The sequence below is a fragment of the Tachypleus tridentatus genome, chromosome 1 (genome assembly GCF_004210375.1).
Source record: "Tachypleus tridentatus isolate NWPU-2018 chromosome 1, ASM421037v1, whole genome shotgun sequence".
In the NCBI taxonomy this organism is placed as follows: Eukaryota; Metazoa; Arthropoda; class Merostomata; order Xiphosura; family Limulidae; genus Tachypleus; species Tachypleus tridentatus.
The window spans coordinates 19,882,131-19,954,219 of NC_134825.1; the positions used below are offsets into that span (position 1 = coordinate 19,882,131).

The 72,089-nt window shown below is 34.4% G+C and overlaps 1 protein-coding gene across 1 annotated transcript; it reads left to right on the plus strand.

Moving 5' to 3' along the window:
• The first annotated feature begins 6,207 nt into the window (after window positions 1-6,207).
• On the plus strand, window positions 6,208-45,022 carry LOC143244328 (neuropeptide S receptor-like). The gene is made up of 4 exons (XM_076488837.1): window positions 6,208-6,297; window positions 27,804-28,320; window positions 43,241-43,474; window positions 43,887-45,022. Exons 2-4 carry the CDS (start codon window positions 28,060-28,062, stop codon window positions 44,601-44,603), a joined length of 1,212 nt encoding a protein of 403 aa, XP_076344952.1. The 5' UTR covers window positions 6,208-6,297; window positions 27,804-28,059; the 3' UTR covers window positions 44,604-45,022.
• Window positions 45,023-72,089: the final 27,067 nt, after the last annotated feature.

The window sequence follows — 72,089 nt, forward strand, 5'->3', positions numbered from 1 at the left end:
AAAGTGATACATATGTGGGACGTCGTAGGCTTGAGCGCCCACATCTCGCTTACCTAATGTCTATATCTATTACCACAACTATCTGCAGGCAGTGAAGAGTGATACAGATGTGGGACGTCGTAGGCTTGAGCGCCCACATCTCGCTCACCTAATGTCTATATCTATTATTTTAACTTTAATTTATATTACCAATCCTGTACTTTATTTTATTTTTTATGTGAGGCTGGTAAATGTACCTCGACATAAACACCATTCATGGCACATGGCTGTCCAGTTAAACACCGGACCCTTACACACACAAAGTACAATTATTTATCGAGTTTTGTTCCATTTTAATCAATTCAAAGTGTTTTAATAAGTTATGGACACCATTTATAATATATTAATATTGTGAGTTTCAAACCTCTAGTACTTGGCAGTAAATCCCCACACACTTCTTTGTTTCATCAGTTGTTTCTACTCTATATATTTTGATGATGAATGTCTTCCAAAAGTAATTACAAAATAAGCAAATAAGTTTCGAAATTTTCTTACAGAATATGAGACTGGAATAGGAGAAACTAGTAAACTTTGGTTAAAGAAGTTGGATTAACTGAGCTGGAGAGGGAAATTTAAACGTGTTGAGAACATCTGTTTCCCTTTTTTATTTAGAAAAATGTTTATTGTTTCTGAAGACTTGTCCTTGTGCTAGTGAAAAAACGTATGGTGCCCTCTTTCGGCGAGGCACTCAGGTGCTCCAATAACTACTTATATAATATTGCTTGTGTAAAATAATCAAAACAGTAGATGATCTTCACTTTAAACTGACTTTAATTGATCTGGTTTAAGATGTTTAACTAAGATGGTTAAAACAGTCCTTTTTTAGTGTTTAGTAGAATACAGATTTGTCCAATAAGAAATTATTTGATAATTTCTTAGTAAAATAGGGTTTCCTCGTAAAATATAGTTGTCCAGTTGCATTATTAGGTACTATAACTGTGCAAACCTACTTGTTTTTATAAATATATTATTGTTCATGTACTTGTAGATTATATTAGACGTTTTAACAAACGTCAATTTTTGTTTAAAGTATCTCTTTAGCAACCAACAGAAGCAGTGCAAAAAAATTTAAGGTTAGAATAGTGTATAATAATAATATTTCAACTGCACTCTTATTGTCACATTAACTGCCAAGGACATATTTTTTTAGTATAGAACTTTTCAGCTGGCTGGGATACAACAAACACAGTAGTGGCTAGAATACTATTTATATAAGCTATTTGAGACGACAATTGTTATGACGTACCCGCCTTCTATATCCCAGTGAAGAGCATTTCAAGAGTCATCAGCAATGGATATGATAAGTATGGTTTGGTTTTAATACTATTATTATATATTCGAGGGCTATCTGCACTAGCCATCCACAATTTAGCAGTAATAGATCAGAGGAAAGCAGCTAGATAATATCACTAACAATCAACTCTTGGGCTCGTCTTTTTCCACAGGATTGAGCTTCACGTTATTTACCCCACGTGTGAAAGGGCAAGCATGTTTGATGACAAGAATTTGAGCTCGTGAACCACGGATTGCGAATCAAGAACCCTAACAACGAAGTTAAGACAGATAAGTCTGCAACTGATATGTCAATTATAGTCTGATTGGAATACTTTTATACCATTCTAATTCTGGGAAACCTCTAATTTACTAGACCAAGAATATAGTATTCAGAGGTGTAATGGGGCTAATACTGATGCCTTATGACAAATATAGTTGTAATCATTCTTCATTAGTTTGTAAAAAACGTACACACCATAAAAATGTTAAATATATTAATGTTCAAGTAATTGTAAAATATATTCGATTTTTATTAGACCCCTCACTAGACAGTTGGGGATATTTTTGTGGCAAAAACATCCAATTTGTTTTTTTTTATTTGAATTGAAATTTTTGGAGATTTTCCACATTTCTTTAGCGTTGGAGCTGCGAAAAGTAATTTGAAGTGATAAGGTGACTGAAATCCATCATTGCATCACGAACTAAAGGGCCAAATAGAATAACCATGAAAGTCTCCAAATGGCACACAGAGATATTTAGGAACTGTTTAGAACCACTTTGATAGAAATGTGTAGCACATCGAGTACAGTATTATGTCTGAAGTTACTTTTAAAGTGTTTCTCTCTGCTTATCCAGGTGAAGTCGTTCATATCTCACTTAAAAGCTAAACATAAAAAGGTGATAGCAGAAGTATAAAAGGTTGGCAATGGTTTAATTAATTAATTAATGTTGCTAAGAATAAACTGATATATATTGATTTACTCCCAGCGGATAGACCTCTGTACTATCTAGTATGGAGTCTTGAGGATGCTGTATTTCACTTAAACATTTACCAATTAACAAACGAAAATCGTATTGAAGTTGTTTCGAAAAGATACGTCAAAAACAACCCTCTTTGGGGTTTTTCGCTTGAACTTACTTTAAATATTATACAAATTTTAGTGCAAAGACACCCTTTAGCTCCTGAGGGACGTGCTAATAAACATCAGCCTTTACAATGGATTTTGAGCGAGTTATCAGTTATATATTAATGTTATTTACAAAAGCAAGCCTGCAATACACAATTCATGAAAATAAAAATATGAAAAAAACAATAGTATTGTCTGCTGTCGTAGACAATGCCTTGGCGCACATTGCCTAATAACTTAATCCATACGACTGATGTCTTCACATATCACCTGCACTTGTTTCTTTCTTCAAATCGTTTGAACTTGTTTTATTTGTTGATGATAATGTTTGCATGAAATTCTTCACATTAGAACCACAATGTTTGAGGAGAGGCTCAGATGAAATAAATTTTAATAATACACAATTTTTTGTCTGTCCTTAAAATGCGCGCGCACTTTTCAAAAGGTGTAAACAAAAGGCAGGTGTAAATATACTTCAGAATACATTTTGTACAACAACATACTAACACACAAACATTTTGAAAAAGGCCTAATGTTAGGTCGTAGAATAACATTATAAGTATATTTAGTGAGTATTAAATATTATGAGGCTTAACTCTGAATAAGCTAAAGCAAGAAAAGTAAACAAGTTACTGTGTTACTTAACTCCTTTATCGAACATAGATAGTACGTAATAAAAACATAACTAATATTAGGCCTAAGATAAAAAACGTATAGGTTTCGGTGTCTGCAATTAGGGCCAACTAGTTGGGGGAGAGGAGGATCATTTGACCCGGGCCCTAAGATCAAATGGAACCTCAAAATTTAGAAACTGTTTTTCTTTCTGTGTTTGTTTTGCATCTGCTAAGTTTTGCGATTTCTTAAATAATGTTAATAAATATATGCCAAACAAAAAAGATATTCAATTGTGTTTCACTTTTTATTTGGGCTAATGATTGTTTTAATTTATTTTCAAGTGCCATCATTTGTTATTTTTTATTAAATTTAGGCCTTACAAGATAGAAGTGGCTCAGAACTCTCTGGACTCCTAAGAAGGCCTGTCTGTGATTAGAATTATTTTATAGTATTCTAGTAATAATATTTCATATACTTGAATATGTCAAGAAACGTTACTCATATGTTTAGGTTTCACTGAGTGTGCTAAAATGTAGACTTTAAATACATATTATTACACAAATCAACAATACTATTTCACTTTTTTTTCTCTTTTGCTCAATGGGTAACGTTTGTTTTTTTTTGTTAATTTTCTAATACACAAAACTCTTCCAATGAAAACATGACATCACTTAACTTTCAGTTTCGTTTATTATTTATTTTGCAATGCATCTGAAAAAGCGAATGTTATTTTGTAAAACCTAGAGTCCTTGTTTATTAACTAGAAGTTTTAGGATTTTTTTCATTAATATTTCTTTGGGTACATTCACTAAAAAAAGTCCTGAATCGACGTACATAAGCGTTTCAATGGGTCTCAAATATTTTATAATATAATGTCAAGAGACCGGATTAAAAAATATTATGTGCTACGTCTTTATGTTGAGCCGAGAATAACGTTTCGAACTGCTACTTCATGTCTTTATCAATTACCTTTATGGTGTTAACGCTGGTTAGTACTTTAAGAGTTACGTAGACTCGAACTGATAACGTAAGTCTCGAAAACCTACAACAATTATGAATTCCAATTTTTATTTTCTATATAATATTTCGCTTTAAAAAGATAAATTGTAACACTTATTATAATAAATACAAATACACAGTTTGAAACAAACTAAAATAATCGACAGCACATTTAGCCAGCAAATAGGAAACTTATCGATTAAAAAACACCATTTCTCAAAATACTGAACTATTTTTATTCTTTTTTTCCTTGCTTCTAGTCCAAATAAAGTGCATATAACTTTATTTTGATGTTCGTTTTAAGTCTAAAACAAGACAAGTGAATAAACGTGATTAATGTGAAATAAGGCTTGCTCTGTAACTATGTTAATACTTTAAGTCTGCTAATTATCGGAAAGTTTAAAGCACAAAAACATTAGAGATGCCTGCTGATTGCACACGCACCTAAAACATCAGAAACGCTAAGCCTAAGGGCTTATTAGACAATAGAAAAAAATACGCTAGGAAGTTTTATATTACTAATTCAAGTGTATTGTAGTTATTTCAAAAATAAAAGCGTATTATAGAGTTAGGAATTCATTTTTGTGTCTGTGTGTGTGTAAATGACCTTTTAATTGATAAGCTAATCTGTATTGAAAATCAGTTTAGCTTATTTATATTACTTCCATTTGGTTATTTCGAAGTACGTAAAACTTTATACACAACCAAATCACACATACATATGCATAACTGTAAAAAAATAAAAATAATTGACACACTTGCATTTTGTTCATATTTATTTATTAAGCACTAGTTTGCCCATCAAAAAAAAAAATTATAATAAGTAAAATAAATTGTAAAATTATAAACGAGATTTTTGTTACAGATTATAATAATTTTATATTGTAAATTAGAAATTATCTGAAATACCTCTGATATTAATAAGTAAAACAAATAAATAACCGGTAAAAGTTAATAATAAATTTCTTTAAAAATGGAATAACGGATGTTACTGCTTCAGTTTAAATTCGCCTTAGAATCGAGTTTTCTGTTTTTACTGTACCCCACAAATAAAATACTTTCTAAAATTAGTTGAAGGAAACAAACGTGACCTATGACTGGTTGAAATTGTAGTCATTTCCACTACCCAGCAAAAAATTATCTCCTGAATTTACTACATCTCCTCTCTCATGGTACCTAGATCTGTATATCTTCTATTTTGAAGAAGAAAAGAATCTGTTTGCTTAGCTTGTTGTTTAGAACTCTCTATTACGTTCTACGTTATTTACACAGAAATAATATTCATAAACACAATGGTTGTACATGTGCAATAAATAAAATACATCCGTTCTCTTCAATTGGAGTGACATCTAAGGGAAAATTATCAAAAGTTATTGAACGAAAATCTTGAAAAATTATCATGAAGTAAATAAAAACTACGTGTATCAACAGAAAACAATGAATACAGAGCAAAACTTGCTTCCCTAGGTTAAACAATTAGAAAACTTTTTTTATAATTCGGTTTCTTAGTTTAATTTTCTATATTCCATGTGAACAAAACGATGATTCTACAATTTGATGTTTTTAAAAAGTTACAATAAATTATATTGTACCCCACAAATATTTGTATATCGTTTTTAGAATAAGTTTCAGCAAAAATTCCGTAAACGTTAAAGAAAGAATAAATGGCTTGAAGTCACAACTGAACTTCTTATACTAAGACATCTATTATTTTCTTAATAACTAATTTTAATGCACAAAGTTTGTTTTTGTATTTCGCACAAAGCTACTCGAGGGCTATCTGCGCTAGCCGTCCCTAATTTTGCAGTGTAAGACTAGAGGAAAGGCAGCTACTCATCACCACCCACCGCCAACTCTTGGGCTACTCTTTTACCAACGAATAGTGAGATTGACCGTCACATTATAACGCCCCCACGGCTGAAAAGGCAAGCATGTTTCGTGCAACGGGGATGCGAACCCGCGACCATCAGATTACGAGTCGCACGCCCAATGATTACGAGTCGCCATACCGGGCCCAATGCGCAAAGTAGCAGGTTAAACTAAAAAGAGTTAAGTTTAAAACATATATATTGTTTTTAAAACTGCCGTTAGATGGAACTACCTTCAACTAGTATATAATTAGAAGTTAAGCAACCTTTGTAGCAAAACATAAACGATTCTCATGTATCATATCTAATCTAAAGCCGGTGTACCAACATTGTCTGTCAGCTTGGTGTCGTATTCTGCATCTTAATCAATCAAGGTAAGGTTAAACAGCTGGAAGTTTAAATTGATTTATACAATTTAAGGTTCTTTATAATAGTTTACAGTATTTTAATACAGTAAAAAAAAGTGGTGAATTTTAGCATAATTATATAACGTACAACATTTGAAAATGATTAGGTTCGTGCCTAATGTTTGTGATAGAGAACATGAATTACTGTCTACAGTACCAGATTTTTGAGGGTCGTATAAATATATATCCAGTGCAAATAGAGGCACAGCCTTACTTTTAGCGTAGTTAAACTATAGCAACAGATTGCTAAGGTCGATTATTGAAGGCAAACCATTTCATTTAAAGACCAGTAAACATCTGATAATATATTTTAATGTTGGCTTCACTATTCGCGGAGCGCGTAGGATTGATAAGCATAGAACTGTCTTACCCTAAGTACGACATAAGTTGAATTCAATGGAAAATATCTTGAGCTCTGACAGCTTACTGAATACAATATGAAACTTGGACACTCTGGTCCTTATCTTACTATAAACGTACAAATGTATAAAGCAATTCTCTATGTAAAAGTAATAAAAATATTTTTGTAGGACGAATACACATTTCTAATACAGTGTGTTAGCTTTTGAGTAAATACATATATATACATGTGATTACTTAAATGTCTAGCATTTGATTTGATCTCCGGGCCATTTTATAAGATCTGCTACTACCTTTCGTGGGCCTGATTAAACTTTCTTGTGATTCTGGATTATAACTCTGTTTTATATTCACATAATATTTGCTATAAACTAAAACAAAGAATAAAAAGGGGAACTTAGTTTCCTGGTAATAAACATAACATGTCAATATGAGGAAAATTATATGTTTCAAATCTAGCATAAAAAGAGGTAATATAACGTAAAAAGTTTATCATTTTCTCCAAATGAATTTTATTTTATTACGAAATACTATTTCCTTCTAACAAATGCATAAGATATATATTATGCTAAAACCTAATTTGAGATATCCGCTGTGTCCACCAAGGGGAATCGAACCCTTGATTTTAGCGTTGTAAGCCCGAAGACTTACAGCTGTCTTTGCGTAGGACTACATCACTAATGATGCAATCAAACTCTCACTTACAGTCCTAGTGAAAGTCGTGTTCTCATTGTGAGGAGAAAACTTTTATTTAAAATTGTTTTCGGTTTGCTTTGGATTTCGTGCGAAGCTACGCGAGGGCTATCTGCGCTAGCCGTCCCTAATTTAGCAGTGTAAGACTAGAGGGAAGGCAGGTAGTCATTACCACTCACCGCCAACTCTTGCGCTACTTTTTTAGCAACGAATAGTGGGATTTACCGTAACATTATAACGCCCCCACAGCTGAAAGAGCAAGCATGTTTGGTTGCGACGGGGATTCGAACCCACGACCCTTGGATTACGAGTCGAACGCTTTAACCACCTGGTCATGCTGGGCCTCTATCCTTGGTATGGAGAAGATTTATAGCCAGTCATGAAAGGAAATGATGACTTATTAAAAACAATCAGATAAAATCGTTGAGATTTGCCGTCGAATAACGTCTTACGAAAAGCAAAAAGTATAGCTTTTCGCGATAATTTCAGTCAGAATTAACAACATAATTTTGTTTGACTTAACAATACCAAGTAAGTATTGTTTTCACAGCGATTTGGTTTGAGTTAACACTAAATTCATTCTAACGTATTGAAACTATAAGATTTTACAATAATTTCAGAGTAAATTAGCAGTATAATTAATGTTAATTACACAACCTAACCACGGTTAAGGAACACCTCTAATCAGATATACAGGAATTAATATGTTCAACATATCCTTCACGTAGTTAACTTTAGTAAACCGTTATCATGTTTCATTTTAAGAAAACATAAAACTGGTCCGATAATTAATCCTATTCTTTTATAGATCTTTAATTATACAATTCATATTGTCGATTATTCTCGGAACATTCGTTCAAAGTTAATTTACTTAAGTGATGTTTTAATGTAGACGTATATTATGATTAAATATGCGTGAGCTAAGCTGTACATAATTGTCACCCACTTCAACAGAATGGCAGGTGTCGCTGTATTTAATAGGTTATACAAAAGTAATTTTATATACGTTTCTTTTACCCTGTTTTAAATAACACGATTTAATGGTAAACTTCATACAACTTTCTGAACATATGTACTTAGAAAACAGTAAAATCATTTCCGAAATAAATAGGTGCTTGAATGTTTATCTTTCACACTAACGATAACAGAATGTGAACACGCGTAAAACTTAATTTGTTTTATAAATAAATATACTTTATTTAGTGTTATTGTGTTTTAAGACGAAACACCCTTCTTAGTTTGAAACTGAGACATGAGAGATGGGCTATTTGGTTTGTTTTGAATTTCGCGCAAAGCTATACGGGAGCTATCTGCGTTAGCCGTCCCTCATTTTGTAGTGTAAGACTGGAAGGAAGGCAGATAGTCATCACCACCAACCGCTAACTCTTTGGTTGCTCTTTTACTAACGAATTGTGGGATTGTCCATACCTTTATAACGCCCCCACGGCTGAAAGGGCGAGCATGTTTGGTGTGACGGGTATTCGAACCCGCGACCATCGTATTACGAGGTGGTTAACCTGGCCATGCCGGGCCGAATAGGCTATTCTTATTATTATTAATTAGTTTTTGTTTTGGTGCCGGGCCTGGCATGGCCTAGCGCGTTAAGGCGTGCGCTTCGTAATCTGAGGGTCGCGGGTTCGCGCCCGAGTCGCGCCAAAACATGCTCGCCCTCCCAGCCGTGGGGACGTTATAATGTGACGGTCAATCCCACTATTCGTTGGTAAAGGAGTAGCCCAAGAGTTGGCGGTGGGTGGTGATGACTAGCTGCCTTCCCTCTAGTCTTACACTGCTAAATTAGGGACGGCTAGCACAGATAGCCCTCGAGTAGCTTTGTGCGAAATTCTAAAAGCCTAAACCTAACCGTTTTGGTGCTAAAAGAATAGTTCCATAGATTGTTCTTCCTTGTAGCTAGAGTTTTTTTTTCCTAGTATATTTTCACAAACACAGAATTAGAACAACATAGTCTGATCTTCACATTCAGATGTTTGTTTTCTTATAGCAAAGCCACATCGGGTTATCTGCCGAATCCACTGAGGGGCATCCAACCCCTGATTTTAGCGTTGTAAATCTGTACACAGTCAGATGATAAACAGTGTTCAAATAAATAGTGTAGAGCTAATGTAAATATGATTAAACTTCGTCTTTGGTATGACGAATGTAGTGCGTCAATGATTTGTTTTAACACTTTTACAACTAATAAAACTTAGTAGTAGTTTCGTCAGATTCATAACATTATTTAAACACAGAAATGTATAATGAAATATTCTGTTCTTAGACCACAATATATATGCATATTATCAGCATAGTTGCTTATTTAATCAATAATATTAATAAAATCAGGCTTATCACTTTTTTCTTCTCCCGCCTCTGTTTATCATCTCACTACTGATTACAGTTCACAGGAACCTCTGGTCTTGATGGCAATTGTTTAAGCCGGATATAAAATGTAATATATATTAATGTACCCTTTTGTATTTTATAAGCTTATTTGTTTCTTTATGAGCACTGGTCTAATACTAACCAAAGTTTGCTTATAAGACAAATAATTTAACATACAGAGAGCCATGCTGTACTTAGATTAATTATCGATTAATATTAATTCGTGTGTGACATGTTAAGAAATAAAGAATTGTGTGACTTCACAGCAACGTGTAAATCTTTTGTATATTGTAAAAATGTGCCAATTACAAGTAAAATAGCAAGATACCCTCAAATACTTTTCTTTTTTTCAAATTTGAAAAGTACAAAACGTTCATAGAACTATTATTTTCATCTAACTACTTCTCAGAAGTATACAGATATTAAAACATACCGACTAGAGAAAGTGTAACTTCATAAATGTACTCACTGCATACTTTTCGACTATATTTATATGAGTGATTATTATTTATCTTTGACGGTACTTTTATATTGCACTCACTACAATGGAAAAACAGTTAGTTTTCGTCGTAACAGTTAGTTGAACTATTCTTGTATTTTCGAATCTTCAAGATACAGCAAAACACAAACTGACTTAACAACACGTTCATAAAAGACTTTTTGTTCTAAAAGATATAGAATGTGGTTGAAACTTTACTAAATTCTCAAAGCCTAGTTCAGATTCTTGATGGAGTAAACGATAATAATAAGGACTACACAAAGCCTAGTTCAGATTCTTAATGAGGTAAACGATAATAATCAGGACTATACAAAGCCTAGTTCAGATTCTTGATGGAGTAAACGATTATAATAAGGACTATACAAAGCCTAGTTCAGATTCTTGATGGAGTAAACGATTATAATAAGGACTACACAAAGCCTAGTTCAGATTCTTGATGGAGTAAACGATAATAATCAGGACTATACAAAGCTTAGTTCAGATTCTTGATGGAGTAAACGATTATAATAAGGACTACACAAAGCCTAGTTCAGATTCTTGATGGAGTAAATGATAATAATAAGGACTATACAAAGCCTAGTTCAGATTCTTGATGGAGTAAACGATAATAATCAGGACTATACAAAGCTTAGTTCAGATTCTTGATGAAGTACGCGAGAATAATCAGGACTATACAAAGCCTAGTTCAGATTCTTGATGGAGTACGCGAGAATAATCAGGACTATACAAAGCCTATTTAAGATTCTTGATGGAGTAAACGATAATAATCAGGACTATACAAAGCCTAGTTCAGATTCTTAATGAGGTAAACGATAATAATCAGGACTATACAAAGCCTAGTTCAGATTCTTGATGGAGTAAACGATTATAATAAGGACTATACAAAGCCTAGTTCAGATTCTTGATGGAGTAAACGATTATAATAAGGACTACACAAAGCCTAGTTCAGATTCTTGATGGAGTAAACGATAATAATCAGGACTATACAAAGCTTAGTTCAGATTCTTGATGGAGTAAACGATTATAATAAGGACTACACAAAGCCTAGTTCAGATTCTTGATGGAGTAAATGATAATAATAAGGACTATACAAAGCCTAGTTCAGATTCTTGATGGAGTAAATGATAATAATAAGGACTACACAAAGCCTAGTTCAGATTCTTGATGGAGTAAACGATAATAATCAGGACTATACAAAGCTTAGTTCAGATTCTTGATGGAGTACGCGAGAATAATCAGGACTATACAAAGCCTAGTTCAGATTCTTGATGAAGTACGCGAGAATAATCAGGACTATACAAAGCCTATTTAAGATTCTTGATGGAGTAAACGATAATAATCAGGACTATACAAAGCTAGTTCAGATTCTTGATGGAGTACACGACAATAATCAGGACTATACAAAGCCTAGTTCAGATTCTTAACGAGGTAAACGATAATAATCAGGACTATACAAAGCCTAGTTCAGATTCTTGATGAGGTAAACGATAATAATCAGGACTATACAAAGCCTAGTTCAGATTCTTAACGAGGTAAACGATAATAATCAGGACTATACAAAGCCTAGTTCAGATTCTTAGTAGTTTTCTCATGAAAACAAAATGCAAAAATTAAATTGTTAAATAACTGAAAAGACAAGTTATTCTCCGATGCTTTTCGGCTACTTTTATTAATCTTAGGTAATGCACGAACATGGTAATATACATATATAAACATATTAAACAGAGGTAAAACATATCGAAAAGCTATAAGCTAAATTATCTGAAAAAGTTTTATTAAACTACTTTACCCTCGATGTTTTTCATTCATTCAAAAAGTGTAATACAGCTTTCAGTATTTCCGAAAACTTGTTTGTACTGACCTCTAGTGTCAGAAATGAAATCCAATTACTTTAATAATGTATGTAGATTTCTTTTAGAGACTCGTACAACGCAGTTCTTGTGGCTTTTCAATTTTCTGAGGCAGTCTTTGTTTTATATTTATAATATTTGTTTGATGTGATTTAAAGCTACAAATCTCCAATATTGTGTTACTGTGTTTTGAATTAATATGTATGTTGACAGCGTGAGGCCCTTTTGTAACGCTTCTCATGGGAAATGAACATTCGAATACTCTTAGAAACATGAACACATCCATAACAAAACAGATTATAAAGATACTTGATTGTCATCGAAGAATAATGGAGTGTCTCTCTATATATAAGTTAAAGTCTACATGATTACGACCCGGAATTATTGAAATAATGAAGGCCTTATTTAATAACAAATTCCTTTGTAATTAAACAAATGAGCTCCAAAGTAATAACATAATTCGTTGTTAATGTTCAGTTTAAGGAGGGTAAAAGAATTCATCCTGCGTCATAAGTTGAAAATACTTGCGTGAGCAATCCAGCTATGTATGCTTAAATTATTAAAACTAAGCAAACACAAGACCATAAAAATGACATAATATTTAAAGTAGAAAGTTTACAAACATACATCGAACAACAGGATTTAATTAATAAAACAAGGTTAACATTTTCTACAATATTCCTATGTACATAAATTGTTTTCGACATGACAAACTTCTTCACTAATTTGTAAAAGGAAAATGAGAGAGAACATGTTAAAATCATACTTACGTGAAGGAAAGGACATACCACTCTACTTTGTTTGTGTCCAATGTCTTTATGTAAGGGTTTTCTTCCTAATTAAACAGGCCCGGCATGGCCAAGCGTGTTAAGGCGTGCGACTCGTACTCTGAGGGTCGCGAGTTCGCGCCCGAATCGCGCTAAACATGCTCGACCTCTCAGACGTGGGGGCGTTATAATGTTTCGGTCAATCCCACTATTCGTTGGTAAAAGAGTAGCCCAAGAGTTGGCGGTGGGTGGTGATGACTAGCTGCCTTTCCTCTAGTCTTACACTGCTAAATTAGGGACGGCTAGCGCAGATAGCCCTCGTGTAGCTTTGCGCGAAATTCTCAACAAACAAACCACCTGTGATTATTTAAAATTTATATAAAGCGTTTCGTACCTGTTTTGATTGTATATGTGGTTTATGTGAAACGTTTCCTTCCCCGCCACGATCATATCTGCCTACTATGTACCTTTTTATTGTTCATTGATTATATGCCGTGAAAACAAACTGTTAGCTGAAATCAGTGTGTTGTATATTTTCCTGTAATTGCTTAGTTCTTTTGCATTTAATACTGCATTTCTTTTGTCTTATCTACATTAAAATTTAACATGTTTCCTTTTATGTGGAATCAACAGTAGGAGCAAATACCACATTGCATAAACCTTTTGGAAACCTTTAAAATATCATTATTTTTAAACTTTTTTGTTGAAAAGTTCATGTCCATAACGCAACCTTAAGCATCACACCATTCAAAGGTATCATAAGTTATAATGAGTCAACTGTTTTCCACAATACAACGTGACATATCCTAGATGAGGTTTTTGACGCAATACACCGTAATTTTGTCACAACCTGTCACTAAAAAGCGGGTTAGAGTTGTTTACAATTTGCCGGATCAGTTTTGCTCAACATTTCTTGATGGGATTACAATCTGGAAACTTTAGTAGCGGATATGGTAACCTTCTAACGTTCTCCTGATGGATATGATCCTGTACAATACCTGCAATGTTACAAGATAACACAAGGTTATTTCCAAACCTTACTCCAGAATATAGCATAAATATCATCTCCATCGGATGCAATTGACGATTCTTCAGAATACGTGAAGAACAGTTTCCTACCATGATGAATAGCTTCCCAAACATGTATTGCACCACCTTCTGCGTGTTCTCTGTAATAAAGACACTCTTTCCTCATCTGTTCTCCAGAAAAACGACAAACATGAATCTATCATCAGCTTTATCAAGGTATAAACAGGACTCATTTGACGAAAATGGCATGACGCTAGTGTTCTAACTGTAATTTGGCATGCTGTCTTAATCAATTAATACGCTGACAGCAGTGGATTCTGGTTAATATTGGTTTGCAGAGAGTTAGGTCTTTTGTTTGATTAGTCTCACTGTTCCTCTGAACACTCTGTAATGAATGCCATCATGCCATTCCTGTCGTATGGTGTTGCAACACTTCTCTTAACATCTAAAATCTTACCTGATCAAAACCCTCATCATCTGAATCAGGGGATTTTCGGCGTCCATCAGTATACTTTCCTGGAACAAAGTTTCCTGCAGTCTGAAGGCGTTTCAGAATTCTGTATACAGTGCATTGGGGTAACCTACTGTTCAGGTACTGTCCCTTTGATGAATACCATTTCTGGACAGTCAAACAATTAGACGATCTACAACTTCTGACAGGTAGCTAGGCATGACTCTATATCAATTACAGTGTAACTGTCTGATTAAAGCGTTGGTTTATTTCGAAGAGAAGTGTATCAAAAGCACACGCTTACCTCCTCTGTTACTACTCGGACGTTTATTCAATAACTACAGCATACCTGTAGACAAAAACATCAATATAGAACAGTATGTAAAAATTTTGACAAAAACCGTCTAACTTCATTAAGTTGAGAGTAAATAATTTAATACATTATCAGTATCACTGAGAGAAGTCATTACACTAATCTTAACCCAAACCTTTTATTATTGAAGTGGGTTGATCACTTTGACCGACATTTTAATATGAAACTAAACATACATTTAATATACTCCACGAAATTTGACAAGTTGTTTAGCAAACTTTAGGAGCCGTTTGTGCACAAACTGTCGAATTTATTAATAAAATATTTATATATATCAAAGAGTTGCCTTTTATTTACGGAGTCTGTGTGCGTTTCCTTATTGCAAAGCCACATCGGGCTATCTGCTGAGCCCACCGAGGGGAATCAAACCCTTGATTTTAGCGTTCTAAATCCGGTGACATACCGCTGTACTAGCGGGGGCCATTTACGGAGTCAAATTTTGAATGGTCTGAACGCAAGGTGATATTCACCTTAAAAATAATAATATGATTACATATTTCACTGTTTGTTTGTTTGTTTTGGAATTTCGCACAAAGCTACTCGAGGGCTATCTGTGCTAGCCGTCCCTAATTTAGCAGTGTAAGACTAGAGGGAAGGCAGCTAGTCATCACCACCCACCGCCAACTCTTGGGCTACTCTTTTACCAACGAATAGTGGGATTGACCGTTACATTATACACCCCCACGGCTGGGAGGGCGAGCATGTTTAGCGCGACGCGGGCGCAAACCCGAGACCCTCGGATTACGAGTCGCACGCCTTACGCGCTTGGCCATGCCGGGCCACATATTTCACTTATGCAACTCTAGAGATTTCTAAAAAAATATAAAAAAACAAGTAAAGCATTATGTTTTATCTATTGTTTCTCTACAATGTTTCAAATTAGCGAGAAGAACATTCAGAGTTTATTGATTGATTAATTTGTCGTTTTTGTGCACACGAGTTGATTAAATGACGTAATTTCACAAAAGGTTAATTGTATTAAGCAAATTAATTATGATTTGCCGTTAGGTGGATACAGAAAGATTGTTAATAAAACTCATTTTACAGTCAGTTTTAAACTCAAATTTTATACTATGATCGAGGTTAAAAAATTATTTGCAATTTCCTTTTTCTATCCCAGTTTGATAACTTAGTGTCATATAATTAATGCGATACTTAATTATTCAAATTAATGATAAACGCCAAGAACCATTCTACATCGATCTTTTGAATGCACGGAAATAGTTTCTTCAACGAGTGTTAAAAATAAAGTTAAACTGTAATTATATTTTTAGGTAAATATTTAAATCCACTAATTAATTGTTTTAGTAGAGGGTTTGCCTAATTGATTTAAGTGATTTTATAATAAACATTCTTAACAAGATAAGTTTATAATTGAAAAAAATTGAAGCTGTTTTTCATATTATTAAGCACAATGGGCTATCTGGGCTGTGCCAGAGTAAGGATCTAATCCCGAATTTTGATATTATGAGCTCTCTAAAAGTTATAAATAAAGGAGTTGCATGGTCAAATATTATTATTCTATTCTGATGGTTTTGTAAATTAACACTTATTCTTGTTAAATCAAATAATATAGTTGGCTAACCTGAACAAATAATATTCAATAAATGTTTGTTTTGTTTTGTTTTTTTAAATTTCGCGCAAAGCTACACGAGGCCTATCTGCGCTAGTCATCCCTAATTAAGCAGTGTAAGACTAGAGGGGTGGCAGCTAGTTATCACTACCCACCGCCAATTCTTGGGCTACTCTTTTATCAACGTATAGTGGGATTGACCGTCACATTATAACGCCCCCATGGCTGAAAGGCGAGCATTCAATAAATAAGAAAATACGCTTTCTAACAAGTAATAAAATCCGTATGATTTATCACATAATAAAGTTTTAAATTACACGACTTAGTTTTGTTTAATATCATGATTCCGGTTTCATCAGCACCAAGAAGGTTCTAAAAGCTGAGTAACCCTATGAACTTAAGCCTCACCATACAATTATACACACTCGTTGAGAAAAGAACGTGAAACGTTTTTAGTTAAAAAAAGAAACGCGAAAAAAACACTTGTCAATTTCACTGCAATATTTTTATTATTTATTTCCTGACAAGGAAAATACAAAGAAGAAATCAAAATTTCGAATGTTATCCTCTTCATTGTTTCTCATCCACCTGGCCATGCCGGGCTCACTCATGATCATGAACCAACGTCCACGTTGTGTGTTCGTTTTGTTTCATTATTTATCAAGGTTCAGAATCATCGATGCAATTGAGGTGACTTAAATGAAACACAAAAATTCAATTAACTGTGTTCTTCTCATTAATCAAATTACAATTTCATTTCATATAATTATTTTACTGCATAAATTAGCTTTAACAAGAATGATAATTATAATCTGATAACAGATGGCGTTAAACATTGTTATATCATATTAACAGACGATAATAAATCATGAATAGAAATTTCTGTTATATCGAGCATGTGTGTTTTGTATAGGAAAGCTAAATAGGGTTTTCTGCTGTGTTCACCGACTGGAATCGAATCCATGATTTTGAAGTTGTAAATCCGTAAACTTACCAATGTTCTACTGTCAGACTTTATGGTATCAAGACTGGAAACGTATTGTCTGTGTACTGTTTAAAATGTCAAGCCTCTAAAAACAATTACGTTAATTTTCAAGAATAACAAATATTCATAACACATATAAGTATCCATTTTAATCACAATAGATTACAGTACATCAATGCTTGAGGTTCTAAGTAAATCATTAACTATATGTGTATTATTAAGTAATAGTTATGGATAGTTTAATAGAATAAATGTAAGCTTTTATAAATATTAAAAGATCAGACAATATTTAATTATCAAGTTCAAAGTGAAACGAAAAGTGATCTTATATATAATTGTTTAATAACTAGAATACACAGATGTCCTAAAATTTCTGTAAAACTGGATCTCGACAGGCGCAGTTTTCTTTTAACACTATTGTCTGAATGACAAATTCTACAAAAGTGAGACTACATCACCTATTAATCGTATTCTACAAAAGTGAGGCTGCATCACCTATTAATCGTATTCTACAAAAGTGAGGCTGCATCACCTATTAATCGTATTCTACAACAGCAAGGCTGCATCACCTATTAATCGTATTCTACAAAAGTGAGGTTGCATCACCTATTAATCGTATTCTACAAAAGTGAGGTTGCATCACCTATTAATCGTATTCTACAAAAGTGAGGCTGCATCACCTATTAATCGTATTCTACAAAAGTGAGGCTGCATCACCTATTAATCGTATTCTACAACAGCAAGGCTGCATCACCTATTAATCGTATTCTACAACAGCAAGGCTGCATCACCTATTAATCTTCACGAATAACTAATGCAATTATATTATTGAAATAACAGTATGATACATCATTGTTGTGTTTTCCACTTTGTCCTGTTTCTAGAAGAAATGATGACACTTTCTTACATGCTTATGGTTGTAAACAGAAATTTATTAATGGAAGAGTACTGCTTTAAGAGTGAGAAGAGAGGCCATATCAGAGGTCCGAGGGCATGCCCTCTACTGGCACTAAAAATAACGCATTCTTTTACTTACATTTAATACACAGTTTGTGTTTTTTAAACATCATATCTACTGTTCATCAAATGTTCCCGTCACAGAAAAACAAAAAATGAATATTATTTTTTTATATCGGTGCACATCAAGAAACTTTAAAGAATCGATCAGTAAGAGTTATTTATATCTTTCGCAACTTTATCTTACTATTTTTTATAACGTTTAACCTCCTGGTGTTCATGTGTTGCACTAAAAGTCGTTTTTATAAGATATTGCTAAGAAAACTTGTTTGGTTTGGTTTGAAATTCGCGCAGAGCTACGCGAGGGCTATCTACGCTAAACTTCCCTATTTTAGCAGTGTAGGACAGGGAAGAAAGTTAGTCATCACCACCCACCGCCAATTCATGGGCTACTCTTTTACCAACGAATAGTGGGATTCGCCGTCACATAATAACGCCTCTACGACTGAAAGGGTTAGCATGTTTGAAATGAAGGGGATTCAAACTCGAAATCCTCGGATTACTAGTCGAGCGCCCCTAACCACCTGGCCATGCCGAGCATAAATATCGTTATTTATCAGTTGGTAAGTATATTTTTACAATACGCCATCATAATATGCATATCTTTTTAATTACAAAAGTTATAACTTGCCTTCAGTTCGAAAATAGTACAAACATCAGAGAACTTATGTTTCACTACAATAGATTAAATGAATTTTGTGAAATCATCAAAAACTACTTTTAAACAACTAGAAAGTTCAAAACACTGCACGCGCAAGGTTTTGAATCACCGTCCATGAATACTTCAGTTCTGGACCCCAAACGTGTAAACTTTTGTAAACAAGGTGGAGCTTGGTGCGGTACTGAGAATAGTGCATTTCACTTGACGTGGCAGCTTGAGCCAGCGCCTTTGTTGAAGGAATGGCTTCACTAACAAGCATCCTTCTGAACGGGAACCACACCTGTATAGTTGTGTATTTAATAAAAACTTTACTGGCGAATAAGTGAACTCCATGTAAATATTTTCAACGCAGTAGAGCCACTACAATAAAGCCATACCAGTTGATTACAGCAAACAAATACTGTAAAAAGGGGCTACAAGAGTAAAAGAAAATATATTGACAACTCTTTTACAGACAGTATTTTAAATACAAACTAATGACTTGTTTTTGACAGGTCAAGATGAGAACTCAACATTGCCCGACCTTTCAAGGTCTTTCTTTTTCAGTTCTTGTTCTTTACGTTGAATTCAAAGGCAGTAATTTATTCGAACCGCATTAAGTACGACTTGAAACCGTAATTTGACAAAGAAACCAGTTTTTGTTGGTATTTTTTCCTTTTAGTTTGCCTGGGATGACTTTGTGTCTGTGTTCCTATATATTTTAAACATCATCCATGGAAATTTACTAAACACCATCTAAAAAAAAAATGATTAAATGTTCCTTATTATTTTGAATTACTAAAACTGGAAGATTATGTAACTGAAACGGTTGAAAATTAGTTGTTGTTCTCTGCCAACTTATCTAATTATAAGCGTTTTTTTTGTTAAAATATTTAGTTATCAAGTTTGAACTAAAAAAGAGGAAATTAGATTATTGTTATGTACGATTATGTTCTAATTAGATAATACATATTTCCTGTAATTTTTAAGCATGTAGCTTTTCGTTTGAAAGCCATCTTCTGAATAGCGGTGTTTTCCTCACCTCCTGTTCTTTAAAAATAATTGATTCCATAGCATTCTGTTCTCTCCTTGTGTAATTGAAAATGTAAATGTAAAATGTAATTGAATTTTTTTTCCTATAATAAACAGAGTTAAAACAGTTTTGTTTTGTTTGTTACCATCAGTATTCTCTGTTTTATTTAATAATTCTATACTCATAAAAAAAACATGAAAATATTTCAACATAAATCACACTCTTACGTTTGTGAGAACCAATACACGACGTCAACAAGTTCTTTTAAGGTTTACGTTATTGAAAGTCGAGTCTGTGGCCAAAGCAAGAACAAAGGCTTGCGTTTTATCTTCTGTTCCGTTTCCTTGTAAAAATTTTCAGTAACTCTAACCAGTGTTTCCAGTGTTATTGATTGTTTTGAACAAAACAAGCTCAAGCCATCAAGTCCTTCCATTTGCTACCACCAAAAATCAAACCTCATGATGTATGAAGGTACTACTACAATACTGGAATTGCAGAGAAAAATATATGTAGTATTGTATATTGACTTTAGTTTTGCACAGATAACAGTTTGAAATCGTTTTATATAGTCGGACTAAGTGCAGCGCAGAGATAAATAAATCCTAATATGAAGACAGTATATTTTCATACATAATGCCGAATATAGGCGATTATATATATATTACAGCAAATTAATGCTGGTAAAGTTTAGTAAAAAAAATCAAAACGAAGAACTGCATTAAAAACAGTAAATACAAACCTCTGGGATCTTTTTAATTAGTGCAGCATCCTTCGTTTGTTGTTTTTAGTTTATTTTTGTTTCGGCTTTTTTTTAGGTTATAACAAACTAATAAGTATGTACTGCCGAAGGAACAGTCTCGCTTTTATAACAGTCAAATATCTCATTTCTTATACACCAATGTTCATAACCATACGACAGTATAGAAAACTCTTAAGTTATAACAAATTGCTGTGTAACTCCAAGTTATTTCAGAAACAGTACAAGTAAATGATACATTCCTTTGAAAGAAAGTAAGGAAAGTATTCTAGAACCAGATCAAGTGGATGATACACTCCCTTGAATGAAAGTAAGGAAAATATTCCAGAACCAGATCAAGTAAATGATACATTCCCTCGAATGAAAGTAAGGAAAGTACCTCAGAACCAGATCAAGTGGATGATACATTCCTTTGAATGAAAGTAAGAAAAGTATTCTAGAACCAGATCAAGTGAATGATATATTCCCTTGAATGAAAGTAAGAAAATATTCCAGACCCAGAGCAAATAAATAAAACATTCCTTTGAATCAAAGTAAGAAATATATTTCAGAACCAGATCAAGTAAATGATATATTCCTTTGAATCAATGTAAAGAATATATTTCAGAACCAGATCAAGTAAATGATATATTCCCTTGAATAAAAGTAAAAAAAATATTCCAGAACAAAATCAAGTAAATGATACATTCCTTTGAATCAATGTAAAGAATATATTTCAGAACCAGATCAAGTAAATGATACATTCCTTTGAATGAAAGTAAGAAAAGTATTCTAGAACCAGATCAAGTCGATGATACATTCCCTTGAATAAAAGTAAGAAAAATATTCCAGACCCAGATCAAGTAAATGATACATTCCTTTGAATGAAAGTAAAGAAAATATTTCAGAACCAGATCAAGTAAATGATACATTCCCTTGAATGAAAGTAAAGAAAGTATCCTAGAACCAGATCAAGTGGATGATATATTCCCTTGAATGAAAGTAAGGAAAATACTCCAAAACCAGATCAAGTAAATGATACATTCCCTTGAATGAAAGTAAGGAAAATAATTCAGAATCAGATCAAGTAAATGATACATTCCCTTGAATGAAAGTAGATAAAATATTCCAGAACCAGATAAAGTAAATGATACATTCCCTTGAATGAAAGTAGATAAAATATTTCAGAACCAGATCAAGTGAATGATACATTCCCTTGAATGAAAGTAACTAATATATTTCAGAACCAAATCAAGTAAATGATACATTCCCTTGAATGAAAGTTAGGAAAGTATCCTAGAACCAGATCAAGTGGATGATATATTCCCTTGAATGAAAGTAAGGAAAATAATTCACAATCAGATCAAGTAAATGATACATTCCCTTGAATGAAAGGAAGGAAAATACTTCAGAACTAGATCAAGTAGATGATACATTCCCTCTAATGAAAGTAAGGAAAATATTTCAGAACCAGATCAAGTAGATGATTCATTTCCTTGAATGAACGTAAAAAAAATATTTCGGAACCAAATCAAGTAAATGATACATTCCCTTGAATGAAAGTAAGGAAAATATTCCAGAGCCAGATCAAGTAGAGAATAAATTCCTTTGAATGTTAATGATGGTTCGAGAACCAGTTTGATTAGGTTAAAAATTATCCCGGAACATTTCTGGATTCGCTCAAGTAGATAATAACTTATCTTGAAAAAGAACGGGAAGAATAACCCAGGTTATGTTTTCTGAAGCTGTCATTATAACTAGTTTCTATCAGTTTGTGTTCGAGCGCAGAGCTATACAACAGTCTACTCGCATTGTTTCCACCTGGAGATCGAAACCCGAATTTTATCGTTTTAATCCCTAAATTATACCGCTAAACCACCGAATGTCACTCATGTGAGATGTTTTGGTGACAGGAAACTGAAGAGTTAATCATTTACTTCAAATGAAATATTTTTGTTCCCTCATCTTTGGACCCTTGACATACATATATTTACAATGCCAGTGATAAATGTATTGCAACATTTCTCAGTTAGTCCAAATACAAAAGCTTCTAAGTAATTTTTAAACGTCACTTTCTAAGCATTATAGTCCAGATGTACTTTGTTCCTAAAAACTAATTTTTATCTCAACTACATAGGTAAACAGCCTCATATGTTTACTCTCAGAAGCTGTGGAAATGTGTTCATAAATACTGAATAAATTCATTTTATATACCTAGAACGTTAAATTTAACATACATTAAATATACAGAACAATATACATTACTTGTCGTTCTTTCCAACGTATTACCTGAACAAAAGGTTGATATTTTGCTATATTAACCAAAAAAGATCATGTAATAATATTTGTCAAATACGAAAGGTAACAATACCGTAAAGACAGGCATACTGTGTTAACGTATTCTATGAATATCATATCATCAGGAACAGAATGTTTTTAATAAAACCCTTTATGTATGGGTATTTTTTAGGAAAATATAAAACAATAACAGTTTTATAACAGAATGATTTTAATAAAACACTTTATGTACGGTTTTTTTCTTTAAAAATATAAAACAAAAATTTTGTGACAATCGGTTTGTTTAAGAAAACGCTGTAGAAAACAAAACCTGAACTTTTGTTCAGTCCTCTATTTATTAAGTATAATCAAACATTCTCAAAGCTAGCTAAACTACTAAGCCTACTTTATAATTTAAAATAAAAGACAGTATTTATAAACTCAGACAAACACAGTACAAATGTTATTTCGACTTAAAATTCAATCTTTAATTTTACGAGGTATGACTTGAAGTATAAAAATTATTTTATTTTTTCTCTACATAATACCTGTAGGTGTGTTTCTCTTATATTTAGTATATCGAAGCAATCGATATATATATTGTATACTAACTGCAGTACCCGTCCCTTGGAAGAAAGTTATGTAAATATGGTCTTATCTCATTAACCTAAATCTCCTAAGGTAGCCGATATTATTGGCACTACGGTCAAAATTAGTGCTAACAGCGAAGTTAAACAATTGACGAAAGTGTGTTGTAACCTTTATAAGTATTATAAAAAGATAATAAAATATATCTGTGTAGCTTTGTTCATTGTCAGGTTTATTTTTAGTTCTGACCTGACCTGAGGGTCAAGAGTTCGAATCCCCGTCGCGCCAAATATGCTCGCCCTTTCAGCTGTGGGGGCGTTATAATCTTACGGTCAATCCCACTATTCGTTGGTAAAAGAGTAGCCCAAGAGTTGGCGATGGGTGGTGATGACTAGCTGCCTTCCCGATAGTCTTACACTGCTAAATTAGGGGCGGCTAGCGCAGATAGCCCTTGAGTAGCTTTGCGCGAAATTCAAAAACAAAGAACAAAAACAAACAAATTAAAGCAAAAATAACCTTATTGTCAACTTAAATGAACTTTCGAGAATTTCTACTACTCAGAACAACGTCTTATTGATTGTTTTCCTTAGAGCAAAATAAAAGACTTTTTCGATAAAAATATTAGATCTGAGATGCTTGACCGAACTGTTAGGCTGTACAATCTCAGATGCTTTTCATGAATGTATAGAGCCGGCTTCATCTGGTAGGCGTTGTGCAGACAACTGTCTAAAATCAACAAATTTTGGCATTAATTTTACCTTTGGTAGAACTGACTATTTTCACGCACGCTTTACGCTCTTTTTCACGTGTTACTAAAGTGGAAACTGTGAGCTGTGCTCGTAGAAACAGATATTGTAAGATAATGAACTTCAACACAAAGCGAGTTTCGAATCAGTTCTAGAAACACGACGTAAAGGGCGTTATTTATAACTATGCAACGAAAATAGACAAAAGAATCTGAAACTTCTAAATATTAAAACATCGATCGAAGTAACATGAAGAAAGAAGTTTATTAAAGTAAAAGTTTGCCCGAAGTTTCCGTATATTTTTCACGTAATGATATATGAGTGTTTAGATGACAGTTTCTGGGCACCACCAGAGTTGTTTTAAAATCTTACTTAGGGCAGTAAAATAGCAAGGGCCGGTCATGAATGTATTAATTTGATGTGTATTATTTTTAAAAATCATATGATGTCAAAACACCTATAATCTGCCCAAAATTTAGGAATTTAAAGATACATGTATTAACAAATCATTGTTTCGTTGTTGTTTTTTTTTATTTCGCGCAAAGCTACATAAGGGCTACTTGCTCTGGCTGTTCATAATTTAACAATGTAAAACTATATGAAAGATAGCTAGTCATCACCACCCACCGCCAACTCTTGGGCTACTCTTTTACCAACGAATGGTGGCATTGACCGTAACATGATAACGCCTTTACGACTTAAAGAGTGAGCATTTTGGTGAGATTCGAACACGAGACCCTCAGATTATGAGTCGAGCGCCCTAACCATCTAGCCATATCGAGCTAATAAAAATCACACTATAAAACACGCGTGCTTCAAAGATAACTATTAAAATGTGCTTATAGGTCAAAGCATTCACCAATTTCAACATGAATAAATAAGTCAAATCATAATGACTTTACATATTTAGACTTAGTTGTTGTTTATACCTTGAAACAATTGTGCAATATTCGACAACGTCTTGTTTATAGAAACAGCAATGACATATTTAACTGTCCTCCTAGTGGCACGAAGGTATGTTTGCAGATTCACATCGTTTGAAACGGGGTTTCGATACTTACATTGTATAACTTTGCGCGTAATTTAAAAACAAAAAACAAACAGTCACTCTTTATTTAGTAAGTAACTCGAAATTAATATTAGTACTATACATGTATTTCCCTAGAAATAGACACTCTTGTTTATTGTATCTTCTTATAGAAAGATAGTTTGGTACTTCCATTATTTATCACACAGCGTTTCAAAGCGCTTTTTCATATTTATCTGGAGTTGTTGTAAATTAGTATGAAGTGTAAGTGTACAGCATGTACATACAGACTGTAATTATTAATGTATTGTTATGTATGTTAGCTGCTGTTTTGTTCTTTCTAATACTTTAAAGCAATTAGTATATCAATTACTCAAAACTTTTCCACGATTCGTCATTTATCAAAATTAATACATTTTTTGTCTATGAGACACGAAAAGTTTTCACTTTTCATATTAATAAGATTTCAGTTTTGGTTTGCTTTAGTACGATTAGTTAATTTTTTTAAATTACGTCCTCACATAATATATTCTTTATTTTAACCGTGAACTTTAACGTCACAGTTGGCACGTGCACAACGTCAAACGTGAAACTTTGTAGTGCTTACCAGGTACCACTATTAACTACTTTCTACAGCCTATCACGTACAACTATTAATTACTTTGTGGTGATGACCAAGCTGGCTTTTACGTATCACAGTAAAATCAAGTATTAGTAATGCAACGGATTTACTGTTATGCATTTATTTTAACACGTATGCTCGTTCCAGTTTGATGCACGTGACATATATTGTTGGATGTGTAATGCGCGAGAACCGCCTATTTTCTAAATTTTTAGAAGATTCTCGAGTGTCAGAATCAACAATATATGTTTTACGAAAACACTAGCGTAACTTTGAATACTGCTGAACATTTGAAAAGCTCGCCTTAAAATATATAAATCGTGGGCTGAGAAACAGTTTTCGAATATTTGTTTTTCTTCTATAGTCATTATACGAAAAGCCTCGAAAGCTGTATTTGTGGTCAATGCTTATCAATCTGAAAACTACAGATATTTGAAAATGAACGTTTACAGATTTCGAGCATTAGAAACGTTTAACTTCTGTAAATTAGCTCGGGCAATAGTCTTTCCACAAGAACATCAGATATTGTTGTCGGTGATAAACTTCCTTGTGCTTCAAGCTAGCTAGCCGTCAACAGAAGTGTGCATGTTTATCAATATAATATTAATTCGTTCTCTGTGAAGCGTCAAAAAATAATTCAGTTCTAGACCAAATATCAGACTCAATATTGTTTGTAAAACTTATTTGTTTGTTTTTGGATTTCGCGCAAAACTACACGAAGGCTATCTGCACTAGCCGTCCCTAATTTAGCAGCGTAAGACTAGAGGGAAGGCAACAAAGTCATCACCACCCACCACAAACTCTTGGGTTACTCTTTTACCCACGAATAGTAAGATTGACTGTAACATTATAACGCCCCCACGGCTGAAAGGGCGAGAATATTTGATGCGACGGGATTCGAACCCTCGACCCTCAGATTACAAGTCAAGCGCCTTAACCTCCTGGCCCTGCCGGACCTGTGAAACTTGTATATAAACCAATATTTGTAATAATTATAATCATTATTATACATTGTATCATTGTTTGTATATTATAATATATTTGTGTTAGAAAAGAAACGTGAACGTATCAATCGAGTTGGCATATATCATAAATTTTTTAAATTTAAAATTTCCGGTTATTTGAAATTGGAATATAGTAATTCAGAGACTAGTCCGAGTTAAATTATAATACGTAACAGTGGACTAATGTGTTTAACAGGAATATTAAACATCCAAGTACCGATTATGGTATTCAGAATAAAGTTGAAAAGAAATAAAGCTCTGTTCACTTCATCACACACCAATTCCTCCTAAGTCATTTTTGATAGCTATAAGGATCTCCCAGTTCACTCTATAGAGCCAACAGTTTCTACTAAGTCATTTTTGATAGCTATAAGGATCTCCCAGTTCACTCTATAGAGCCAACAGTTTCTACTAAGTCATTTTTGATAGCTATAAGGATCTCCCAGTTCACTCTATAGAGCCAACAGTTTCTACTAGGTCATTTTATAGTGTCTACTAGTCTCTATCAAGTCACATTATAGTGAATAAAGGAAAGTTTTCTAATTAACCACTTTATGGATCCAAATGCACATTTAAAAATATGGAACATGAGCATCTTGATGCGCGTGCATGAGAAGTTGCCTTTATGCAATTACAAGGTTTTAATTTTGATTTTGGTGCAGAGATTAATATATAAAAAATGTACCGAAATCCTTTAAAGTTCTGTTTATTACAGTACTCGGAAATACAGTTTATTTGCCTATCTTTCAGATAAAACCTATAAAGAATAAAGTAGTGTCTCTTGCTAAACAGTTTCTGATAGTTATTATTCCGTTCCTCAACAGGTCGTTCTAAAATATATTAGTATCATGAAAGCCAAATGAAAACATCCTGTGTGCTGAAGATGTAACAAAGGAAGTATAGACAAAGTCTGAAACCATCAACCAACGATAACGTATTGTAAACATTGCATCGTGTATTGATAATTCTGTATTTTCTGGATTCTTACTTATTGCCGTGGAGTATAGTTACTTCCAAGTTCGTTTTAATAACTGATTTATTCAAGACGAAGTTTTGGAAACTGAACCAATAGCGACAACTATGAATAATACAACCACCAAGAAAAATGACACTCCAGTGTTTCCAGAGGGCGCTGTTTGGAATGCAGAGCTCATTCAACGTGTTGTTACGTTAGGGGTAATCATGACAACAACATTTGTTGGAAATATGATTATCGTCTTGGTCCTCTCGAGGTCACGCTACAGGAAACGTTCATCACGGGTTAACATTTTCATATTGAACTTAGCTATCGGAGACTTAGCTGTGTGTTGCATCACTATGACGTCAGAAATGCTGTTCGAGGTAAGACTGAATTAAATATTAACGTTTTGTGTATGTTTATTAGTGTTCAAGTATCGGCTGTTCATTTACCTTATTGAATCATTATTTATGATAATTTATCTTGTTCTCACCGATGAGAAACATAATTCATTTTAAAACGTTTAATGATCTTTATAAGGTTTAATACAAACGAACAATTTATGCTTTTATATATGCAAAAACGGCTCGTTTGGGTTCAAAAAATATTTTACATAGAAGAGCGAACAACGTTTCGACCTTCTTCGGTCATCGTCAGGTTCACAAAGAAAGAGATAACTGACCGGAAGCTGACCACATGTTTGAAAGGGGTTGTGTAACTGAGTGTCGGAATGTAGAGGGCGGTGTTAGATGTTTGAATATATAATTTTATTTATTTTATTATATTAATATAGGTATAAAGGCGTTCCTTTATATTGGTTTATTTTGGGTTTAAGTTGTTGTATAAGTAAGGCTTCTTTAATTTTGCGTTTGTTTCTTTATTTAGTATTTGAGTGTTTTCTATGGTTATGTTGTGTTTATTTGACTTGCAGTGTTCGAAAACGTGTGAAGGTGACTTTTTATGTTCTTTGAATCTGGTTTCCATTTTTCTACTTGTTTCTCCAATATAGAAGTCGTGGCAGTTATCACATTGTATTTTATAAATAATGTTGGTGTGGTGTTTGTCAGTGTAGTTTTTACATAGTATAGACCTCAGTTTTGTGCCTGATTTTTGAATAAATTTGGTATTAACTGGAATGTCATATTTTGTTACTAATTTTTGCCAAATGTTGTTTATTTGTCTGCTGATGTCAGGAATATATGGTATACAGCAGTATATGGTTTCGTGATTTTTTGATTCGTGAGATATATTTACTTTTGTTGGTTGATTTTGCTTTCTGTCTAGGTGTGTGCGTATAATATTTTCTACGGTTTATGGAGGGAACTTATTGATGTTGATGAAGCATTGTTTTATTTTGTCTAATTCATCGTTAATTTTATCTGGTGAGCATAGTTTTATGGCTGTGTTTATTTGGTTTCTTAGTATGTTGAGTTTTTGTTTTGTTTCATGTGCTGAGTGCCAAGGAATGTATAGTCCAGTATGGGTGATTTTTCGGTGGATTTCTGTTTTGAATTGTGTGTCGGTTCTTGTAATTTTGAGGTTAAGAAATGATATTTGATTGCTTTCTTCCTGTTTACATGTGAAGTTAATGTTGGGATGTATAGAGTTAATGTGATTAAAAAAATTAAGTGTGTGTTCTGTAGATCTGAATCCTGCAACCGTGTCATCTATATATCTGTACCAGTTATCGTGGTGGATGTAATGCTGTGTTAATTGCTTGTGTTTCAACTTGTGTCATACAAATATTGGCTAGAACTGGTGATCCTGGGTTGCCCATGCTTAGGCCATTTGTTTGTATATAGTTTTGGTTGTTGAACATGAAGTTTGTCTTTATCGTGGTGAATTCTTTGAGGGTTGCTAATTGGTTACTGGGAATGTCTGTAGTTGGGTTAGGGTCTCGGATATAGAGTTCTAAGGCTACCTTGCAGGCTTCAGTGGGTGGAACTTATGTAAAGAGGGATATAACATCAATTTATGCTTTTATTCTTAAAGACCTATTACAAGAGTGGGTAGCTAAATTTTTAGATGTACGGTACTCATCTTAACTCTGAGAAATTCCCTTCTATGTTGATAGTAACCGTTCTTTAAAATATCGAAGACGAGATTCTAATTGTTGTGAAGTTTTTTACATTTGGTTTGGTTTGTTTTGAATTTCACACAAAGCTACTCGAGGGCTATCTGCGCTAGCCGTCCTTAATTTAGCAGTGTAAGACTAGAGGAAAGGCAGCTTGTCATAATCACCCACTGCCAACCCTTGGGGTACCTTTTTACCATAGAATAATGGGATTGACCCTCGCATTATAACGCCTCCACGGCTGAAAGGGCGAGCATGTTTGGTGTGACGGGGATTCAAACCCGCGACCCTCGGATTACGAATCGAGTGCCTTAACCTATCTGGCCATGCCGGGCCAATTTTGTTACAAAAAATAAGATTGTTTCTTTTGAATTTCGGGCAAAGTTACACGAGGGCTATCTGCCCTAGCTGTCCCCAACTTAGCAGCGTAATACTAGAGGGAAGGCTTCTATTTATCACCACCCACCGCCAACGTTTGGGCTATTCTTTTTCCAAGAATAGTAGGATTGACCATTACTTTATAACGCCCTGACAGGGTGAACCTGTTTAGTATAATGAGGATTCGAACCCGCGACCTTCAGATTTCATGTCGAGCCATCTAACCATCAGGCCATGACGGTCTCCAATAGAATAAGCTTATGTCTTAATGTATCATATATTCAGAAGAAACCTTCTGCATATACGAAAAGGAGTTACTTGTATAAAAAATTTGATATATTTGTTTAGATGTTGATATGATTATGAAACGTAATCTCATATGTGTTTGTAACTACTTTGTAGTCCTTAAGTGTAAATCAACCGTGGTATTTTCTCTTCTCTCTATGTTCTAGCAGTATAATTAATTGTGTCCTTATTATTTTCAACTCTGTGTAAGACAAACTGAAGTTTACTGTGAAACATTTCTATAAACGTAAATAAAATAACATTCTATATCTTCAGAATGTAACGTCATTAACTTAATACTTCGTAAATCTGACGCTCGAAATACGTGTGTTAATGTTCTATTTACAAATTACAGTGTTCCAGTTTAGGTTTAACTAGATTAGTGAACTTGTAGGATATCATTAGTTCCTGACGAAGCTGTAATAGTGAAATATTGAGCTAATAAAGCTATGCTCTGGAAATAAAGGTCGTGTTTTGATTACGTTTATAGAAATTGCGTCCTTAGTTTGTAACTTAGTAACTTGTACCTAATGATTTGCTTTTTTATAGCTTAGGGTGTTACTGTTTGTGTTTTAGCTTAAAAACTACTCAGTGTACCACATCTATCGGGTAAAAGTCCAAATCTGGATTTTAGCGTTTTAAACTTACTGCAGGCCAACTGGGAAGCCTTATTTTATAGGTGGAGTTCCTTTAAGTAACGTTAATGTTTACTCCCTCGGTTTGCAGTTTAGTGACATTCTAACTAAGTATTTGGTTTTCCAGTTTAGGGTAAAGCTGCTTTAATAACGGCAACACTTACGCCCTTGGGTTTTAATTTAATGACATTATACCCTATGATTTGATTTTCTAATTTAGGGTAAAGCTGCTTTAATTATATTAACACTTACGCACTTGGTTTCACGTTTTACTTTGACGAACGCCAAGCGACAGCATATAAACCATGTTGAATACGTAAGAACGTTTTGCTGATGAAAGAATCTCTCTCGACACATAACTTGAAGTAATTTTGTTGTTGTTGTTTTCAGTTTTAATGTCATGCCTTTTAAAATCTGTGGGCTTGCATTACATATTTCACTGGAGAACATCTTCTTGCTATAAATCCTTTGTCATAACAAAATCGTAAAGATTTTACAAGTGATTAAACTATTACTAAGTACTCAATTAAGGCTGTAACAATTAACAAGACGTTAACTAATACTACGTTAACAATTGTACCAGTTACTACCCTTCTGACACGGCATGGCTAGGTGGTTAAAGCGCTCGACTCGTAATCTGAGGTTCACGTGTTCGAACCCCCGTCACGCCAAACATGCTTTAATCCGTGGGGGCTTTATAAAGCGACAGTCAATCCCACTGTTCGTTGGTAAAAGAATAGCCCAAGAGTTGGCGGTGGGTGGTGATGACTAGCTGCCTTCCCTCCAGTCTTATACTGCTTAATTAGGGATGACTAGCGAAAATGGCCCCGACGTAACTTTGCGCGAAATTCAAAAACAACAAACTACTACAAAATCCTGGGTTATGTGTTGTTGATACTCTCACTTGAAAAAAGTGTTATTAAATCAGGTGTGGGTGGTAAGAGAATAATTGTTGTAGTCGTTTAAAAAGTTAGAATTTCAGTATAATATTAGGCGTAAAAAATAAACTTACTTTTTATACCTTCTTACATAATTTTACTGTATAAAAGTTTAACACAGAGTTTGGTTTGTTTGATCCATTAAATAAAACGTTAAAATAGGTGTAATTGCACAAGTGTTTAAGCTAGGAATGAAGATTCCACATTTAAATTTTTAGATTTCGAGGTCTCTTTCAACAGAATCGTGTAAGTCATTCGATGTTTGATGTATTATAATAGGTTCGGTAGTACAAATGTCTAGATTTTCCATGGCCAATCAGTTGTGATTGATACAGTGAATAGTTTTAAATATATAACACTAAAAAACATTGTACTGCCTTCTTTATTTTGAAATAGAAGTTAGTTGCTCTAGTTATTACAATTCCAACAGTATGAAAGTTTTTAATATAACATAAATTAATTATTTATTAAAAACTACATTCATGGGTTTTACGAAGTACACTATTAATGTAAATCTATATGTACTGGACTCAGTGATTAGTTTATTTATGTAGAATCTAGCACTGTAGTGATAACAATGATTCTCTGCCGTAACACACTATAGGTTGTAGTCTACCATTGTGATTTTAACAGTGACATAGTTTCTTCAGTAATTCCAGTCTTATTATAAATTGTAATGTCTGCTTTTCAAAACATAAAAGTTTGATTAGTGTATACACTTTGTTACTATTTTGAAACGTATATACAGTATGTTATAATTTACGTATTACTTCATTACTTAAAAACAAAAGATAAATATATTCAACATCTAGTAGTTTTGGAAAGAGTATATAATAATGAAGAAGGTTGGGGCGTTATATTAAAACCAAGTTACATAATAATTACAGCCTATATACAGTCATAGTGGACGGAATACATCAGAACTACTTTTTAACATTTATAAGAGTACATAACACCCTTTTCCGATATAAAAATTCATCCATTTAGATCCATTAAAGACGTATTCAGATCGTGGATTTGGAATTTCCAAAACGGAGATATTAATTGTATTTATGGCAATGGAATATAGATCAGCTTGGGATACCAGGACCATTTAGAAAAAAGACCCGTAACAAGTCATAACCCAGTCGTGATAAGCATAATGTAGGTTTTGTATTTTTTGAGACTCCATAAAGACAAAGATCATTGGCAACGGTACGCAATATATTGAACAAAACAATCTCTGTCTGAGTAAACGACACAAATCACGTGTATACAGGTTGCTACCACGAAATTATCCGTTCAAGCATCGCATACTTTAAAAAGCTGAAAAAAAATTGACTATTCATTATACTACGTAAAAAGACATACCAATCACATTACAAGACGCAGCTCCTGCACATTTATGTGCCTTCCAACTGTGGAAACAGACATTAGGAAGCTCTTCATTGTATAGTAAATGATTTACGGAAGACTTGCAGTGGAGTGTTTTTCATATGATAGCCTTAAAACGGAGCCTATTACGGTGGAAATGACCAGGCGTAATAGCATGCATTATAAAGGTGAGCACTTGTATATATATATAAGCAGTTACAAAACAACTTTTGAGCTGAGTTATTTGTTATATTTATTTCACCATAGCTCACAGAATATTCTTTTACGGTACGAGTGATATGTAAACAAATATCTGTAAATGTGTTCTCTATTTACATATATATATTTACATGTTTTGTGTTAATATAAATATGATACATATAAATTAATTATTTTTCACATTGGTGATTATTATCATATTTTACCAAATTTATTGGTTCATGTGTTCAACCACAATTTAATCTTTTCAATTTCCTCTATTTAACCTTGAACATTCATCCACTGCCAATATGGCTGCCTATTTTGCACAAAAATACAGAAAACGTGTTCTGTAGAAATGGAGGCTTGAAACCACGTAGTGACCGTAGCTTGAGACTTAAAAGATAAACTGCTCTGATCGCTATGGTTTGTTTCTTTGAAGTCAAACGCAAAGCCACACGATGGTCTATTTGTGATCTACCCACCACGAGTATTGAAACCCGATTTCTAGCGATTTAAGTCCGCGGACATATCGCTGTGCCATGGAGGGGGGGGAACGCTATGGAACAGGTAAATAATAAAGTAACCACTCTTTAAAAACTTAAAGATAATATTTGTCCATATTATTAAATGGCAGATATGGCATTTATTTAGGAGTCTCAAAACGACCTATAATGTTTGTGAGTCATATTGTAAGGTGCATGGAATGAAATATTCCCACTGGAACCCAACTTTCTTAACAGGCCTGAAAATGTTTGCAGACGGTTTAACGAAAGTTCTGGAGAGGACAATCGCCAAATCCGTGTGCACCCCCTTTGGGAGGATTGTGTCACGAAAGGCAAAAAGGTACGATAGCTTCTTTAATGTCCACTGCAGTAGACATACAGTATTGCCAGGAGTGAAAACTGGTTTCTGTTTAACCTCTGATGGAGACACACTTGTACTTGTTATACAGCAATAACGTCTGTTTAAAATGAGTCATTTTCCACATATCTCCTCACATCACATGAGTCCATTCGTTGTTTTATGGTCCCTTGTTGTTTTCCACCTTGATTGGAATTATATCACCCCTTATTCACTGTTGACTATAAATTTGCAAGATGTCCAGCGATTATTCGCTGACTCTAGCCGCCCTCAACCTGTGACCTCGTGAAAATAATGATTAATTTTCGGAATTGTTTCGTTTGTGTCGTGGTTGGCTATGTGTGTTTTTCATTCACGTGATAGAAATTTAGGATTGAAGAACCGGAGTTTTCGGAAATTAAAGACTTTTCTCTTGCCAAATCTTCTGTTTTTACTCACTTATGTGTGTCTTTATATGTCAGGGTTAGGTGCAAACGATGACATGGATGTGATTGATTTGTGCTATATAAAGGTTTTTATTTTCTTTTGGTAGGTTGCATATTGGTTGTTTTTTTTTGTTTGCTTATTTTCAATTTCGCGCAAAGTTACATGAGAACCATCTGCACTAGCCATCTATAACTGAGTGGTGATAGATAGAGGAAGGACGGTTAGCCAAAACCAGCTACTGCCAACTCTTGGAATACTCTTTTATCAAAGAATAGTAGAATTCAGCGTCACATCACAAAGTCCCAACAGCTGAAAGGGTGAGCATGTTCGATGACTGGATTCGAACAAGCGACTCAGCAGATTACGGGTCGAGCGTCCTAACCACCAGACCATGCCAGAGTATTTCTGTCTATAACATTTCTAGCATTTCTTGTAGTATAAACTTTACGTTTCCAGTGCACTGTTATAAAATTACTTTCTCTCAACATGATTAATTCGTGTGACAGTGCAAAAACATGCGCTGTGTGAGTATCACACTTAAATTTATCACTTGGTTTCAATGTCAATACCAAACATTCTTTACAATATACATTTATTCTTTACGAACAAAACTGATGTAAGATTTACAGACTAATTTTTATATCATTTTTTCTTTAATTACAGCGTTATCATATATCACAATAATATCATCTACATCTTTAACTGGTCAGGTCTAAACACACAGAATATAATTTTTATTCTCTAAATCTGACGGAATTTTATTCATTCCGAGCCAATCAGTTAAAACACATTCTGGTTTAATCTCAACTGTATCCTTTTTGTATATAGAATGATGTAAGATACGCTAGTATCATAACAAAACATTTGAGTATTCGAGTTTAGTGAAAAGTTTCTTAAATCGTTAATGTTAATAAAACAATGGGGAGATTCAGTCCTGTACAGATTCTAAATAGACTCCAGATGATGCACTGATTAATGCTGATACCAATCGCGATTTTAAAAAAAATATGTATCGTCACAGAAGTGATTTTAAAAATATGTATTAAATAATTTCCTTTTGCCAAATTTCGTTCAATAATTTACAGAAGGATAAATATTTTGAATATGATTCTATAACAAAAGTAATTTTCTTTTGCCAAATTTGGTTACATCCGTTCAATAATTTACAGAAGGATAAATATTTTGAATATGATTCTATAACAAAAGTAACTTCCTTTTGCCAAATTTGGTTACATCCGTTCAATAATTTACAGAAGGATAAATATTTTGAATATGATTCTATAAAAAAAGTAATTTCCTTTTGCCAAATTTGGTTACATCCGTTCAATAATTTACAGAAGGATAAATATTTTGAATATGATTCTATAACAAAGTAATTTCCTTTTGCCAAATTTGGTTACATCCGTTCAATAATTTACAGAAGGATAAATATTTTGAATATGATTCTATAACAAAAGTAATTTCCTTTTGCCAAATTTGGTTACATCCGTTCAATAATTTACAGAAGGATAAATATTTTGAATATGATTCTATAACAAAAGTAATTTCCTTTTGCCAAATTTGGTTACATCCGTTCAATAATTTACAGAAGGATAAATTTTTGAATATGATTCTATAAAAAAAGTAATTTTCTTTTGCCAAATTTGGTTACAACCGTTCAATAATTTACAGAAGGATAAATATTTTGAATATGATTCTATAACAAAAGTAATTTCCTTTTGCCAAATTTGGTTACATCCGTTCAATAATTTACAGAAGGATAAATATTTTGAATATGATTCTATAACAAAAGTAATTTCCTTTTGCCAAATTTGGTTACATCCGTTCAATAATTTACAGAAGGATAAATATTTTGAATATGATTCTATAACAAAAGTAATTTCCTTTTGCCAAATTTGGTTACATCCGTTCAATAATTTACAGAAGGATAAATTTTTGAATATGATTCTATAAAAAAAGTAATTTTCTTTTGCCAAATTTGGTTACAACCGTTCAATAATTTACAGAAGGATAAATATTTTGAATATGACTTTATGTCAAAACTACATGTACTCATATGATCATATAAAGTACGATCACGTGAATGTATTTATATTGTATTGTAATGTACAGTGCCAGGTTTTGGTCCCATTATCCATAGACTGCGAGTCCAGTGTTCTTACCACCCATCATTCCAATTCTCATATAATTTCGAGAATATAAACAACAAAAATAAAAGTACAAAATGAAACGTAGAGGTTTCTCGGTAAGCTCATTGAACTAAGAAGTACTACAATTATATAGTCATGTAATAGCGTCATCTGGTGACAGTTGTGTGTTTCTGGAAACAGTGTTGAAAAATTAGGCCTTTTTTTTCTTAATTTACATACTGTCTGTTACTTTTTCTCTATGTTTTTGTTCTCTTTATTTCTTCTTAGTTCTATTCTATATTTTCTAATCAAGTAGAAATATAATAAATATGGTTTGTTTTGAATTTCGCGAAAAGCTACACGAAGGCTATCTGCACTAGCCGTCCCTAATTTAGCATGGCCAACTGTGTTAAGGCGTTCGACTTGTAATCCGAGGGTCGCGGGCTCGAATCCCGGTCGCAACAAACATGCTCGCCATTTCAGCCGTGGGGGCGTTATAATGTGACGGTCAATCCCACTCTTCGTTGGTAAAAGAATAGCCCAAGAGTTGGCGATGGATGGTGATGACTAACTGCCTTCCCTCTAGTCTTACACTGCTAAATTAGGGACGGCTAGCGTAGATAGCCCTCGAGTAGTTTTGCGCGAAATTCAAAAGAAACAAACAAACAAACAAACCTTTTTACTAATATATGGTGTTAACATCAAAATCATACATCTTGTTTAAGAGTGTAATTTTTCTCAGTGTTATGTCATGATTTACTTGTTTATGAGTTAATAAATATAGAATATTATTTTTCATTTCAATCTTTATGTCCTTCATTGGATGGGCAGTAATTATTTATGCACAACACCAAAGTCTAATGATAGTTTCCCCGCGATGCACTAAGTGTAGAGCACTCATTGTGTAACCTTGCGCTGTGAAAACAACCCTTTCCACAGTTGTAATATATTCAAGTACTTTTAATTTTGACTGATTTGCAGTATACATTTTAATCACTAAAACCATATTTCTTATAAGAACGCTCATGAACAATAGAAAAGATTCATTTCTAAGGTACAAGGTTCCAGTCCGTCGTTATCTGTATAAAATAACCAAGAGCAAATTAAATAATTTGTTTACTGAATTATATTTAGTCAGAGATCAAACAATATCGACCATTTTGGATTTAAATATCTTTTTAAACTTTTACTGAGAATAGCGAATTAAAAGTATATTTGTGTTGGTTTTCTTGTATATATATATATCCTTTTTTGTCGTAACAACTGGATATATAATTCGTTCCTGCGTTTGCGCATTGCGTCAGCATTCCCACTTCATTTGCGTGTGGAAGAATTGTTCATCGAAGCGCGTGGGTTGTGTGAAACACTGCACGAGATCTAGCTCGCACCGGCACATTTCTTGTATAAATAGTTGATAATATAAACAGCTTTTCAACCATTAATGTGTCTGTTGTATCCTGAACGGACTTGGTTTTCGCAAAAGGCCTCGTCGGTACAGGATATAACAATTATAATAAGCTTGAAATATTAAATTGTTTTGGTTTGGTTTCTTTTGAAGTTGCGCAGAGCTACACGAGGGCTATCTGCTCCAGCCGTCCCAAATTTAGCAGTGGCCCCCGGATTCACAGCGCTAAAATCAGGGATTAGATTCCCCTCGGTAGGCTCAGCAGATAGCCCGATGTGGCTTTGCTATAAGAAAAACACAATTTAGCAGTGTAAGACAAGAGAGAAGGCAGCCAGTCATCACCACCCACCACCAACTCTTGGGCTACTCTTTTACCAACGAATAGTGGAATTGACCGTCACATTTATAACTCCCCCACGGCTGAAAGGGCGAGCAAATTTCATTGATGTTTTATCGCGATGTTTTTTGATGTTTTATCGTGATGTTTTCGATGTTTTTATCGTGATGTTTTTTGATGTTTTTATCGTGTTCTCCGTAAAAATGTTCATAGATCTGTTGAAAAACTTTCTGAGGGAAAAATATAAATATGATTTAAACTTGGTTTAATGGTTTTTAACGTGTATTTTAACTAGACGACTAAATATAGAATACTCTGCATTATATATTTTTACGACTACATCAATATTTACGATTATAAAACACTTGTCGGCTTCACAGAGTGAAAAACGTAGATGCGTGGTTAAAATGGATCGACCACAGAGAATAAAACGGGAGTGTCAATAAATATTCGTCTACCGGAAAATCAGAGGTAATTTAAGATTTCCTACTGTTGACAGATGGGCAATTGGTTAGGGTGTTCGACTCGTAATCTGGGGGTTGCGGGTTGGAATTCCTGTCACAAAGAACATGCTCGCCATATCAGTCGTGAGGGCGTTATTATATGCGGTACATCCCACTATTCGTGAGTAAAAGATTAGCCCAAGAATTGGCGGTGGGTGGTGATGACTAGTTACCTTCCCTCTGGTCTTATATTGCTAAATTGGGGACGGCTAGTGCAGTTAACCATTATGTAGCTTTGCGCGAAATTCAAAAGCAAATAAACAAACTTTCTCTAATTTAAATTATAAGATGATGAATTTCACCTGCAAGTTTAGATTCATAAAGTATGATAGCAATTAAATATGAATCAGAGGTTAACACAATTCATTGTACTTCTGTTTACGCTAGAATGCAGGTTTCGATACCTATGGTGGGCACGGCACAGATAGACCATTGTGTAGTTTGTATTTAATATGAAGCTTTGCACGAACTTCAAAAACAAACAGAACACAGGTCATGCCTTGTGTAGCTTTGCGCTAAAACAAACAGCTACGTCTAAATATTTCAATATCTTATAGACTACAAAAATGAACGTATCAGCTTTACAAATGGTCGTTATCATTCAAGTATTTCGAAATTTGTTTAAATAATATTATTATTAGCTCGAAAACACTTAACCGAAGCCTTTAGTTAGGCACTTAAAGCCTCCCGATGGGACAGTAAAGAGTTTTTAGATTTACAACCCCAAAATCCGTGTGGAAACAATGGATAGCCTATTGTAACTTTAAGACGAATAAACAAGACACAAATTTTTAACCTATTTATCTAAACTTTAAAATTCTTGTTTTTTCGTATAAAGTGTTTTATGTAAACGTGTAAACTAATACTATGAACTATCACAAATTAATCTATAATGATAGATTGAAAGTTGTGTTTATTGTAATTGACTTAGTCTTAGTATATTATGAATAAAGCATGTCCAAGTTTAGGTCTTGCATTAACTTTAGTATAACAGTGTACAAAGTATATTATGTGTTTCTTTTCCATTTAATGTATACAAGTCAACACTTGAAATTTCACTCACACCTATAGGTTTGATAATGGAAAATTGTGCTTTCTTATTCAGGTTAACTGATTTTCCTACAAGTATCGGGTTAACCCTACTGATAGTAGCAGCTTCGTTAAGAAATTTCTTTACAGTGTGTGAAGTAATGAATCAAGTTTAACAAAATCAAAACAATCTTGGTTGCAATATAAATAACACATAAGACGCGGTGTACAATCTTGTACACGCAAGAAGAGTCGCTTCAACCTTATCTTGATTACATCCACAATTTTATCTCTCTCAGGATAGGATTATATTGCATTGAAGATCTCAAAGTATATCTCACCTCAAAGAACTTCAAGTAAAACTAGCCCAGGAAGGCGCATTTCAAGTCAACATATAAGCTTGATCTTTGTTCTCTCACAGTATTGATTGACTTTAGCATACAGATATTGTCAATTCGGCGAGCAAGGGATATTACAGTCGTTGATTCTTTCAACATAAACGTTAAATGCTACTGCAATATCCCCTCGACAGAATAGACGGTATCTTTTATACATAACAATGAAACAGTTCAGCCTCTGTGCCTTTTTTGAGCCACTTGTTTATGCTAAAACTGCATATAATTTTGTTTAATCCTAGAAAAAAAATATAACTTACCTGCATATCACAAAACTAATTGCGGAATGTCTCCAGTTAAGAAACGTTCCTGTTATGGAGACTATTATTCCTTAAGACCCAGTTCTTTTCACAATAGAATTTAATGTTTTAACAACAATGTAATTTCCACAACAACTTCAGCTATATACATGACTGTATTTTGCATTACCTCCATATTACATCTTCCATACCTTTTCAAGAAATGACCAACGTTGACATGAACAGCTCTAGGATAGATATGATTTCCCTATACTCTCTCCATATTCATCCAAAATTCCTCCTGGAAAGAGCTCCTGATAGTAAGGGAGCAGAAATGTTCATATGTCTAGTTTGATTGTTCTGATTTTAATTAAGATCGTTCTTTTAAATAAAAATTTAGGAAGTGTATTGTCACTTTGAATAGTTCACTGTACACTGTTCCAGCTTTACATCTGATTTTGGAGATCATATTTCGGATTCAGTGTTAAGTTTTTCATCAGTTACGAGAGATTACTTGATATAGGTTCAGTATACATATACGCATAAGGGTTTGTATTTTATTCTTCCTATCGACTTCTAAAAGTGCTTAATATATATATATATATATATATATACACTTGCAGTAAGGACAAGGAGCACTGTCCTGAGACAGCATGGCGATTAGTTTTGCATCATAATAAAGGTTTCCAATTACCAGATACAGACTTAGTTGTTTTATTGAGAAATATAGCAGCCCTTAGTTAGAGAATAATGTATTATTTCTTTGAAGTTTCATAGCAAAAATTCACGTTCAAACTGATGTACATAAAACAAAAGAAGTTAATAACGTTATTGAAAGCTATAAATGTGTTTGTTTGTAATTAAGCACAAAACTACACAATGAGCTATATGTGCTCTGCCCACTACGGGTATCGAAACCTGGATTTTAGCGTTGTGAGTTTTAAGACGTGCTGCTTTGCCACAAGGGGACGAAGCCTGTAAATGAAACAACTATTGAAACCAAGAAGATGATTTCATCAGTCGTAAACAGAAACCAATATTTTCATATTTATTTAGTTAAACTTTTGTAGTGAAGGAGTGTTTTAGTGTCGTTGTATAAAACTTGTAACTACTCCTGTGATGTATGAAACTTGATTTATGGTACGTCTGTGTAACTACTCCTGTGATGTATGAAACTTGGTTTATGGTACGTCTATGTAACTACTCCTGTGATGTGTAAAACTTGGTTTATGGTACGTCTGTGTAACTACTCCTGTGATGTATAAAACTTGGTTTATGGTACGTCTGTGTAACTACTCCTGTGATGTATGAAACTTGATTTATGGTACGTCTGTGTAACTACTCCTGTGACGTATGAAACTTGGTTTATGGTACGTCTATGTAACTACTCCTGTGATGTGTAAAACTTGGTTTATGGTACGTCTGTGTAACTACTCCTGTGATGTATGAAACTTGATTTATGGTACGTCTGTGTAACTACTCCTGTGACGTATGAAACTTGGTTTATGGTACGTCTGTGTAACTACTCCTGTGATGTATGAAACTTGATTTATGGTACGTCTGTGTAACTACTCCTGTAAGTAATAGGTAAAATTATAAAACCACCTTTATGACAGTAAAATAAGAAAAAAAAGGGTGTATAACACAGCACTCATAACACTTTAGATGTTTTAAACTTGTAACTCAACCTGAAGTTTTATGTCAAAGTATATTATGCAAATATTCACATAAAACCTGTAAAAGGTGTATAAAACAGCACTTGTAATACTTGAGGTGTTTTAAACTTGTAACTCAACCTGAAGTTTTAAGTATATTATATATCATACAAATTTTATCTCTTTGAATTTTTTTATTTGATGAGTTTATGTTTAGGCGTCAATCAGGGTTAAACTACGTACAGTTCAAGCACAGAATAAAAGCCTGAAAGTATACTAAGCCTAATATAAAATCTAAATCAGACGTTCGAAGAAAAACAGGGAAAAGCGATTAGACACGATATATGTATATATATATATACAAGGGATCCGTCGGTGCACCAGAAGAAAATTTAAGTTTTATGCAAAATGAAAACGTTTAATCAAATAAAGATTATCTCTTCTTTTTTTTTCCTATCAGGTATTTGGAGGCTGGATTCTTGGACCAATAGCTTGCAAGCTAATTGTCTATGGTCAGATTGTCACCTTAGCGAGTTCCACGTTTATTTTAACATCTATGAGTTACGACCGCTATCAAGCCATCTGTCGGCCACTACGTTCACGTGGAGGTGTGGCTCAAGCTAAAAGAATGATCATTGCGTCATGGATCCTTGGCGCCATCTTGGCAATCCCTCAGCTTTTTATATTTGTTGAAGTAGGCATTTTTATGTTATGATATCTTAATCTGCTTGTATTTCCAGTAAAATTTTTCGTGATTAATCTAAAAATATTTCGTGCTTATTTTGTTTTAATATCTTTATTTAACTTAGTTGGTGTTTCTCGTTTTAATCGGTTATTTATTATCACATGTTACTACATTTTTGCAAAAACGTTGGTGTTTTTACATCGATATCAACGTCTGCCCATAGATTTATAAAATTATTATAATTTTCTTGATGTCCCTATTATTGTAATATCGATTAAGAAATAGCCTTACATTACCTCTGCTACTTGGGAATATAAATGCGTCAATGACCAGGAACTATTTGAATACAATCTTTCCGTCAGTTATTAATTACATATTTTAATCTTCAACCTGTAGTTATAAGTATTTATTCATCCGACAGGTGGAGAGTGGAGTTACTACAAGTGGTCGTATACGTTATGAATGTGCAAGTAAAGGGTATACCGCTATGTGGCAAAGAAAGCTTTACTTTACGTGGCTTACAACTTATATTTTAGTTATCCCTAGTGCATGTATCAGTTACTATTACATCAATGTCCTTCGTTCCGTGTGGATGGCGAGCCGTGATCAGAACTATGACTCCAGCGCCATCTATCTCCGGAGATCTGTAAAAGCTGCGTCTACTTTTCCAAGAGCGAAACTCAAGACCCTGAAAGTGACAATTTGTATAATAGCCAGTTTTATTATTTGTTGGACACCATATTTTATTATTCATATTATCCGTATATACAGCAATTACGAAATAATTGTGCCGAAACCCATAATCATAGGAGCTGAAACCCTGGCACTGCTCAACAGTTCTCTGAATCCCATATTTTACGGCTATTTCAACGTTCGAGTTCGGAAGGGTTTCATAGAAATTGTGTACCGTAAAAAGGACTTGTCAAGCTGCGAAGTCGTTAACCAGACATGTAGTAATGCGGTTGAACTTGATACGATGTACAGTTGTTCTTACATTCAGAACCAAAATGGAGTCAGATATAAAAATGAACTTGTTACCACAGATGTTCGCTTACGTATTCGAAATCCCCCTCTAAGATATCCACAGAGACTCGATCGCCAAAAGCTAAGACGTAGATACGACTGTACAAGTGTCTAGATATTGTCTATAAAAAAAATTATCTTGTTCAAAGAATCTCCATCAACAAATAAGTTGTTTTTTTAATATCTACAAAATATCGTATATTAATTACTAAAAAATATTGCGGTAAAGAGTTAAAATTAGTGTTGGTGTAATAGTTATTGTTACTTACAGGAAAAGTCTAAAAACAGCTATGATCCCTGCTTATGATGATATATTGGTTGAGCTCTCTATTTCGGGAGAAGTTTTAACACCTCTTTAAATATTAACATTAACAAACAGAGTTATTATTCTGGAACAAGAACTGGAAAAACGTATAGTCATGAGAGTGAATTCGTAATTGATAACTTCACAATAACTTGGATCATTGGATTGTAATAACGAGAGCCTACAGAAGACTATTCTGGACTTCTAGTGACAATAAAAAGGCTTCATAGACTCAACTTTGGCTATTTTATAGTGATATTAAAAAGGCCGTTTAGGTTCGAGCATAACTTTATTCATTCGAGTAATTACATATTAGGGTATTATAGAGGACAGTTAGATTACACTCAAACGAGTAATTAAACAATATGATTTTAGAAAGGGTAGTTACAGTCAAATATTACCATACTCGAGAGAGTATCGAAACAGTAATCCTTGAAGAAATATAATTGTTCTTCAGTAAGTCAGAGGTACGTTTATGTATTTTCAACGATAAGATCCAGGGCTTGATTCCCTGTGGTGGACATAGCACAAATACACTAACAAAAACTGGATAATTAAATTCAAGAATACTTTGTATATGAGAGTAATTCCACAGAATGATCCTTAAAAGGATATTCACATTTAACTACAACTATGCTCACGAGAGTAATTCCACAGAATGATCCTTAAAAGGATATTCACATTTAACTACAACTATGCTCACGAGAGTAATTCCACAGAATGATCCTTAAAAGGATATTCACATTTAACTACAACTATGCTCACGAGAGTAATTCCACAGAATGATCCTTAAAAGGATATTCAATTTTAAATACAACTACACGCTCACGAGAGTAATTCCACAGTTCTGTTCTTAAGAAAACAATCAACATAATAGTGTCGGAAGTAAAATATTTATTTGTATTTATAATTCTCGAGTTCAATGTGTACATCACCATTCTGACTCTCTGTTCAAGTGGTTAAGTTACACTAACGTTTCAAAGTGTTGATTTTATGTTTATGAAGATGCTCATGTAATTAACAGAACACTATGACTTCGTAAAACTAGTTTCTTCCAAGGATTCAACCGTTCTTAAGGTTTCGAGCTTAAATTAACCAAACCAAGTCTCTAACCTCATGGAACCAACTTATTCAAGGATTTGTTATGTTCTGAAATTTTTAATGTCCAATTAACAAAATTCTGATCTCACAAAGCTAAATTTTTCGAGGATGTGCTCTGTTCTATAAGTTTCAATGTCTGATAAACAAAAACTCAAACCTCTTAAAAACAGGTTTCATGTACTCTTCTGAAATGCTCAAAATTGTATGAACGAAAACTTTAATCTCTTAAAACAAATTGTTCAAGTACATGTACTGTTCTGAAACATTTGAAATCTAATAAACAAAAACTATGGACTTTTAGAATAAAATTGTTCAAGCACTTTTACTGTTCTCAGAGTTTCAAAACCTATTTATTTGTTTAAATTACGCGCAAAGCTACACGAGGGCTATCTGCGCTAGCCGTCCCTAATTTTGCAGTGTAAGACTAGAGGGAAGGCAGCTAGTCATCACCATCCAGCGCCAACTCTTGGGCTACTCTTTTACCACTGAATAGTGGGATTGGCCGTCACATTTTAACGTGAAAAGGGCAAACATGTTTGGTGCGACGGGGACTTGAACCTGCGACCCTATAAAAGAATAGGCCCGGCATGGGCAAGCGTGTTAAGACGAGCGACTCGTAATCTGAAGAGCACGGGTTCGCATCCCCGTCACACCAAACATGCTCGCCCGTTCAGCCATAGAGGTGTTATAATGTGACGGTCAATCCCACTATTCGTTGGTAAAAGAGTAGCCCAAGAGTTGGCGGTGGGTGGTGATGACTAGCTGCCTTCCCTCTAGTCTTACTCTGCTAAATTAGAGACGACTAGCAAAGGTAGCCCTCGTGCAACTTTGTGCGAAATTCAAAACAATTTTTCAAAATTAATATTGTTATCTGCCTACTAAATACAACTAACAACCTTACTGTTTCCTATCTAACTTTTCCATAGGAAACTTTTTCCATACAAGGCATTCTTTTTCTAAACGATTACCTTAAGCATTTCTTGGAGAAAATAACTGACTAATTCTTAAATTTGTTTGTCAAGCCACCTAAGATACACATTGTACATAAAAAAACTTCCTTTATACATATGTTCCCTCATAACGAAACAGTTGAAAAAATTTTGTAACTTTTTGTACTTCCAAGTTGACCTGAAAGCTGCTTTGCAACCTAATTTCAGATAAAAAAACTTTCCCTGCTACAAAGATCGTGTGCTGACTGCTCATTGTTCCCGTGTTGTACACTTACACATCTATGGAAAGGCCCGGCATGGCGAAGTGGGTTAAGGCGTTCGACTCGTAATCTGAGGATCGCGGGCTCGAATCCCCGTCGAGCCAAACATGCTCGCTCTTTTAGCTGTGGGGCGTTATAATGTGACGGTCAATCCCACTATTCGTTGATAAAAGAGTAGCCCAAGTGTTGGCTGTGGGTGTTAATGACTAGTTGCCTTCCCTGTACTAAATTAGGGAAAGCTAGCGCAGATAGCCCTCGTATAGCTTTGCGCGAAATTAAAAAACAAACAAACAAACACGTGTGGAGATTGTAAGGTCATCTATATTGATAAAACTGAACTTCACCTTAAAGTACTTGCGTTTGAACCGGTGGACACATCTGTAAAAACCAGAAGAAAGATTACAAACCCTCTCAATTCTACTATCTACCAATACAATATAGAAATAGAGCATCCAGTTTCTCTCTCTAACTTTATAAAGTTCTCTCAACAGCTAAATATGATAGTGTTTGTTTGGTTAAAATTAAGCACAAATCTACGCAATGGATTCGTTGAGTTCTGCTCATCAAGGGTATAGAAACTAAGTTTACAGCGTTGTAAGTCCATAGACACGCTGCTCCGGATCACGTGATACTGAACTTTCAATAAAAACTCTTCTTTTGTAAATAATAAATATTCTTTTATTTGTTTGTTTGTTTTGAATTTCACACAAAGCTATTCGAGAGCTATCTGTGCTAGCCGTCCCTAATTTAGCAGTGTAAGACTAGAGGGAAGGCAGCTAGTCATCAACACTTGGACTAGTCTTTTACCAACATATAGTGGAATTGACCATCACATAATCACCCCCCACAGCTGAAAGAGCAACCATGTTTGGTGTGACGGGGCTACCTGTGCTAGTCGTCCCTAATTTAGCAGTGTAAGACTAAAGGGAAGGCAACTAGTCATCAACACTTGGGCTACTCTTTTACCAACAAATAGTGGAATTGACCATCACATAATCACCCCTCACAACTGAAAGAACGAGCATGTTTGGTAGTCCCGTCCCTCTTTTACCAACAAATAATTCATTCCTGAGAAATGTTGTAAAGTGAGAGTTTAGACTAATTATTTACTAGAAATATGTTTAGTAATAATGTGAATTTATTACAGTATAAAAATCCTTCCAGTAGAATGATTTAAAACTTACACCCAAAGTCTAAATCACAGACAAGGTTTTCATGTAGTAAAGTTAATAATCTGTGAGCGAATAAAACTGAAATGTACCAGTTACGCTGTAATGGCGGGTTTTCTGATGGTACAGCGGTAAGTCTATGGATTTACAATGCTAACATCAGGGGTTCGATTCCCTACATAGCAGATAGCTCAACGTGGCTCTGCTATTAGAAAACACACAAAGTAAAAGAAGCCGCAACAGGGGAGTCGCTAGCTATCAAAAAGATTCGGTCCTCAAGTCCCCAAAACTTGTTTGCTCTCAGTTAGGCATAAAGTTACGCAATGAGTTATTTGTGCTATGCCCATCACGAGTGTCGAAGTCTGGTTTTTAGCATTATAAGCCTTCAATCCTGCCACTGGATATCCTCCGAGAAGCACCTTTAACTCAAAATAATTAAAACATAATTTCAAAGAAATGCATAATAGTTCACGAAAAAACTTAAAATGCATTCGGGGCAATGTGGAATACATCAGGTGAGTGGGTCTTGTTGGCTGTTGTCCAGTGACGTCCCTTATCTGTATAAGACTTAACATGCCAAGTATATTAATAACATGGAACTCTAAATTATAACCAACTGGGAATTTTCTAACTACAGTTGGATGTCTTACCTAAAGCAGAATAATGGTTATCTCATTACGATAATAATTCACACAGTGAAGTTATTTCAGGGTTTTTATAGCAATAAAAACTTCACTACACTTTGATTAATTTTCTAAATCCAGTGATATATAGATAGGATAACATGAGGTAGTTTCCCACAAGTGTGAGTAGGTAAGATAACAACATTAAGCTGTACTCCCATCGGGCTGTGAAGGCAGAATAGCACCAAACTACTTCTTATAAGATTGTGAAAGTAAATTACTTGTAAGTGAGAAAATATATGGAACTTTCTTGCAGCTTAATGTATATACAACCAACATATTTTACTCCGATAACTAGACAGTCATGGAGAAGGAGATATGTTCTTTTGTAATGGCTAGATACTCAAGAGAGTACTACATAGTGAAAACACTCGGAGTATTTGATCTCATGACTTATTTTGACTCATATGTTTTATTAGAAAGATAAACTAAAGTACCCCAGTGGTTCAGCGGTATGTCTTTGGACTTACAACGCTAATAACCGGGTTTCGATACCCGTAATGGGCAGAGCACATATAGCCCATTATGTAACTTTATGCTTAATTCAAAACAACAATGAACATGAATATTAGTAATTGTTTGTGGACGTTATTGCATTATAATAGAATATTATTTTAGAACTGTTTTTTTTAATTAATAAAAATTAATTAAAACGTTTTGTTTTAAACTAGAGCACATTTCTCATACCTTCCAGGGTGACCACTTCATCCGTACTTTGTCTTAAACTTGATTTGTAGGTGATATTTTACCCTGTGGTTAAGCCTTATTTTTAGGGTTGTAACGTTTCGCATGCCTTCTCAAAAATGGAAATTATCAAATTTTGGAAGAGACTAAAACATGACTTGGCCTACTCTGCTGGTTAGGGAGCTTGAAGGGTAATGTACAACTCGCGGGATCATATCCCGTCGCCGACCGAACATACTCATATTTTCAGACGTGAGGGTTTTCCAATGCCACGATTGGGAGGATATGATGTTGATTATTTGCGTTCCTCCCAATATATTAAGTTAAGATTACAAACGGCTAGCGCAGATAGTCCTCATGCAACAATTTTCAAAATTAAACAAACAAGCCAACGAGGCAAAAATTTGCACCAAATTTTGGTCTAAATTCAATAACAAAGTAAGGCCTAAAAATAAAGATATTCATTTAACCAATCAGATCTCGAGAAACAAAAACTTATAAAACTGTAAAAACCGTTTCATTTGAAAATATTTAAGTAATTTTATGGCGCAATTTAGAAATAATTAGTTTTCAAAAAATGAAAATTACACATTTCTAACTTTCAAGAAATTATTTTAATTCAATCCAGATGCTTTACGGCAAATTGTATTATTACTCCTAAGTTTTGTAACATAGTTCTCAAATCAAGAAAAACATTTCTTTTCAGAAAACAAAAACAAGTAAGCGTACATGAAAGTGACTAAATGTATACAATCACTGAATTAGTGAAAAGTTTCAGTTTTGTTATTTTTAGCTCTGTGTATGTTATTCTCTCGCCATACATTGAAGCGTTGCATTCCTTTCTAACAAGTAAAATCAACGACACGAAGTTCTTTCAGAATCCAGCTTGAATAAAGCTTTCATTTGCAGGATAAAATGCCATACGAGGTCCTTTTTAACTTACATCCATTGCTCAGTTGGAGTTGTCCCTTACATGCTCAAGGAGGCAAACCAATCATCTCATTCTAAAGTTTAAAAAGAAAATCATAACGAAATAAGAAACAAATGTAGATGGAAAACTGCTACAAGTTGGAACTTATATCATTAACTACTATTCGGTGTCCAGATGAAACGAGAGAAAATTCTTTAAATCATTTCTTATTTGAGAAGTCTATAAGTATAGAAGATCACAGTCGACTCTCTTTCCAAGTATTATAACAATAAGTTTCTTAGAGCAAACGCCCCCCGCTAGTACAGCGGTATGTCTCCGGATTTACAACGCTAAAATCAGGGGTTCGATTCCCCTCGGTGGGCTGAGCAGATGGCCCTTTGTGGCTTTGCTATACAAAAAACACACACACACACACACACACACTTAGAGCAAACAGAACTCTCTGAAAACTTTCTGAAATGCAATTACATTGAAAGGAACCGGAAATAAAACTCAATTTAAAAAAAAAGTAGAATATGTGAGTTTAAGATAGTTAAAGCTTTCTAAAGTTTTGTTTAGTTTATAATTAATAATACTTAGAAAACTTGTGATAATCCAGTATATTACTATTTGCTTTTCCTATCACACGTTACTTCCACGGCTTTTCATCTGTAAACTATTGTTACACTTTCTGACTTCACAAAATGTAATTTCACGTTCGCCATTAAAACACTTTAGTTCTGTTAATATTATATAATAAAATAACCGGCATCTCAGTATTCAACTCTATACATCGGTTTTCGAGACCTCCGGTGTGCAGAACACAGATAGCCCAATGTGTAGCATTTTGCTTAACAGCAAACAAGAAAACAAAATAACTTAAAGTAAATTGACAACGTAAAACATACAAATAAATTTTCCCAAGTAAATACCTTTTATTTATTCTTACATGCAATAAATTTACAACTTCTATAATCATGTGTAATTCACCAGTTTCCCAGTAGGAGAACGGTGAGGTAACGCACAACCCTAAAATGCGAGATTCAATTTCTCGCAGTGAACACAGCAGTTTTTGCTCTAGTGAGAAACAAACAAGTAACCCAACATTTCCTCCAAAACGTATTAAAAATTGTTGGATGTTATAGCCTGATATGTTTTTGTTTGTCGCGTATTTCTGGAAATAATGAAAGCAATATATAAGAAGGCCTAGCCATTGTCATTCATTAAAACCAATACGTTATTCTACTGCACATTTGGAATCTAACATTAAAACCAATACATTATTCTACTGCACATTTGGAATCTAACATTAAAACCAATACATTATTTCTACTGCACATTTGAAATCTAAATGCACTATCGAGAACCATTTTCTTCACAAAATGTGACAATGATTCACAACCTACTGGAAATACTGGAGAAGTTTACAATACAGCTCACACTTTTACAGAGCACAAACAAACACATAATTTTAAACATTCTATTTTTATGACGACATGATTTTAAATCTATGAAGAAAATCCTTTACACAGAAACATTTCTGTAATAAGATGTAAAAAAAAAAAATCAAAGTGTAATGTTTCATTGAATACAAATCTCCTCTTTCCTAAGCCTGATACAGTTTGTCATACTTAACACTTTGTTCAGAATAGTTTATCTCGAATTTATTATAGAGGATAAATTTACAATAACCTAACAAATCAGTAGAGTTAAGCAAATCAACAGAGGTTCCTTCACTACCTATAATACTCAGTTGTTGCAATCGGGTTTTTGAAACGCTTTCTTTCTCTAGAGATGTTCTCGAATTTACTGTATTCATTATTTGTTGTTTTGAATTAAGCACAAAGCTACACAATGGGTTATCTGTGCTCTGCCCACCACGGAAATCGAAACCCGGTTTTTAGCGTTGTATTTCCACAGACATACCGCTTAGCCACTGAGGGTTTGTTTTGTTTGTTTTGGAATTTCGCACAAAGCTACTCGAGGGCTATCTGCGCTACTCGTCTCTAATTTAGGAGTGTAAGGCTAGAGGGAAGGCAGCTAGTCATCACCACCCACCGCGAACTCTTGGGCTACTCTTTTACCAACGAATAGTGGGATTGACCATCATATTATAACGCCCCCACGGCTGAAAGGGCGAGCATGTTTGGTGCCACCGGGATTCGAACCCGCGACCCTCAGATTACGAGTCGAACGCCTTAACCCACCTGGCCATGCCGGGCCCAACTTGAAACTAAAGTACTGAGTTGACAAATACGTTTAATGTGGGTAAATAAGCCTTCCCATTTAATGTGATCTAACAATTCATAGGAGTGATATATATCTTTATAACTCCAAAAATGTTAAAATATAACTCAATTCCCTCCTAGTGCTCTTTTTTATATATATTTAGCTTATAACGGATTTACTGTTGTACACTTATTTTGATATTTACGTTTGTTTCTGTTTAATGCATGTGCGTATATTGTTAAATATGTATTGCGCTTGTCCCGCCTTCTCTCGACATATGTAAAAGATTCTCAAGTGTAAAAACCAACAATATATGTTTTATGAAAGCACTAGCGTATTTTCAAATATTGTTCTCAAGTGAATTTTCGAGAATCTCGCCCAGTGAGTAGAAAAACTAGCTATCGCAATAGGCGGAGAGCGTGTAAAACATTTTTAGACACCTACAGTCAGTATACTGTAAGCCTCCGAAACTATAATTGTGATAAATGCTTATTAATCGGAAAACTACATAATTTGACCAAGCACTTTTATAGATTTTAAACATTAAGAACTGTTTAACTCCACAGAATTAACTTCAACGTTAGTATTTCTACGAGGACATTAAACATCTTTACTTAGTAAAAAGAGAGCTTATAACCCACGTAAGGTCAAAGGTAGAGCTAGCTAGCTTTCCCATGCAGAGAAGTGCATATATAGACCGGATATAAGACTTGGTATAGCTTGTAAGTTTGTAAAACTGATGTATATAAATCGTAATCTTTAATAACTATTTGTAATGACCGTTATTAAAAGTTTTATTTTTATTTCTATATTAAAATATATTTGGGTTAAGAAAACAATTATGTGGTTTAGTCTTGTGAATCATAAAATATTAACAGTTCGTTAACTTTAAATTAAAATTAAAATTTCCAGTTATCTGAAATCGTAATACGTAATATAACGTAAACATAATAAATCGGAGACTCGTCCGAGATAAATTATAACACGTAAGAAACTCAATGAGCATACTGAAAAACTAAAGAGTTGTAACAGCTTCTTGTCGTGTTTCATAGTTTCACCCCTAGTTTGGAAAAATATTTAGCTTATATCTTGTTTCACCATAAGAGCTCAACATTGTTTTCAAATATGTTGCTTTATTAAGAATTTAACGTTTAATAAAAAACGCGTTTGTGTGAACTTAATTTGCTGACACGATAAAGCGTTTGTAATATACAATGCAAACTATCATGCTAGTTCTACCATAAAGGTCTGAACTAGGGCTGTGACGATTACACGATTAACCGGTTACGATCCAAAGATTAACCGGTTACAAAAGACCGTAATCGTCGCAGCCCTAGTCTGAATCTCACTTTTACACATTTGACTTATATGGCAACTGTATTTATGTCATTATATCGCTCCCCCGGAGTTACAATGCTAGAATCCAGGTTTCAATGCCCGTGGTGGGCTGAGCACGGATAGCCCGTTGTGTAGCATTGTGCATAATTTTAAAATAAACAAACCATTATCATATTAATTTTGGGGGCATGTCCTCATACCCCTTATAGATTGATTTATCTTTGGTACCATAAATACAGCTCTTCGTACTGTGAATGTCTGGCCAAACACTCACATTTTGAAACACCTTCCAACACCACTGTTCCATTTACATGTTATGAGATTTAACGATTTTCTAAAATGTTTCAAGACACTAAAGACCTTGTTCTGGCTTCCCCAAAAGTCTCTGGGATCAATATTAAATTTTCGATTTAACTAAACGGCTTTATTTATTTCTTCGTGAAACCTTTGACAACATTTTCTGTTGAAAAGCCTCAAAGGAATATTACCCTTTCGAAATCAGTGTGATAATAACGTACAAACTTATGCACACGATAACTGTAATCAAAGTGCAAGTTATTTACACTTTTACCTTAAAATAGTAACAGCTTCAGGGTAATTCTTTACGAATAAGTTAAATCACGTTAATAATTCTTCTGAGATCCGAATCTTTAAATCTTTAAATCTTTTTCTCAGAAGTATCTTGATTGCTAAGTAACTTTGAAGTTACAATAATAATATTAAAGAATACACACTTAATTCAAGTTTTAGAAAGATAAACTAGAATATGTGATTAATAACAACACTTTGATTACGTTTCTATTAGATGTTCGTGTAAGAAGTGTTTATTTTTATAACGTCTTTCCAAAAGGGGTCTCTCGCACAGTTTATAAAACGTTGGAAGTAAACCTGTTAGTTTGTTTGTTTTGAATTTCGCGCAAGGATACATGAGGGCTATCTGCGCTAGTCGTCCCTAATTTAGCAGTATAACACTAGAGTAAAGGCAGCTAGTCATCACCACCCACCGCCAACGTTTAGGCTACTCTTTTATCAACGAATAGTGGGATTGGCCGTCTCTGTATAACGCCCCTACGGCTGAAAGGGCAAGCATGTTTGGTGCGACCGGGATTCGAATCCTAGACCCTCGGATTACGAGTCGAACGCCTTACGCGCTAGGCCTGTTAGTTAATTGTCAAGATTAAATTTTATTTTTCGCGCTATTAAACAAAACCGAACCATTTATATTATCCCTCTAAATATTACATTACATGCATTATTGTTGTTGCCGCCTGTTTGTTTGTTTGGAATTTCGCACAAAGCTACTCGAGGGCTATCTGTGCTAGCCGTCCCTAATTTCGCAGTGTAAGACTAGAGGGAAGGCAGCTAGTCATCACCACCCACCGCCAACTCTTGGGCTACTCTTTTACCAACGAATAGTGGGATTGACCGTCACATTATACACCCCCACGGCTGGGAGGGCGAGCATATTTAGCGCGACGCGGGCGCGAACCCGCGACCCTCGGATTACGAGTCGCACGCCTTACGCGCTAGGCCATGCCAGGCCTAAACCTGTTAGTTAATTGTCAAGATTAAATTTTATTTTTCGCGCTATTAAACAAAACCGAACCATTTATATTATCCCTCTAAATATTACATTACATGCATTATTGTTGTTGCCGCCTGAGTCATACGCACAGTCCTATTCAATTATACGCACAATTTTACTTAAATTATATTTTTCCATCATTGAGTATAGCTGACGAACAGGAATAAAAAAAGGTATTTTTAATCCCGAAATAGCAACTTAGAGGACCCCTTACATGTCGCCGTGTCCTAGATAAAACTAAGATCATTGTTTATTGTTATGTTTGAAACAGTTATTGAATAAACAAAAATAGGTCACACCTGATCTCTCTATGTTTTTGTTCTTCGCAAAATAATTCTCCCTCGTTTTCGTTTTTCTCAATAATTAAGGACAACTGTCATATTTCCAGTTGGCAGGGGCCCGGCATGGCCAGGTGGTTAAGGTACTCGACTTGTAATCTGAGGGACACGGGCTCGAATACCCGTCACACCAAACATATTCGCCCTTTCAGTCGTGGGCGTTAATAACTAATGTGACGTTGGTAAAAGAGTAGCTCAAGAGTGTGACTTTAAGTGTGACGGTACAAAACTACAGTCAGAAGCGACACAACATCTTACATTACGTTTTCAACAATAAATTAATTTTGAACCTGATAAAGGTATAATTGCGAGGAAAACAAGAAGCACACCAATATTTTTCTTGTAAATACAATCGCTCAGCATGGAAAAGAAAAATGCTCCACCTTTCCATAGAGAATTGAACTGCGTCTTTATAATGGATTGCTTCTTTTTAAGGGCGTTCTTATCTAATGTGTCGTCTTCAGACTGAACTGCCTTGTGCGTTGTATGTACTGCTTTTACCAACTTCCCTTGTTTCTCGCATTAACATCTATAACAACAAATATTGCTTTACTTTCTTTTATCAATGGTATTCTTGTATGTTTCTCTATGTTTATGGAAGTAAACAGTTCCAACAAAGATCTGTAAATGACTTATTTGCTTAATTTTTGTTTTTAGAGTTATTTTAGATTTTTTTTTTAATTTTATCACTTCACTTAAACAACAATTCCAAGGTTTATTTCGTAAAAAGATTTGTTTTTTCTGTTCACTTCATGAAGGTTCAGGCGATTCTGACAAAGTTTAGTACAGGAAATGTTGTATTTCGTTCCAATGTTCTATCCTCTTAGAAGTTAGGACTGACCCAGATTAAAATTTTCCCTTCTACATGTTTATGTCTTGTCAATAGAGTTAAAACAGTTTTTCTGGAACTGTTCTACTATAGATGAAAGAAAAACTGGAGTTAGTGAAAACAGTTTTCCTCTACTTTTATACCTAATGCGAAGGTAAGCCTGATGTAAGTGTATACAATTTTCTGATACTGTTATGTCTTATAAGAAGGTAAAACTGATGAAACTGGTTTAGTTGAATAAAATTTCCTAACACTAATGTTTATTAAAAGAAGACGATACTGGTCTAATCAAATATAGCTCTTTCGAACACCGTATCCCAGGACGGCTGGTATGGATATTAACACTTTTACTAACAAAGCAGAGAACAACATTTCGACCTTCCTGAGTCACCTTCAGGCTTGCTTTAGCAAAATTTAAAGTAAAGATTAGTGTTTTGTTTTTGTTAAGGGGTGCAAATTAAATATCTTTAGAATTCAAAGTTAAATATAAATTATTTTTGAAGAAGAACAGTATCTAAGAAAGTTATTTTAATACAAATATTTAATGGTGTGTTTTCTGGAGTTCACTTCATACAAACGTAGAACCCTACATAACTACTATCCGATTCATATCTTTACATAAACATTTTTTATATCTTTTCTGTCTCAAATCTCCATCAGTGTCGTCATAATTTCTAACTAAAACTCTCGAATCAGTTTTTTTTATTTTTATTTTTTCTCCAACATAACTATCATAAGTTGTTTTCTTCCACATATTTCTCCTTTATAACTTGATGTTTTCGCTTTTCCTTTATCTAACATTCTGGATTCTTTCGTGCTTAATCATCGTATAAAATAAGGATATATTAATATATTCCATTCTTACAGATACGAGATTCTGCCCTTTGCCGTACATGTTTTTCTATGTGTGTGTTACGTAAAAGTAACTTTGAGTAATCTTCAACTATTATCCCGTCTATGTTCTCATCTAAGCACAAAATATTGTAAGCTTTATATTTATTTTCTTATCATATGTCTTATTCATCAGATTTACTTAGACCTTGACGTATATTTTCAAAGTCATAACTGAGTGATCTATTCTGGCAGGTTTATTTGTTTTGAATTTCGCGCAAAGCTACTCGAGGGCTATCTGCGCTAGCTGTTCCTAATTTAGCAGTGTCACACTAGAGGGAAGGCAGCTAGTTATCACCACCCACCGCCAACTCTTGGGCTACTCTTTTACCAACGAATACTGGGATTGATCGTCACATTATAACGCCCCCACAGCTGAAAGAGCGAGCATGTTTGGCTCGACGGGGATGCGAAACCGCGACCCTCGGATTACGAGTCGAACGCCTTAACACACTTGGCCATGCCGGGCCTATTCTGGCAGGTAGTAAGCCAGAAAAACTACGTTTTTTTAATTGTTTAAATTAGTTAAAGAAGTATAGTACTGTTTCTGTTTTTTTTTTTTAAAGAGGTCGTAACCATCACATCATTTTATAATAATCCCCCTCTTTCAAAAGGCTTTATAAACTTTAATTAAAATTTCGGGCAAAAACACCGACTATAGTGATATTAATTAATTGTTCAATATGCTCTAACTTTAATTTTCTATTTTTTTATCGCACTGTTATGTCTGATTCTCTCACTTCCGCTTATTAGATGACTCTTTTTTTTTCTTATTTCGCGCAAAGCAATAAGAGGGCTATCTGTGCTAGCCGTCCCTAATTTATTAGTGTAAGACTAGGAGAAGACAGCTAGTCATCACCACCCACCGCTAACTCTTGGGCTACTCTTTTACCAAGGAATAGTGGGATTTACCGTTACATTATAGAGCCCCCATGGCTGAAAGGGCGAACGTGTTTGGTGTGACAGAGACCCGAACACGCGACCCTCAGATTACGAGTCGAGTGCCTTAACCACCTGGCCCTGCCGGGCTATTAGATGACTCGCCAGTAAATGTTACAATTCCTTATTTCCCCTCTACGTTAACAATGGCATCGATAGCTCATTGTATAACTTTGCGTTTATTAAACTCGAATAAATATTAAAGTCTTTATTACAAGTTGTGATGGCTATTTGAAAGTATGTTAATAATTTTGATACATTTTAATATTTCATAAATCTAATTACATATTTTCCCAATATGAGGATAGGCGTAAAATAAGTAACACTTCAATTAAACTTTATAAATATGAGAACATCGTATGATTAATAAAACATGATCAGTTGCACCTTCTAATGTTTATTCATACCCCATACAATAACCTTTAAAGAATGATTGGTACTAGATAATACAGAACGATCTAGTGGTTAGGGCGCTCAACTCGCAATCTGAAGGTCGCGGGTTCGAATTTCCGTCCGACCAAACGTGCTTATCCTTTCAGGCATGAGTGAGTTATAATTTGACGATCAATCCCAGTATCCGTTGATAAAAAAGCAGCCCAAAAGTTGGCGGTGGGTGCTGATGACTAGCTGTCTTCTCTGCTAAATTAGGGACTGCTAGCACACAGAGTGCTCCTGCAACTTCGTGTGACAGCGCGTTTAATGAATTGTTAGCAAACATTCGATTACATTTCAAAACCTCCTAACATTTTCCAAGTGCATATCCTTTAGTGGGTGGGCGGAAAATTCATGGACTTATAGTTAAAATATGATGTTTGAGATAAATAGATCAGTAAAGAAAAAACAGTCCTGCTTGTAGCTTCGAGCTAAATATTAAAGTACAGAATAAATTACCGATTTATAAAGTAACTATGTTGAAATACTTAGACTCCATGAACGTGCGATTCGTAATCTGAGGGTCGCGGGTTTGCATCCCCGTCGCGCCAAACATGTTCGCCCTTTCAGCTGTGGGGGCGTTATAATGTGACGGTCAATCCCACTATTCGTTGGTAAAAGAGTAGCCCAAGAGTTGGCGGTGGGTGGTGATGACTAGCTGCCTTCCCTCTAGTCTTACACTGCTAAATTAGGGACGGCTAGCACAGATAGCCCTCGAGTAGCTTTGTGCGAAATTCTAAAACAAACAAACAAACAGTTCGGGAGATCACATGACGTGATGGTTCTACAATGTGATGTCACGTGACGTGATGGTTCTACAACGTGATGTCATGGTTCTTGAGACGTATAATTTCAAAGCGTGTTGTAAGAAATCGGCTGGTTCAAAGGGACGCCACTAAGAATGGGCAATGAACTCATCTATGGGACGCATGCATAAGTTATGTCATTTGGTTCACGAACGAACCATCAAAGGATGTTCCTGCCAAAATGCGTTATCATCACATAAAAACACCCAAACTCTTGACATTTGTCATATTTACCTGAAACGACTTGTCCATGTTCCTTCATAATAACATGTTTGTTCTCAGAGTATTCTCGACTAAACCTTATAAATTAAATGTAAGATAATGTTTCCAACTGGGAAAATATGCAGTACGACTGTACTAAATGTGTCATTTTCAGTCCTATTTGCATTCTGAAAACAGAAAATTAATAGCTGGTTTTACAGTTTAACCATTTCTGTATAGTGTACTTTATGTTTATGCGTAGTAGCTGGAGTTCCTGTCCCGTGGGACCCGTTGCGTAAATTTATGAATAATAAAAGGCTATCTTAGATATGAAAAGTTGCTTCTATTTTACGTAATTGTAAAGAAAAGCCCATAAAAACAATAAACCACAAAATATTAAAGAGTAAATTTGTAGGTATGCGAAAACTAGTGGAGCTCTATCAACGTGATTCGAAGGGTTAATAAACATAAAACATCCAGAAAAACTGGAAATTCGTACATACCTCCCATGTGCATATACCAGTTTTTGTAAGGATCCATTTACATTTCTTGAAGTGGTTACATGAGCATACTACAGATAACAGACAATACTATTGTTTATGTATATCCACACATATTAGTTCATGAGCATACTACAGATAACAGACAATACTATTGTTTATGTATATCCACACATATTAGTTCATGAGCATACTACAGATAACAGACAATACTATTGTTTATGTATATCCACACATATTAGTTCATGAGCATACTACAGATAACAGACAATACTATTGTTTATGTATATCCACACATATTAGTTCATGAGCATACTACAGATAACAGACAATACTATTGTTTATGTATATCCACACATATTAGTTCATGAGCATACTACAGATAACAGACAATACTATTGTTTATGTATATCCACACATATTAGTTCATGAGCATACTACAGATAACAGACAATACTATTGTTTATGTATATCCACACATATTAGTTCATGAGCATACTACAGATAACAGACAATACTATTGTTTATGTATATCCACACATATTAGTTCATGAGCATACTACAGATAACAGACAATACTATTGTTTATGTATATCCACACATATTAGTTCATGAGCATACTACAGATAACAGACAATACTATTGTTTATGTATATCCACACATATTAGTTCATGAGCATACTACAGATAACAGACAATACTATTGTTTATGTATATCCACACATATTAGTTCATGAGCATACTACAGATAACAGACAATACTATTGTTTATGTATATCCACACATATTAGTTCATGAGCATACTACAGATAACAGACAATACTATTGTTTATGTATATCCACACATATTAGTTCATGAGCATACTACAGATAACAGACAATACTATTGTTTATGTATATCCACACATATTAGTTCATGAGCATACTACAGATAACAGACAATACTATTGTTTATGTATATCCACACATATTAGTTCATGAGCATACTACAGATAACAGACAATACTATTGTTTATGTATATCCACACATATTAGTTCATGAGCATACTACAGATAACAGACAATACTATTGTTTATGTATATCTACACATATTAGTTCATGAGCATACTACAGATAACAAACAATACTATTGTTTATGTATATCCACACATATTAGTTCATGAGCATACTACAGATAACAGACAATACTATTGTTTATGTATATCCACACATATTAGTTTAACTTCAACGAATATTTACGTACTGTCATATCAGTACGCTAGGTGTAGCACATGTATAACCCTGTGGAAGTTACAGGATCATTCCAGAAATCGTTACATACCAGAACACAAAGACTGATTTACATTTCTTTCTTTCGACACAACAGTAAATCAAAACGACGCTAAATTAATTAATAGCGTTTTCATAGATTGATTACAGATAGCGCAATACTTTATTATGCTCAAATCTACTCAGAGTGATCAATTTAAACTTACATTTATAGTTTGGTCCAGCATGGCCAGGTGGATAGGGAGCTCGACTCGCAATCTGAGGGTCACGGGTTCAAATCCCGTCGCACTAAACATGCTCGCCCTCCCAGCCGTGGGGGTGTTATAATGTAACGGTCAATCCCACTATTCGTTGGTAAAAGAGTAGCCCAAGAGTTAGCAGTGGGTGGTGATGACCAGCTGTCTTCCCTATAGTCATACACTGCTACATTAGGGACGGCTAGCGCAGATAGCCCTCGTGTATCTTTGCGCGAAATGCAAAATAAACAAAACGTTTACACTTTATTATTTCATAAGATACGTATTTTAGTAAAATGTATGATGATAAGTTTTATTTGTGTTTCTCTTTGAATTTCAGCCGAAACACGATGTTAATTGTTTGTAACGTTCAAGTGGAGTATACAATCGTCTTGTTTCTTGTATTAAAAATAAATATTGTAGGCCTTTTGTGTGATATTATAACAAAATAATGTTATCTCTTGAAGTTATCCGAGTCAACGAGGGCTATCTGCGCTAGCCGTCCCTATAGTTTTGTTTATTTTGCTTTCAGTATTATTCGTCAATCTTGGGATACTGCGAAATATTCTACAAATCTTTTATTTTAAATATTTGTTTACGCTACAAAATATTAAATGCATTTATTGTACGCTTACCGTTTAGCTTGTATTACTAAGGATAGGTGATAATCCAAAGTTTCCGGCTAAGCAGAGAATTTCAGGGGTTTCAATGGTTTCATTTTCGAGTGTGTTTCTCGACTAGTGTGACTGTTAGGTCGCAGAAAATATGAGACAGGAGAAAGATTTATACGATGAATAGATAAATATATATTGAAAAAGTTTGCATACAATATTAATAACAATGCACTATTTTACAATGCAAGGAAACAGTACAGTAATACCATTTATGGCAGGCAGATAATCGTGTGTTTGTATGTATGTGTAACCAAACAGGATTGCGTTATTAGCAATGGTAATGAAGATTTTATTAAACAATACGCTCGCGCTGGTGCATGTTTTTCCCCTGCAACGTGTATGCTAGCATATGAAAAAACAAAATGAATGTCTGCATTTTATAATGTAGCAGATAAAACTCTTTTCAACCTGCCCTGATATAAAGCATCACAATATGCAAATTACTCTCAAAAGAGGCAGGACAGTGTATAAAATTTGATTAATTCAGAATCGAAAAGTTTCTAAGACCCTAAAACAAATAAACTCTGGACTCGGGTTGTAATGGATGCTGTTGTGGCCCACATTACATCTCTCACCCACACACACACTTTTAATTTGCCTTCTAAACATCTGACAACATTAACCCTTGTTTTAGCCTCTATCTTATACATACTTCATCTCACGTTTCACCGAACAATAATAATTTTCACTTTGAATGAAACCTGAAGACGACCTAAGAAGGTCGAAACGTTGTTCTTCACTTTATTTTGATAGAGGTTTAATCTCCGTACCAGCTGTCTTGAAAATACATTAATTAAGCTCTATACTCCACTACCCTATGGCACGAATTATACACAACTTGCTCACTGGTGAATTTAGATAATTATTTTAATTAATTCACGGGTAAGGCCAAACAACAATCGCACAAATAAAAATTAAATTCAGTTTTTTAATAAGAGACGAACCTGAAAATATTCGAAAATAAAACCATACAAACTTGTTACCAGCAACTGGAAGCAAGAACTTCTTTTAAGATTTATCGCATAGAAGTTAAAGCTAAAGAAACCGTATGAAAACAAATTAAACTAACTCCATTATTCTGTATTAAGATATACACAAATCCCTCTAAAGAGTAAATATATGGAAATATCCTGAATGTCTGGTAACGACTAGGTTAAATCTTTGTCAAACCTCCATAAATTCAGGTCTCTCAGGCCCCAAGACTGTTTAAAATACGACAATAAACCCCCCATTCTTTGACACAATAAAACTGTGATGGGTGTCTGTTAAGTCAGTTGACCAATGTCCATTGAATATCGTAGATCAATCGACCTGCAGTTTGGTTTACTAAGTAAAACGTTGTCATTACTTTAAGAAAATCAAACAAGATTTTGCCTTGTACGAGCAAGCCTATATATCTATTTTATGAGCTCTGGAGAAACTGGTTGTTGTTGTTTTAAGTATAAAGCTACACAATGGGCCATCTGTGCTCTGCCCACCAAGGGTATCGAAACCCAGTTTTTAGCGTTATAAGTCCGCAGACATACAGCTGAGCCATTGGGGGGGGGAAATGAATTTTTTAATAGCTTTCGAGGAATGGAATATTAGAAAACCTTACGGTACTACAGATACTAAAGACAAACGTGTGCATTTGGGGAAACATAAATACACACTTGTGTTACAGAATAAGCTTTTCCATTTCTAGTGTTATATATATTTGTTTGTTTTTTCTTATAGAAGGTATAATGTAATTTTGTTTCTGTATTATTTTAAATTTTCGTCAGAAAAATAAAATATCTCAAAGCCAAACGGAAAAGACAAGTAGCGTCATCTAGTCATACGTAATGGTACTAACTGTACTACAAAGAAATGTATTGTAAATTACTGGGGGGATAGTACAGTTGACTGTACTAATTAGTGTCTGCCATCTTGCTTGAAAAACTCATAATAAAAACATCTACACAATGCTTCAATCTGGTTTAGATACTTATCTAAGACGACCAGAGTCCCCTTGCCGGAAAAAGTGCTCCACACTATGGAATGTGGTATAAAAGTGAAGGTCAAATGTCGCTATTGGACCAGAAAAAGAATATCCCTGGAGTTGTTGGTAAGTGATATTAAATATCTGCCTTTCTCTTTAGTCTCTCTTTCAAAATTAGGAATAGGTATATGCAGATAGCCCTTGTACGGTTTAACATAAACATTCTTAACCATAAAATCAAGAACCAATTTTACATAATTTGGTGATTGTTTTGGCCATCGAAGTATCCGACATCCGAGAAAAAGAAACGAAAAATACCTTTCAGTGTAATTGTTACGAGAGCTTTTGAACAACATAACTCTTGTAATATTGGCTTACCTTTTCTACGATATTCTTTGTTTGAAAACGAGTTCTTCACTTCTCCCATTTGCATCAAGATATTAATAAAAGTCCATTATTTTTTCCAAATTAATTTATCGATAAAATACTTGTTTTCACTGCAAAAACCGGTAAATGTTTTATCTTAATCTAAGTAGAAAGTACAAGATTATAAAATACGATGTTCGCAAGTAATGCAAAAATTGTGAATGAAATCACAATAGAGCGCCTTTTGAAGTTAAAGTGATACCAAAGAGCACCTTTTCTGAATGGTTGAATCTAGTCATAAAAAGGAAAACACTGCAGTTGAATCATTCAACGGTTGACACACTTCAACTAACAAGTCATAATAAACAGCTGAAGAATGACTACTGCTGTCTCTTCTAAGACACAAGAGTGTCCTAGATGGGATAAACCTGTTGAAAACCATTCTTACAGTGCAAGCCAAAGCCAAAAGGGAAAGAGCTTGAGCAAACATTGCCCTGCTTTGGACTTTTATAATGTTTTTCTAGGCAAAAGTGTGAATCCAAAAACTTATCCACACTTTTATATGAGAAACGTGTACAGCATTTTTACCTTGCTCAAAACTGCTATCAAAGGATAGCAGTTTCTGTACGATCGATTCACGATTTTAGGGTTAAATAAACAAACAAGCAAATCATCTGTATCTGATGTTGTATCAATATAAACTTCATCTTTTGAACTCTTTACCTGCACGTGAATATTGGTTTGTTTTGAATTTTGCGCAAGGATACATGTGGGCTATCTGCGCTAGCCGTCACTAATTTAGCAGTGTAAGACTAGAGGGAAGACAGCTAGTCATCACCACCCACCGTCAACTCTTTTACCAACGAATAGTTGGATTGACCGTCACATTATAACGTTCGCAGGGTGAAAGGGTAAGCATGTTTGGTGCAACAAGAATTCGAACCCGCTACCATCGGATTACTACTCGAGTGACTTTACCACCTAAGCATGTCGGGCCTCAAGTGAAAATTCCGAATGTCTAACCGCTATATTTTAAATGTTAATATTTTCTTTTTTTTCCGGTAAAAGATATATCTTGTCAAAAGCTATTATGAAATAATAAACTCAGTAATATTAAACTAATTAACTTAGCGCCACCTTTCTTTTGTTGCTAATAACAATAGTGTCAGTAAAATATGCTTTATACGATTTACAAAGCCATGTGATTAAGGCACTCGATTCGTAATCCGAGGGTCGCAGGATCGAGTCCCCGTCAAACCAAACATCCTCGCCCTTTCAGCCGTGGGGGAGTTATAAAGTGACAGTCAATCCTACTATTCATTGGTATAAGAGTAGCCCAAACGTTGGCGGTAAATGGTGATGACTAGCTGCTTTCCCTCTGGTCTTAAACTTCTAAATTAGGAACGGCTAGCGCAGATAGACCTTGTGTAGCTTTGCGCGAAAATTCAAAATAAAATAAAACGATTTACAAGAATCTATAAATTTAGTGAAATATTTATAAAAAATACATAATTATTTGTTATACCAATATCACAATTAAGGCAAAATCATTCTTGTCTTGTTTATTGTACTATAAAAATAGTTCTGATATAATAAAAAAAAAGGTTTTAGTTAAGTTGTTGATGTCGATACATGTTTTATTCAAATATATTCTGCAGAACCTCCTGGATTTGTTTTTGTTTTAAATAGCATGAGATTTGATAAACTGTAGATTGTAATTATATAAGGAATATGTTTTGCCATCTTAAATATACCTTAAAGATCCTTTTGTTTAGTCTCCCTTTTTGGGAACGTAAAATTTCGGGATAAAATTCTTTGCTCCAAATCCATTATGTGTCAATGAAGCCTCATAAAGAACATTGCTACCTATGTGTTAGCTAGAGAACATTATTCTAGTGTTTAAATAACTACAACATGAGTTCGAAATTTTAAAAAAATACAATAATTACAAGCTGACTATGGTGTAACATAAACCATGATATGTTTTTATAGAACCTCGTTTTCTCTCGGACATTTTCGTTAGACTAACACAAAATTCTCGCGCTCCGCTACAAATTTCACGAGCCCTCTCATTATTCACAGAGGACCAGGTATACCGACCAATCTCCTCCATTTTAACCAATTACTTCCACAACTACCCTAAAGCACCCTCCTAGAGTACACTTCAACAGATGTGCCAAGTTTGATTCTGCTATCCTGTGAACCCAGTGGTTGTTGGACTAGGATTTAATAGGTATGAGATTTATATGGAGGGTCAGAAACACTTATGGACTTTTTCCTTTATGTTCTTTCTGACCTCGAGACACTGATTTTAAGGTGATATTCCCTTGACTGTTTCTTTATTCTTCATAGTTAATGTTTCTGGCGATCGTCCATAGATGATTTTCGTTAACGTCCCTATTCAGTCATGTCCATTAATTGGGGACTACCGTCTCGAAGATACACACATGGCTTCTCTTAGTTTGACCCCATGTAAAACTCTTGCACGTGTATACAGTACGGTCCGTCATGGCCAGGTGGGTTAAGATGTGCGACTCCTAATTTGAGGGTCGCAGGTTCGAATCCCCGTCACACCAAACATGCTCGTCCTTTCAGCTGTGGGGGCGTTATAAGTGACAGTCAATCCCACTCTTTGTTGGTAAAAGAGTAGACCAAAAGTTGACCGTGAGTGGAGATGACTAGCTGCCTTCCCTCTGGTCTTACACTACTAAATTAGGGATGGCTAGCGCAGATAGCCCTCGAGTAGCTTTGCGCGAAATTCAAAACAAGCAAACAAAGCTTCGTATACAGTACAGATACTCTACTAGACATACACACACACGAATAATTTTATTTTTACATAAATAATTCTTTTAAATTAAAACTGAACCTATATCTGAAAATGAGATTTGTAGTATCAGGTGTCCGACTTATATAACTATTAATAATATTATTAGAGGAGAGATGTTTCATTGTACAATTATCAAAACCTGTTAACGGTGTATTTTATAGCAATTTTTCTTAAAATAGTCAATAGTCATTTGTCATGAGTCTGTCTCACAATAACAGGATGCTTGAATAGTTGTGAAGGAAAGATGTGTTTGTTACCTTAGAACTCTGTACGTTTTTGAAATATTACTTTTGTGTTGTTTTTTTTAATATCTTTACTTGTGTCTTTGTTATATTTAGCCATGCTGGACAGTCACATTCGCTTACTGGTCTTATGTATCTTTTATATATTTTGAGTAAGTTTTCTGGTGTAAAAATACTTCAGAGCCGAAGTATCAAAAATCCTCCATATCGGGAGACAGTTGCTGTCAGTGACTTCTCTTACTTAAAAAAATAAAAATGTTGAATAAAGTCATTGAACACACACGTAGCTATAAAATACTGGCTTGTACAGAATGTTTATGTTTGATGTGCTGTCATATAATAATATGTAATTCATCTGTCATCAGTACTACTACAACAAGCAGACGTAACTTAGCATGTTTTGGGAAGAGTCTGCGTCAAATTGCAGGCTGATAATTAGGCCGTTTATTGTAACGTCTTCGATAACACATTCATGACCGATAGTCGATATCAAAACCATGATGTCATAAGATATTTTAAAGTATGTTTCATATTCCTGTTCTAAATACACTCGTGACTCTTGTAGTGACTAACGTTCAGCAACTTCTGTCATAAGGTTCTAGTCATGTTCAAAGGAGCTTAGTTCTTTGTATATTTAAAGTTTAGAGAATAGTATTGGTGTATCGTTTCCTATCGTTAGGCGGGTTATTTTGTAATACTTAGTAAAAACTTTATCCACGTAACGATAACGAATTAATTTGTTTCTTCAATAACGTTTACTCCAACCTACGTTCTCTTTGATAAAAGTTGCAGAATACAGTACGTTCACAAACAATAATTTAAATAACAACTGCAAGAGTCCCGGCATAGCCAGGTGTTTAAGGCACTCCATTCGTAATCTGAGGGTCGCGGATTCGAAACCCTGTCGCACCAAACATGCTTGCCTTTTCAGCCGATCAATCCCACTATTTGTTGGTAAAAGAGTTTGCGGTGGGTGATGATGACTAGCTGCCTTCCCTCCAGTTTTATATTGCTAACTTAGGGACGGGTAAGGCAGATAGCCCTCGTGTAGCTTTGCGCAAAATTAAAAAACAAAATCACTAGATGTTTTCTTTTTTTCAACTTTTTCTTCTTAAAATTAATCCATTGAAACAAAATATATAGGGCCTGGCATGACCTAGCGCGTTAAGGCGTGCGCTTCGTAATCTGAGGGTCGCGGGTTCGAGCCCGAGTCGCGCCAAACATGCTCGCCTTCCCAGCCGTGGGGGCGTTATAATGTGACGGTCAATCCCACTATTCGTTGGTAAAAGAGTAGCCCAAGAGTTGGCGGTGGGTGGTGATGACTAGCTGCTTTCCCTCTAGTCTTACAATGCTAAATTAGGGACGGCTAGCACACATAGCCCTCGAGTAGCTTTGTGCGAAATTTCAAAACAAACAAAATATATATTGTGTTTAATAGCAGTTAAGAATTACAATAAATGTTTGGCCATGTGCAAGCTTTATTTTATTAATACATTGGTATCACCTTATAAATTATTTTGAACTGAGCCTGATTTATCTCCCATGGTATCTTTCCACCATAGTGTCTATGTTGGATTTTTGAATCTGTGGAACTGGATTTGTGAATGACATGGTTGAAATATATACTGCTGACACAGCAGTAGCGGTAACAGATATTAAAACCAATAAGGTCTCCTATTTCATATTTTATAGTAAATAGTGTTTTGGGTTTAGATTTTTGGGCGGATGTAGAAAGAAGTTCGATCTTTGCCTCCATTATTTAGATGTTTTATTTCGTCCTTGATGCTTTTTATTTTCTACCTCATTAAAGTGAAATATTCAGACCAATAATTGTTATCAGTAGTTTCTATTATGTAGTGACGAGGTCACAGTAGAACCGAAAACTTTAGTTTGCCTTGAAAGATTAATGGTAAGCAGAATTGTAATAGATCTTTAGAATAATTTTTTCTTCATTAGTACTACGAACACAATACTCTATGAATTCAGGTCGAGAATGTACGAAACGTTGCAAAATATTAAACTGTACAGGTTTTGCTTCTATATCAAAGAGCATCAGATTTTATCAAATCCTCATACCAGAACAGAACATCACTTTCGAAAGCTGTGTATTTCTTACCTTAGTTTAAGAGTTACTGTTCAAACGTTAATTTAACATAGGCAAACCAATGACCATAGTCTGTAGTAAATGTTATTGAAAAAAATCAGTTTATTCGTTATATTTACATAAACCGGACTTTTAATCTAAAGGAACAAGTTCAACCACAAAATGAGTTATAATATAATGTTTACAACGGATCTTAATACAACTTTATGAACTTATTAATTCTTTGTTACGACATATTGATCTCTTCTTTTTCGAAATACAAATTCAACAATCAGAGCATAAACCGATTAAATTACGAATCAACTCAATCATATCATATCTCATTCTCTTTCAGATTCAATGTACTTTAATAATACTAATAGAACACCAAATCATCGTCTTCTCTTGCTAGTCCTATGGTTGAGGGGAGCCTGAAGTTCATAAAAACCAAGGGTAGGTATTTTTAAAGCCGATAATAAGGGAGAAATTCAAGATGGTTGTTGATGGTGGCAAATAGACATCACTCAGATTCTCGAGCAAATACCACAATGAATTTGGTGTCTAGATATAGGTGTTGAGAATGAAGGAAACCATTGGCAATGCTAACAACAAAAATAGTCCTGACCCGTTTGATAAATTCAAGATGGCTATCAGTATGACTGCCATGAGGAATAAATAGCCATATCTCATGTTCTAAAGTAGACTGTAAAGTACATACAGGTTTTAAGGGTCAAGGAACCCCTTTATGTTGAAAAAAGTGAAATTAGTACTTAGCTGTCTAATAAATTCAACGTGGCCACCATCAAATACAATAAAGTGCCTTTTAGGAGACAAGGGTGTTCAGGGATATATTTTATGAAATGTATTATTTTGCGTTTGTCTATTTCATGTGACTGGAACTTTAACAAATGTTCAAATTATTTCAAAAATATCACTAACTTAATAATAATATATTATAAAAAAAATATTAATACAATGAGCACCACAAGGAAAATGTGTCTTATTATTGGTCTGTTTTGTTTTAATTTAATGAAGACAATAATTTTCCCTTATTTACTCATTATTAGGGCCTGGCATGGCCTAGCGCGTTAAGGTGTGCGCTTCGTAATCTGAGGGTCGCGGGTTCGCATCCCCGTCGCACCAAACGTGCTCGCCTTTTCAGCTGTGGGGGCGATATAATGTGACGGTCAATCCCACTATTCGTTGGTTAAAGAGTAGCCCAAGAGTTGGCGGTGGGTGGTGATGACTAGCTGTCTTCCCTCTAGTCTTACACTGCTAAATTAGGGACGGCTAGCACAGATAGCCCTCGAGTAACTTTGTGCGAAATTCAAAACAAACAAACTCATTATTAATTCACTGTCTACAGCATAGACAAACAGTTTCAACTATTTCAAGAAACCTAATACTGTGTTATAACAGTGTGCTTTGAAACAGGCGTGGACACATTCTAACTATTTTCTTCAAACAAGTAGTTTTGTTTTTTTTAAGAAAGTGAACAGTTGCAAATTCTCCACAGAAATATTCTTGTATTCAGATAACACCGAGCGGAACTGGAGTTGCAGGTATGGATATGAACTTTCTGTTGGTAAGTGACTTCTTCAGGACAAGTTATTGTACGACCAGATCTGCAAGCTGATGTTGAGAAAATTTATCTCGTTCTGGTACCACATACATTCCGTGTAGCACACACACAAAAAGTCTCAATGTATTGTGTTACTTTCCAGTGATATTCGTGTTTTCGTCCTGAGCACTCATTATTTAAGTTTGCTTTAACATAACGGACTGAAAGGA

Bases quoted from the DNA above. Each gene is read 5' to 3' on its own strand.
- LOC143244328 (XM_076488837.1), top strand. From the start codon at position 28,060: ATGAATAATACAACCACCAAGAAAAATGACACTCCAGTGTTTCCAGAG. The intron at 28,321-43,240 runs GTAAGACTGAAT...TTTTCCTATCAG, and splicing joins CGTCAGAAATGCTGTTCGAG to GTATTTGGAGGCTGGATTCT. The intron at 43,475-43,886 runs GTAGGCATTTTT...TTCATCCGACAG, and splicing joins AGCTTTTTATATTTGTTGAA to GTGGAGAGTGGAGTTACTAC.